At 36.2% G+C, this 59,901-nt stretch overlaps 2 protein-coding genes across 4 annotated transcripts; one reads left to right on the top strand and one right to left on the bottom strand.

The window, feature by feature from the left end:
- Window positions 1–7,772: 7,772 nt before the first annotated feature.
- On the bottom strand, window positions 7,773–12,865 carry LOC139131909 (protein mago nashi homolog). The gene is made up of 4 exons (XM_070698224.1): window positions 12,713–12,865; window positions 12,033–12,091; window positions 9,417–9,610; window positions 7,773–9,116 (listed from the first exon to the last, which is right to left on the bottom strand). Exons 1-4 carry the CDS (start codon window positions 12,798–12,800, stop codon window positions 9,017–9,019), a joined length of 441 nt encoding a protein of 146 aa, XP_070554325.1. The 5' UTR covers window positions 12,801–12,865; the 3' UTR covers window positions 7,773–9,016.
- A 190-nt stretch (window positions 12,866–13,055) lies between these two features.
- LOC139131907 (inositol polyphosphate-4-phosphatase type I A-like) lies at window positions 13,056–59,008 on the top strand. 3 transcript variants are annotated; one of them, XM_070698221.1, is made up of 24 exons: window positions 13,056–13,662; window positions 14,309–14,461; window positions 22,392–22,649; window positions 24,057–24,178; window positions 26,645–26,761; window positions 32,477–32,608; window positions 34,426–34,476; window positions 36,024–36,262; window positions 39,307–39,364; window positions 40,038–40,140; window positions 40,686–40,790; window positions 41,321–41,432; window positions 42,499–42,664; window positions 43,622–43,687; window positions 45,312–45,434; window positions 46,044–46,223; window positions 46,399–46,467; window positions 47,679–47,802; window positions 48,618–48,738; window positions 49,095–49,235; window positions 50,149–50,246; window positions 51,745–51,857; window positions 52,334–52,488; window positions 54,759–59,008. In XM_070698221.1, the coding sequence occupies exons 1-24, from the start codon at window positions 13,527–13,529 to the stop codon at window positions 54,889–54,891; spliced, it is 3,075 nt and encodes a 1,024-aa protein (XP_070554322.1). In that variant the 5' UTR covers window positions 13,056–13,526; the 3' UTR covers window positions 54,892–59,008. The 3 variants fall into 3 exon arrangements, with proteins under 3 accessions (XP_070554322.1, XP_070554323.1, XP_070554324.1); XM_070698222.1 differs by lacking the exon at window positions 34,426–34,476; XM_070698223.1 differs by lacking the exon at window positions 43,622–43,687.
- Window positions 59,009–59,901: the final 893 nt, after the last annotated feature.

Here is a 59,901-nt window from a genome sequence, read left to right as displayed (position 1 = left end):
ACTATGTAAAGAAAAAGTAGACTGAGCAATAAAATTCAAAGGAAGTGAAGCTTGTGAACTTCTTACAGGTGGTGTCAACGTTAACCTCTGACCGTATGTCAAATATAAACTGGGAGAGACCTAAGACGAAGCCAGTCTCTATTTTCGTCCGGGCGTAATGTTCATTTATTGTCCTCACTTGGCAGAATTCCAACAAAGGTTCGCAAATAGGATCAGTGCCTTTTCCTACAGTCGGTGGACTAGTCATTTATCGAGAACTATTCCGTTGTTTGTTTGAATAATTGACAGTGGCAAACCTTAGCATTTTACAGTTTTAACTTAGTTCTGAACCTAGTCAAAGAAGTTAGCAAAAAATCAATGGCAATATTCAGAAATACGTGTAATGAATCGCATAATTTAACTTTTTAGAGTCCTCATTACAAAATAAAGTGGACCAGGTATTATTAAATCTCTCTATGAGCAATATCATCGTTATGATCACGTGTGTAATTATCGAGGAAAAACACTACAAAAAGTATGCCTTAGAGTATGGAAATGATCATCCGATAATGTAAATGATTATTTCATCGGCAAGGCAAAGATACAAAAATATCTCTCTCTCTATCGCTTGGTCAGGAAATATCCTGTAGATTATGCAGGAAAAATCATCTCTTTCAACGACAAGAAAGCTAACAAATGTTTCTCCTTCGGAATGAAAGCTGCCATGTCAGTGGAAAATAGGACAGTTAGGTGTATTTTTAACCGATTGTTGGATATTCATTTGACACATACACCCTGTAATGGTCTTTGGTTTTAAGAATCTCTGAAAGTTGCCTTCACAATGATGTTCACATTTTTATCTTTTCCACAACGGTTCCAGCTAGTACATTCCACGCTAAAATACCCTTACAAATTAAAAAATAAGATAAAATTATTTTCTATCTACACTGTCTTTTAGAATATCAAACGTACAGACACTCACCAGAGTTACAGAAGAGAGGATCCACTCACTTTGTGGTGTAACTATGTAAAGAAAAAGTAGTACACTAAGCCAACAGAATTAAAAGTAGAAGACATAAAAACACGATTGGAACTAATTTGGGATAATTGGATGGTGAAGTAATGTCTGTTACATCTACAAACGTAAGCTAATTTTCTTTTCTTTTTACGTGACACACATGTTTTTATGAGTAATTTGCAACATTCGGCTATGGGCACTGAACTATCTTGAGAAATTTGAAATATATGCTGATCCAATTATCCCAAATTAGTTCCAATGTGTTTAAATAAGAATGGATAATTATTCCAGTCACGCAGTTCGGGTAAGATGACCAGACCTTACGTGAGATAGTCAACTGACACACCAACAGTGTAACCTTTCTGACCACTCGTCAATAAAGACAGATAGAGAACTATGACGAAGTTACTAACCCACTGGCAGTCTTTCTTTGTTGTCCAGGCGCTATGTTCATGCGTTGTTCTCATTTGGAAGAATTCCAACCCGCGCTTGCAACCAGGATCAACAGCTTGTTTACAGTCGACTGACTTGTCAGTTTCCGAGACTTATCGTCTAAACGTTGGAAATTTGTATACCACTGCATTACAGTGTCATCTAAGGTTCTGAATCAGCTAAAAGAATTTACAAGGGTTACATATAAACCCTTGTACCTGTTACTTTCCACCTGAAAATAGACCAGGCGTCCGTGAGTATACACATTCTGCGCACGGATCAAAGTGACTCTCAAGTTTTACATTCAGGGATTTCTGCGACGTCAAATTCCCTACCCTTTAAGATATAGTTCATAATGTTATGTAAAAAATAACAGAGCCAACAAAATATATTATATCATTATTCCTTCGTTCTTCAAATTGACATGCAAATGAAGGTGCAGATACTTTTTTCGATTTCGTGTTGCATCCTATAGTATGACATTCACAATCTTTTCAACGATCTTTACTATACCGTTTCTGACAGGTGCCTCAATGATGCCAATAGAAATGAGTAAGTTACCCAATTTTTGCAAAATGTTCCTTCATGTACATTATGTTTGTGCAGTCGCCGACATACAGGGTAGGTATACACCATAATGATAGTGGTACCAATGTCTGAAAGCTTCTTCTAAATCGCTTTTTTGTATTAGATGTTTTGTTGATAACGGTAATGAAGGGTTACAGTGCTTGGCAGAAAATTGTAACGGTACAGTTCTCAATTATCATTTATCGAATAATAGAATTTTAATCCATTTACAACAACATGTCTCTAACTCGTCTTCTCCAGAGAAATTTCGTACTTCAGGTGCCATTTAAATAATAACACATGAGAGCGAGGGCAAGATCACGATTTATTGCCTGCCCAAGGGATGGTGGTCATGATCGAAATATTGATGATGCCCGAGCCGGTAGTCTGCTTGGTAGTCTGCTAAGTAGATCGATTTTCGGATCGATCTATTGATCCCGTAGTCGATATGCCCGCCATTGCAACCTAAATACTCACAAGGTGTGCAACACAGTCAATCAAAAACACACCACCCGATTTGTAAACTGGCCGTGCGCTCGCACAAAACATTCAGAACTGCACTCCCATATACCTAGTTGGATCACAATTTAACCATCTCCTCGAAAATCACGCCGATGAATGTGTTACTCGCGTCATCTTGAAGAAATCGGCCGTGTTTTGAGACCAAGCGAGGTGAAATGCTGCCTGCAGAACGATTCTACCATATGACGTCATTTTTTCCACTGCTGATTGGTTCAACTATACTACACCAGTGACATGTTGCCATGACCTTTGTTTTGGCCGTTGATTAGCCAATCAGTATTGGAATAAATTACATCATATGGTAGAATCGTTCTGCAGGCCACATTTCACTGCACTTGGTCTCAAAACACGGCCGATTTCTTCAAGATGACGCGAGTAACACATTCATCGGCGTGATTTTTGAGGAGATGGTTAAATTTGTGATCCAACTAGGTATATGGGAGTGCAGTTCTGAATGTTTTGTGCGAGCGCACGGCCAGTTTACAAATCGGGTGGTGTGTTTTTTGAGTGACTGTGTTGCACACCTTGTGAGTATTTAGGTTGCAGTGGCGGGCATATCGACTACGGGATCAATAGATCGATCCGAAAATCGATCTACTTAGCAGACTACCCAGCTAAGGAGCGCCTGTGATTCGCAGCGATAGTAGCAAGTACAAGCGAACGACAATTTGTTGCGCGCAGAAATGATGCGCAGTAAGTAAAATGACGTCATCCATGTTACGTAATATCAAATGCAGAGGGCATCATCAAGTTCGCAGAGGGCATCATCACGTTCTTTTACATGTCACGTGAGTCGTGTTGAACCAATGGCAGTGCACACTGAATGAGTGAGGTGTAATAAATATATATATTGGGGAGTGGGAGGTTTGCACGATGTACGTCCTGTACTGTAAGTGCAGTGATCTCAACATGTGCAGGCAATGTTCTTGCCGTAAAGACGGGCAACTTTCTGGCTGTGACCTTTACTTCAAAGCGTCAGACTACAGTTGAATAGACGGATCATTGTTGAAGAATCACTTTCAATTTACTCCTTAAACTCTGCCGTGTGTTATGTCTGCATATAACTTCAAGTACTTGAACATCTAAGGAGACAAAATTTTGCTTTGTCTCTAACAGTTCAGTTACTATGGCTTGGATGGGCCTGCAAATCAAGGGGTGATGCATCTAAAATTGGGAAACCGCAAAGGCGGGGGCTTGTTTTGACACAGCAAAGAAGAGGGTTACTATAATTAAAATGTCTGCAGGTGAGGCCGCTGGATTATAGGCCAGAATTGTAGGCCAGTGATTTTCTTATACAAAGCATTTACTTGTTGCTATCGTTTGTAATTCATCAATAATACTGTTCTTAACTATAAGATACAGATGACTGAAAAAAATGGTAAATACCATAAAATTAAAGTGCACGTTATGGATGTGATTGACATGTCCATCACCTCTAATATGTGGAGGCACCTTGGGGCAGTAACTAGGGTAACCGCCTCACTATCAGAAGATGGTGAGCTCTCAAATACGACATGTGCAGAGAGATGTGACTGAGGTGAGTGTCTTCTCTCTGTACCTTCTTTACAAAAAAGAGGGAATGACATTGTCTTACAATAAAAGCAGAATTCCCCCGCCCCTGTCTTCCCCTCCGTGTCTGTCTGTATGTGCTATCCTTTCCATCACTGTTGTGCCAGGCTCTCATTCGATTTTAGGGACGATTCAGAATTTACTTCCAGGGGGGGGTGGAGGATTTTCAGGGGGGGCCACCCATTTTTCCCTAGAAAATTTAGGGGGGGCCAGACAAAAATACCACAATCTTTTAGGGGGGGGCCAAGGAAAAAAACATCAATTCAATATTTGCCCAGAATTTCTGATCTCTACAAAAGAGCACCGTAGACGCTACCTGGGGACAGATAAACTCAACATGTTTAGTTAAACTCCTTTAGCTGCCAAATTCGGTAATATTTCAGTGGTTTGTTTATGCATCTACTGCAGTATCTTGTTCTCATCCCTGAAGTGTTATGAAATGTCCAGTATTTAGCGTGTCAATACAAACCATACAGTGAACAGTCAGTCTTAGATCAAGTCCAGACTAGAATTCATTTATCAACAATAACAATGGTCATTTATGTTCACACTGGTATGTTGCTAAATACAGCATCGGGTGTTCTATGTAGTGATAGAATAACAAACAAATGCTGATACACAGAGATGAACATTGAACAAATGCTAAAAATTACAGCAAATGTCTTTTTAAGGTTGGGTTTACCTTGTAGTTTGTAAAGCAGTTGAAAGTTGCATGATAAAGAAGTGTTAATTTATGCAAATGTATGCAAATCACCTGATTTCTTGGCTTCTTTTGCCTCCCAATTTCAAAATTTCCAACGAATTTAACTCCACTCCGGCTGGGTCAAATTTTCTGAAATTTCACATTATGTTTTTTAAATGCTATATAACACAACAACTATCAATTGGTTTTGTTTGGCAATAAAGCTCTTACATTTTTAATAAGAACATTTTAATTTTGCTGATCATGATTTTAATCAATTATTAGAGTGTCAGTCTTTAAGCCCCTACAATTTTAAAATGAAGATGGATAATACCAAGTAAAATAGTTGTTTTTTTTCTACATGAATACTATCCTTTCAAGTGAAATATTACATTTCAGAAAATACTGTCTAGTTTTCGACTTAAATTATTTTTTATCATTAATACAAAAATTGAGGTTTTTTACCCCACATATACACCCACTTCATCCTTTGAGTAAACTACTGCTACTGCTACTCTTCTTTTCTGCTCCTTTTTTCTGTTTCATTCTCATCAATTTTACCCTTTCTAAATTTTTTAAATGTTCTACATAACTTTTTACAGTGCTTACATCTACTATAAACTTTTTTGAAAATAAATTTATGGCCGTCTCATCTTCAAGGTGCTTTTCAATGAATAGGTTTTAATGTTGAAAATAAAAATATTATGTATTACTGTCAAAAATATATGGTGAAAAATTTACAAAAGGGTTGATTTTCCAATAATCCTGTATGTGCATCCAGAAGATCATGTGGCACTGCACCAATGCTATGGTGTCGGATTGTTGAAATATTGTGTACACAAGAAATTTGCTGTAGTCCAAGAAGTGATCTCAGTGTGTATGAGGCTAGGAGAAATGTGGATAGGCTTACACATTGTGTATTGATGCTAATACTTTTGTGTCCCATTCATTCTGATATGTATAATCAAAGATTTCACAGTGGCGGCTGGCAGAAAAGGCAAAAAAACAAATTAACATGTATTGTTTCGTGTCATCTGAAAACATGTGCATCATGACTATTCTAAAATTAAAGTTTGTTAAAAAAAATTTGAAATATGAATGCTCTGTCAATTTTGAAAAAATACTGCTGACAAAATGTGAATTTTGACTTGACAGGGTTATCTGCATTTTAATATGAACATTGGATTGTGAATGGAATGAGCAGAATAACATGTGAATCATGTTTTGGATAAGGTGTTTTGTTCAAGAAATCTTCTAAAATATTCCTCAGCATTGTTGCTTTCAGTGGCAGCAACTTGGTTTTATGACAACCAAATTAGAAAAAAAGAGAAAATTAAAAACAAGTTGGCTTTCACCAATTTTAATTCCTAATGTTTAAAACTTTCACCATGAGTCTGCAAATATTCAGCATCATCAAATGAAAATGTATGCTGAACGTGTGCATGTACATGTACATCTCACTTTCCAGAAATATCTGGATATCTGCAAATGAGATGTACCATTAAACTTCAAGATATATATCACTTTGCCAATTATCTGCTCCTCTGATTTTCTGTTCACCATTTCTAACTGACATCTTTGCTTGTCTGTGTGTGCATCATATGTATCAGTGAGACATAACGAAAAAAGTATTCATATTTAGTAATTAACTTTTCTTCAGAAATTTACAACCAGATATGTTTATTGCTACCCTTTCCAAAAGTGTGCCACTTGCCAGTCCCTGCAAATCATTCTTTTTATAGTCACATAACCCTGAAATATTTGTTATATCATCGATTAATGTCCACTAGGCCCTACAGTTCCTGCAATTGTTAGATTAGATATGTCTATAATGTACCGTGTAAGCATGCATGTATATATTAGGGGGGGCCATGGAAAAAAAACAAGAAAGATGAGGGGGGCCATAGATTTTTTCTATAATTTACTAGGGGGGGCCATGGAAAAAAAATCACCGAGAAAACAGAAAATCCTCCCTCCCCCTGGAAGTCAATTCTGAATCGTCCCTTAAAAGCTAGTTGTTGTTTATAGCAAGTGCCAATGCCTCATAAGTAACTTTAAAATATGGTTTATATTGCCAGAGACCTGTACCTGGAGGCAAATAAATGATTGACTTATGGAAAAATTCTAGCCTAAGCATGGTGACTGCCCCCTAGAATGCCAAGCCTGCCCCTTATTTTGATGAATGGGGCACAAAGTGCCCCTTTCAATGAACATGCAGAGAAAACACTGTGTGTATATATATATATATAATATATATATATATATATATATATATATATATATATATATATATATATATATATATATATATATAATATATATATATATATATATATACACACATATATATAATATACATATATACATACACACATATATATAATACACATATATATAATACACATATATACATATATACATACACACATATACATACACACATATATACATATACACATATATACATATATACATACACACATATATAATACACATATATACATACACACATATATATAATACATATATATATATATATATATATATATATATATATATATATATATATATATATATATTAATATTGCCATTTATATACAATTCTTCAACTGTTAGTCTGAAATTTGATGCACATGTTCCTTTGTCAATTCTAGGTCAGGCTTCTGCAAGTTACAAAAATGTGAAAAATTAGTTATGATGGTAACAGAGGGGACAAGAAATTTTCTAAGAAAAAAAACGGTGGTCAGCCAAGTGTGAACAACACATATCCTAGAAATAGGTTAAAAACTCTTTATAGGAGAGTTAAAAATTGCTTACAGCACTCAACTCCCTCTGCAGTTCGGTAGAGCATAGCTTCTGGCACCTAAGTTGTATTACAGATACAAGCATTCGACAACAGGCGAGTATTCCTTGACACGCAAACCTTTTATTCTAACACCACACATGGAATCCTACATAATACTATCATACCATCTATTCTAACACCACACATGGAATCCTACATAATGCTATCAGAACAATTCATTATTTATTCCTTCATAGTTGTAGTCTGTACAAAATACTTTTTGCCGGCCCCAGCTTGGCAGTTGAGCTTTGTTTCCTTTTTATTTGACAAGCTGGTTTGCTGTTCATACTGGGACATTTCGGAATGGCTTGCTTAAGTTAAGCTTTCAAACATAATGCATCACAAAATTATGTTCTGTATTTGATGTGCATGTCAGGTGTACACAAAAAAGAATCACCATGAATTTATTTAAACAAGTTTAATAACAAGTGCACTTTTACAGGTTGTGTGAAAAATTGATGACCATACACAAAGGTCATCAAGCTCAGTTCAGCCAGTAACAGTTCACTGAGAGTACTCATATACTTGATCTCCAGGTTTGCAAACTTTCTGCCCAAAGTTACTGCACTGACTCTCAAGTTTTTCTCAAAGGTCCATGCTTACTGCAATGCCTAGATGAAGTTCAGGGTAATACAAGAATAACAATTTGGGTAATTCTGAAGCGTGACATATTGGCAGTTATTCATGAGGACAAATCTACAATAAACATGTATGGAAACCATCATCTAAGGAAAGCGGTTTAAAATATTGATAAACCTTGGAGGAAAATGAATCGTTGACAACTTTACATGTACACGTAATAATATCACCATCACAGTATTTAAAATTCTCAGTGTTTTCAAAATTGTCATGGCACAGCCATTCTCCTTAGTTCACAGTTGCCTTAACATCATGTCACAACTGAAGTTAGCAAATAAATTGTGACTTCAACACAACAGCTAAGAATTTGGGAAAACATCTGCATATCACTCTTAATACTAAAAGATAAAGACAGAGGTCAAAAACATACAGCAGTTAAAACTCTGTTCATTGGCTTCTATCTATCATTAACTAAACATCAATACACTCAAACTTCAAAATTAGAAATGAAAGTATATTCATATCGATGACCAAATTGGGTGAATATGCAGCCGCTCAGAAGGTTATTGCAAATTGGTAATAATTATTTATAGCAACTTAAGGAGCCTATTGAGGCGATTGTGTAGCAGATTGACTGTTGTGAAATTCATAACATGCAACTGGTAATACAGAAAGGTGATACTCAGAACTTGCAAAACTTTGCTATATGCATGGAGATATGGCTAATGTGTATCAAGCTGGAAGAAGGCAGCAATTGTTTTGGAAAAGCTAAAGTTTTGAAACAAAAAAAATCTAGGAAACTGTATTCTATTCTTGCTTATAATTAGATGGGCTTGATTTTGAAGTGTAACCCAATTAATGAAAAGACTAAACATTTGAGATCTTGGACGAGGTAGTAGAATGTACGTAAGCCTTCAGCATCCCTGCAGGAAAAAAAGACAAAAGTTCAATATGATTACGTGTAAAGAATATGCTGACTAATGCAAGAGAAGAATTCATCTCAAGAACTGCACAAATAAACAATGGGGAACTCATCAGTGTACTGGGATGTGAATTCTTCTTTCATTTTTGTATATGGTTTTTCAAAAGATGTAAATTACCATCTAGTTTTTATTTGTTGGATAAATATTTTTGAAGTAACACAGCTTTGAAAAAGAAATATGGAAAACCAGAGAATACTTTGCTAACAAGTGATATGACTCATTTTTTTGACTAAAACTTACTTGCACTGGTTGACATCGATCAATGAACCAATTTTACTGGTTGTGAAGGAAATGTGTTCATCACCCATGACAATTTCTAACTCTTGTCTTCCAACTCTGTCTGGCTGGGGCCAAAGGGCATCATCTTCCTGTAGAATTTCACTATCTTCGATGATTCTCTTCAATTCATCTATGACAGCTTTGTGAACAAATGCCTGCCAGGGAAATGGAAGGCAGTGGAGAAGAACCAGTATATGAGGTTAAGGTGGTTGGAAAGGCTATTTGCACCAATTCTTTTCTCAGAGTTAATGTCAAATTTCAAGTGTTAGAATCAAGATATTTAGTTCAATTTTCAGGATAACTCCCTTAGTTAATATTTTCTCCAAAGAATATAAAAATTGTATATTTGCAGCCATGATTTTGAAATATGACACCAGTAAATATTAAAATTTAATTTTTCATATTTTTTTTACATATTTGAATTTAATAATAATTGGATAGTATTAATATTACCAAATTAGTTATAAATATGTTAACACTATTTATTGTAAGATTTGTACGGCAGGATTTGTAAATAAAATTTGTTTTTATGATTTTACATGGGTTTATATATCAAAAAATTATTAAAAATTCTTTCAAATTTCAAAATGTGATTTTTCAAAAAGTACTTCAAATACAGGAAAATTGTGCCGTACAAATCTTATCTGTAACCTTGTTAATAGGCTGTAAAAATTCCATGTCCATATCTCATTTCAAAGTTGGATTAAATTGGTATACAATTATGTAGGAAAACTGTTATTCTGTCAAAAATGTTGAAAACAAGCCATATTTGCACCCATCTATTGAAGTCATAGAGCAGTTTTTTGGTTAATCTCACTTTTGACACCTCTTTGACACTCAAAGAATCTAAAAATGCATTTACAATAGCAGTCACTCACTCTGAATGCCAGCACCGCCTTGTCAAACTTTCCTGAAAAACAGCAAATAATGACTTTCCCTTTTCAAACATTTTATTAAAAGCTAGGGGACCTCTACCATAGTTAATACACTAAGGACTCCCCAACTTCTTCTTATTTGGTCAGTTTTTTAGAAGTTTTAACAGGCTATAACTCTGCAATGCCTTTGTGCCCAAATGTCTAGTTTTTTTTATTCCACAGAGAATGTTGACTACTTTTATATTTTAATAGTTTTGTTGAAATTTATAACTGACGCTCTAGCCTTTCCAACCACCTTAATTCATTGGAATTATCAGAGTTAAAAATTTGAATTTCACACCGTCCTTATCCATACTACATTTTGATGAACACTTCTGCCACTGAATTCTTCTAAGTAAGAACTGGTATAGAAATGTTGGCCAAAAGTTACTAAATGAACTTGTAGCTTTCTATTGAAAATGTCTGTTCATTCAGAGTGCTGACAGCAGATTTCTATCAGCAGATTATTTATATAACATTATTATTTAGTTTTTAAGATGACAGCATGCAACATCAAGGCATGATTTCTATATGCTGTCGAACAGATAGTCATAGAATGTCTTCTTTATGCTACGCCAATTCCAAATACACACCACCTGTCAATTTGAACTCTTTGCGCGATGTCGCACACAGTACACTTTGTCTAAAAGCCCCAATAGTTGTGAATATGTAATAAATTGATCTCAAAATATCCTCAGTTTTCCAAGTTTTCTTTGAATACGACACATTCACAACTGAACAAGTATAACACTGTCACAAGTGTTGAAGATGGCATGTACAATAATTCAAATGTTTTAACGTCATTTTAAATTTCCTGTCATTTTCAAAACTAATCATGTGACAGATAAATAAACATTACAACAACAAGATACTGGCCATCGTGTGTTGTGCATTCAAGCAAATGGCATCATGCTCGTTTTCTTTCATGAACATGACGTGTATGTGCAGGAAATACTGCATTTTTTGTACTTTTCCATGGGGTACCATTTTATGAGTGTGGCACCTGTTTATTCTTTAACCTATTAAAACGCGTAGGCATGGTCCAAATGAACAAGCAGTGATACTTCTATACATGCCCTTCAGTTGGCACATTCATATGAACCAACTTTGGTTTGAAAATAAAATAGTGAAAATAATGCATAATGTTCGCAGCTATTGGGACTTTAAAGCATTGGTCCAGGATCACTGGTTTGTGGATGAGGATCTACTCTGTCGAATCATACAAAGGTAAGTTTCAGTGTTACATTTGCTTGATCACTCTCTTCACAAATTAACTCCCACCTTTTAGCACTTTAGGTATACATGAAAGAAATCGAATGCATACTAAACATTCAGTATTGACTATTGGGAATTAGCTTTCTTAGAAAGCACTCAACCTCGAGAAAGCAGTTTTTATATGATCGATATTGCACTTGGCCAAGTTCTTCAGACTGAAAGTCTGTATCGTCTAATCTAGAAGTAACGTTTAAAAGTAAGATTATAATGATCAAGTGAACAATATTCAAACATGTAAAGTAATCTTACCATTATTATTACCAAATTCTATGTTTGAATATGTAACTTTTAGCGGACTTTTATACCATTCATTTTCAATACACAAACATTAACCAGTGATATTATAAACTTGACAGTCCAAAAAGTAACATTCACGATTATTCCTTACCTCTTTCCTAATCATTACATCATTCTTGTAATTTGAATTATTGGCGTATCTCAGTTTACCTGTAGGAAGAACAATATTCAAACACTCTAATTTTAAGCCAATCACAGTTCACACACAGTTTTCGATGTTTGACAGTTTGTCTGTTGTACTTGTGTGCATTTGCATTATGTTACAGTGCCTACACAGCTCAAAGCGTACCACTATTTCAGATGCATAATAGCACTGCGATCACGAAATTTGATCAAAAAAATTATTCGGAACGTCTGTCTGGTATGTCTTGGGACTTCAATTGCAGAACGCAGAAGCACAACTACGTCATCATGACGTTGTGTCCACGATTTGTAGAGGGTTTTCAAATGCGTGGCGCACAATTATTCTATGCTGCGCAAATTCGCACTATATAGGATTACGATTGGTTAACGATAACGTTATTATTGCTATGTTACGATTAATTTAGTGCGTTTCTACAAAGTCACAAATAGGACGCTCTACTATATACTTCACGGTTTACAACCATACATCAGTCGCTATGCTTGAACTGAAGCGGGCACTGTCCGCTGTGTCAATGTGTGTGCATGTGCAGGTTCATGTGCCATTAAACTGGGATACTGAACCTTCTTGTCTCTACTGGAACGCACTGTGGGGCATAGCCGGTGTAAAATGCGAAATTACTGACTTACCGTCCGGTCTGAACTCAAATTCAAGGAATTCGTGTCCGAATTTCCCTTTGTGACCGACATAGTATCGTAGGTAGAATTCACTCGCCATGATGCTTTTCCGCCTTACCCAGTGAACACTGCGCGAGTATACTTAGGTTGTTCAAAATAATAAATACACCGAATAGTTCATTTTTTTGCTTCCTCCTCAAGCTTTAATGTGACATTTTGAATTACCGGGTTTCTCTATAGAACTCACATCACGATCTCCTCTTGTTCAACAATATCGTATCCGGCAGGGGTTTGACGGGCTTCCGAGAAGACAAAGCCCTCTAACTTGTTACAATTACATACCAACACTTCCGGTGATCCAGCTTTACCTTTGTGTAGCACTTGTTACGGTGATTTACGTTCCGACGTTCGCTAGCGCGCTTCACACTGTGGTCCTTTACCTTTTATTACCTTTTTCCAGTTTGATGAAAACAAGTCAACCTTTCATTTTGAAGACAAAGACGAATCCGCAAAGAAGCTGACATCTCACAATCGTTGAACAGCTGAAGTTAGTGCACATTTTCCGAACACCGGGACGGGAATCCCGATACAGCCAAGAGATTGATCACGACGAGTGCTTGTGCCATTTCCGTTTTTGCAAGAAAATAGACATTTCATAGTATTCCGACGACAGAAGTAGATGAATCTGGGAAATAATATCGATATATTCAACGCTACGACCATAGAATGAATTAGGAGAGTGTGATGGTTCATATCACATACACCGAGTCAGTGACAGTGACGGAGACAAAATCCAGTTGCCGGTGAGATATACAAGCAAAGGAGAATGAGATACAATTCACGTGAACTCGCACAACTTGCGATACAACAGCCGAAATACTTCACGAAAGAGGGCTCGCTTTTCATGAAGGAGAGTTCGTCCAGTTTGAAAAACGACTTCTTTGGGAGAAAGAAAAACGATGGCAAGTAATTATTTTCATATAAACGCGAACATCTGTTTATTTATTCCGGTGTTTCATTTCTATTCAGACTGTAAGTCACTGAGAGTGCGCATAGACTTTGCAGTTTTCAAATTTTTCAGTTTTGTAATTCACCAATTGAATTTTTTTTCTTGTGTACACTATTCGTCTTGAGTTTATACACTTTCGCTTTATTGCTCGACAACACACTAAGGGAGTGCGGTAAGGCAAAAATTACAAAACTCAAAAGTTTCAAACTCAACAAACACTGGATGAAGCTGCTGCTGGGGAGGAACAAAGAAATAAATTTCACAAGGGGTAGTTTATTATCTTTGTGAGTAAAGATATCCATGTTTACAGTAACACTAACATAACAGTGATTAATTCCCAATTTTTCGTCAACGTTAGTTTTATCAAAGAAAAAGGATGATAACCATACTAATCACATTAAAAAACTAAAATAAACAAAATGGGAATAATTACAATTTGTAGTCAAACAATGTACTCATGTGTGGAACTTTTGTAGTAATGATAGCCATTTTATTTTATCAAGTGGCATAAACTACTGATCAGGGAATTCAAATAAGATTGTTAATAACCTTCTACAAAATATCTCACCATGTATCCAATGTCTGTATTCATATTATAGTTTATGTAGAAAGATGGTGTCGGATACGCAGCAACATGATGTTTTACTTCAAAGGCAAAGACATGTTGTCTGACCCATATGGTGTCATCATCTTGGAAAGAAGCAGCATCATAGAAGCCAGTGAAGAATCCCAATCATTTGCATTTATAATTGGTAAGTTCAAATTCATGGAAATGTAGGAAAGATCTTCTGTTTACCAGGATGTAGAAAATAGGTTGAAGGTGAATAGAAAATAACCGCTGTAAATGGCAAAGTTCTGGCTAGCAGCAAGGGAAAACTACCAAAATACAAAATGCTAAGGTATTAATCACCCAGCTGCAAATCAGATTTCAATCTGTACACCTAATTTTTCATGTGGTTAGAGAATTTTCTGCATCTCTGATGTACAGAAAATCTTTTGCTGTTGCAGATCAGGAACATATGATCTCTCATTATTCATGTGCTTAAACCTCTTCTTTACCAAGTTGAATATTGTTTAACCCTTAATCTGTGAGGCAGTATCACTTCCCCATCTGCCAATGAGTGAAAAGTGATCTTGCACCAGAACCTAAATGTATTCTCACCTACTTCGCAATCAAGGTATAGTATACCAGGTGGAGTGAGAAAAAGTCATATTTACAGCATGTTTCTTTTCAGGTACCTTCAAGTCTTCAAGTCTTTGTCAAAATGCACCAAATTAAACATGTGATGACTAACTGGCTTTAACCAACGTGATGTTGACAGATTAATTTGCAGGATAAGGATTTTTTTGTCGATGATATCACTTAGAATGTTTGAAATTTCAGTGAAAAACAGCTAGCGTGATTGGTAAGAGAACTTTTGACATTTCAAAAATAAACCTCTAGATTCAGACTTGAGTGAGAGGCACTGAACAAATACAAGTAAGTTGCTTGTCATCATATCAAACAACTCTTGATGGATAGTTTGATGTACAAGTCTGTCGATAATTGATCATACTTTCAGCTAAATTCAGTCAGCTAATTTAGGCCAGTAATTGTGAATTGTATTGTCCTGACAGAAAATAGATTAACTTTCCAATGAAGATCAACAAAAAAGGCATTTGTTTTGGTTGTTTCCACTTTCAAGCCAGTGAGTGACATAAGTCATACTGCAGATGTGGCCTGAATTTAAATTCAGCTCAGTGTTTTACTTTATTAACAGAACTTACATCATTTGGATAAATCATGACCCATTGGCATTGTTCTGACTTTTGAAATGTTTAGTTTGATAATAATTGATACTGTGATGAGACTCTGTGATTGCAAATACCATAGCATAATTGAAGAACAGATATGTCATTTGATCAGAAGTACAAAAAATATTAAAACCAGAATACATTAGGGAATGTGGCTACTCTCAGAAACTCATAATACAGTGTAAACTCTCAGGCACTTCGTTGATCACTACATCATTGTGTTAATCTTTCTTGAGTGACAATATAGCCGGAACTCCAATGAGGAAGTAAATAACCCACAGTGGGTTCATTCATTATCAATAAAGTATCAAAGGTTTCTTTTGATGTTTTTAGGTCACTAGACAATGACATAAAGAATCGATCAGATGCTGAACATTAATTACCCTGAACTTCAAAATTTGCTGATCTTATTGTTATCCGCAACTTTCTGTGACATGATATTGCTACCCAACCGCAGTAGTGCAAAGACAAATTTTCAGAACCAGTCAGTGAAAGTTTCACCTGCAAGAGGCAAAATTAAAATCAAACTTGATATTCTCTGATCGAGATCGATGTTTAATTTTTCATATAAAAGACAATATATATAATGGAATTTAATTGGGCACTCTAGTATCAATAAAAACAAAAATGAAACAAAGATTTAAAATTATTTTTTATTGTCACGTGTTGATTAACATGTGCACTACTGAATGAACAGTATTCCAACATTGAAAATCCATTTTTTGCAAAAATTGATTCAGATGTATAACCTACCTATAATATTAGTAAAGCTGTTTCCTACGAAACTAAACAATTCACGTACTAATTTAACAGACACACCTATTTCATGAACTTGTAGGTTGCTACCAAGGTATGGTTTTCTACAGTACACTTCTGTATGTAGTAAGTGTGAGGTATTTTCAGAAATTTAATCACCTACAATGACATTTCAGTTTTCTGATCTGTGACATTATTACTTTTTACAATGGAACATGAAGGATTGGCTCATAAAGAACAGCCATACCATTGTTCTCAGATGTGATATAGAGTGAAATGTGTACAAGGAAATAGAATAGCTGGGTCAACTAAACCCCTGGCAAGGTCAACAACTCAATGTGTTTACTACCATTTAGTTGATTCTACCCACATTCAAATTTTATGTTGTCTTCCCCCGCAATACCATAAGAATTCTTGCACCATTCAACCATGTGACCTTCTTTTTCATAGACCATAGCATGTAGTGTGCACCCTGGATTTTGGCAAAACTCACATCTTGTGAACTCAGTAAAAGTCTTCGGTTGGTACAGACAGTAGCATACACACACTGCTGACAAGAATGGAAATGGTCCCTATTATAAAGGATCTTGATAAGATAGCCTATTTGCCCATTCCTTGCATGCTCAAAACCGTTTCGAATCTGAAATAATACAGGGAACCAAACATGTTGTTTGATGTTTGACAGAAAAAAATGGAACCTCTGCCACACTTTTTGCAGTAAAGCAAAGACATTGTGTTCATATCTTCTTCCTCATTCATATCAAGATTTATGAAATATTAAAAAGATAAACGTGTTTTCAAGATAAATAGTTTTGTGAGACATATTACATAAATTGTTTAGATCTTGCTTGGCACTGATAGGTTTCCTCATGGAAGTTGTGCTTTATTGTCTCACATTGTATTGTTCTACTTGACTTCATGATGTTACAGTTGGGTTGTTCTTTCCTCTACATTAATGGGTCAAATGTCCACAGAACAAAACCCTGGTGAAGTTAGTATGGCCATGCAAAGCTTGTCTCTGAAGTTGTTTCTGAACAGCTTTTCATTGGAAAGTTACAATGCAGGGCACGTGCAACAATTCTGCAAATTCAAACGTAGCGGCATTCAGTATTTAACCCCAACCACCATTGTAAACACTACTGCTGTTTGATACCAATGTGAATGCCAATATTGTGGGCCATCTCCTGTAATCCCTTATCCATGATATATTATTGAAGGTGCTGGGTTTTTCAACCTGAAAAACATTAGAATATTTGTCAGATATTTGTAGTGTTTTTTTTTTAGAGTACTAACTGCAATCTTTAAATGCAGATAAATGGCAAGCCATAGGATACAACTAGCAGAATTCAACTTTTAATCATATTTATCAGGGTTTTACATGACGCGCATTTCTGCGTCCTTTACGCATAAAACCGGACGCAGGACCCCTCAAAAACTAAACTATGCGTCCCTTGGGACGCAGAAATATCTGCTGCTGGTGTATATCTCGCGAAGCTGCTGAACACGTAAAACACATCCCAGTAAACCTTACCGACCCCATACTTTAATGGAATGCTCCGTAGTGCATTGACCGCCACTCTTTGATGACCAATGGAAACAAATTTTATTACCGTAAAAAGTGACTTTCAAAATGTAAACTGATTCTTAATTGGTCGATTTCTTGTTGCGTCTTTTAACACATGTTTATGCATCATGGCGAGTCGTGTCAAACACCCAAAACAGGCCGATCTGTGAAAGTTTTTCGGCGGCCGTAGCAACCAGCACGATGCAGGTCTGGTCGAGGCCGAAACAGCAGCTACGCCATGCGATACTGATACATCAGGTCCCTTGGCCAAGTCAGCGAAATTACGAACATTCAACAGAAGTTGGCTAGGTAGATTTAAATGGCTTCGATATTCTGAAGAGCGAAACGTCATGGAATGCGATACATGTATGATTGAAAGCGAATGTCACATGCCCGTTCACGGAAGGTTGTTCCAATTTTCAACATTCAACTCTCACTCGTCATCAGGACTCGAAAAGTCATCTCACAAGTGTTAAAACCCTAAGCTTTAGGTCGCAATTTACTGCTGCTTGCAAATCTGCAGAGGGCCGGTGTTCTGCCATCTATACTCATTGCCATCTACACTCCATTTGACCTTTGACACATACACTGGCATATCACGCGATTGTTATGCAAATAAAATATTGCATTCAATCTATACTCTGCCCTTGACATGGCTCAGGGAAATCGGGAGGAAACATCTTTTACAAGTTGAATTTACGATCAGCGGGCTGACTTGCCCAAGCAGAACCATGACAACGACTCAACAAAGCGAGGGCTAGTATAGTCTGTGGCCAGTAGAAATGGTTGCAGGGAGTAAAGATGGCAATGGATGGAGTATAGATGGCAGGATTATAGATGGCAAGTGCACTTGCCATCTATACTCCATTGCCATCTATACTACATTGCTGTCAACAAATATACTTAATTGCTATCTGTACTCCATTGCTATTTCTATTCATTACTATGACAAAAGAGAGGTTTTTGAAAGGTACACAATGGATTCTAAACTTAATTCATTTGATCTAAGGCCAATTCATTTAAATCATATACTGTTTTTATTCAGAACAATGAAAACTTCAATAAGGGTGTTTTTTTGTAATTAATACAAAAAACTGAGAAGAGACTTCTTGGGGCCGGTACATTATTTCTTTGTTCATTATATTTCACTAGGATTTAATGAATTTTGGAAATAAGTTTGACAATAACTCGACAAATCGAGGGCAAGTATAGTGTATGGCCGGTAGAAATGGTTGTACAGAGAATAGATGGCAGGAGTATAGATGGCATGTGTACATGCCATTTATACTCCACTGCTATCTACACTCTTTTGCTGTCTATACTTTGTTGTCATCTATAATCAATTACTACCTATATATGATAGGTTCTGAACTGAATTTCTGATACGGAGCTTCATTGTAAAAGCTGCACTGACATATTTTTATACACCAGAGGGACAGTGAATAAAGACGATTACTGCTGTTAAAGTTAACGGAATCATTGACAAAATTCTGCCAGTCAGCGACTTTGGTAAATGGATGCTTGGAGTACAGTTGGCAATTGCTTCAATAATCAAGACTACAAACTACGGGCGTTTTGCTAGGAAAAAATGTTAGAAATGGATCTGAAATATATTAAAGTATTAGTACATTACGGAGACAAAACAAAAAACAAAAAAACAATGAAAACATGACTGACAACACAAAAAACTACCAAACTTCAGAATGTGAGTTCACACAAAAATATCACGATTAACCAATCGCCAGTATAGCTACGGGACCCGGGCCACTAGCCATGCACTGTACACCCTATGAAGTTCATACAGATCCGATCTGGAAACTGGTGAGCTTAGGTGTGCACAGTGCAGTGGATTCTGCAATGAAATCAAACATTTTATATCCCTTTGCAATTTCTTTAACATCGGGAAAATGATATTTTTTCTGTTAATAAAAGTGGAGTATAGATGGCAAGAGAGCATAGATGGCACCTTACACTGCCATCAACACTCACACTGGCAGTTATTTGCATAACAATGGAGTGACATGCCAGTGTATGTATCAAAGGTCAAACGGAGTGTAGATGGCAACGAGTATACATGGCAGAACACCGGCAGTTGCAGGGTAAGAGTAACGAACTCGAGGCGTACGCTGCACAATTACGTACTGTTTATCTGATCGCTAAACGTGACCTTCCATGCGATGTATTCACTGACATCATGCATCTACAGAATCTGAACGGCTTAGACATTGAATATTACAAACGTCCTCAGATAGTTATGGAGTTTGAAGAGTGTATTCACGTGTGATCAAGAAGTCCCTGATTGATAGCATCCTTGCAAGTGACTTCATCGGTATAATGTTGGATGAGGCTTGTGACATTACCGTTCATAAGAAACTGGCATTATATGTTCGATATATTCAGAATGGCGAGGCGAATGTTTCTTTCCTCGGTAACCAGCAAATTACAGATGCCACTGCTGCAGGGATCGAAAACGCCGTGGTTGAATTTTTGACTAGGAAAGAAATCTGTGACGCGGCCGTAGACAAAATATACGGACTAGGAATAGGCGGGGCGGCCGTAATGACCGGTCGTTTGAACGGGTTGGTGCAAAATTAAAAGCCAGAAATCCCAACCTTGTTCAAGTGCATTGTGTTGCACATCGATTGAATCTTGCTGCTTCCCAAGCAGGCAGAGATATTGAATATTGCAAAGAATATCATAATATAATCCATTCATTGTATAAATACTTCAATGACTCTAGTGTGAGATATGACAAACTTAGAGAAATTCAAACTGTTGAATGGGAAGGCAAAACAATTACTGAGCCTACATCTATTCGTTGGTTGTCGGTTGAATCAGCTGTCAAGATGATTTTCATCAGTTTTGAGCCAATTGCCTTGGCACTTGCAAGTGACAAAAAAGGGGAAAGGCTGATGGCCTGTTGAAATTTGTCTCCAATTCATTGTTTCTGCTATTCACTGCCTTATTGATTGATGTCCTTACTGTCATTGGAATTTTGAGCCTTACATTTCAGAAAGATTCTGTCAACCTATCCCATATCAAAAAAAGTGTTCAGTCTACTAGGGACACATTGAATACAATGACTAATGATTCACACACTGTCAGAGAAGTCTTTAATGATTTGGGTGATGTTCCTGGCAATGGTCAGAAAAACACATACAAAAACATTCAAATCACTGACAATCAGCCACTCAGACAGAGGTTCTGTAGTGTACGAGAAAATTATATCAACAAACTGCTGCATAATTTAGATAGCAGATTTCCAGATGATGAGATGAATATTATGGAATGTTTTGATGTGATTCTAAACCCACACCGATATCCTGAAAATGTGGCCAACCTACCTGACTATGGGGTCAACCAGCTTGATCAACTGTTGAATCATTATAACAATACACCAGGTATTGATGGTGATAGAGCTAGGGCACACTTTCTGTTTTACAAACACTTCACAAGATCTCATAGGGACGCACTGAATTTTGACATGTATGTATATCAAGCTGTTGCTAACTGATTTTACAGAGGAGTATCCTGATTTTGCCATTCTTGCTAAAATTGCTCTTGTCATACCAGTGTCCTCTGCCCCATGTGAAAGGGGCTTTTCAGTACAAAATGCCATCAAACAGAGGGCACGAAATAGACTCAATCCTCAAAGGCTTAATAGACTAATGTTCATTAAACTGGTTGGCCCCATCATAGATGATTTTGACTTCATGAACACTGCTAGGTTATTTGCTGAAGGAGCTGCTGGCAGAGTGTGAACTGGACTTACTAGGTGAATGCCATTTCAGAGTATGAAGTTACTTACCTTCTTGTCAATTTGCCAAATTTGAATACTGTTCAAATTCCACAACGTTGTGAACTTGTCATTAAAGTTATGAGATAGTTTCAATCATGAATAGTGTTCTTTGAATTGATCAATGAGGGCCCTCAGTATGAACTTGAATTTTCATGTAGTAATTATTTTAAGAAATGTGCAACCCATTTGCCGTGTGTTATAATAATTGAACACAGTGAAGACCATCGCATGGATAAACAATATAATATTCTTGTGAAATAAATTGGGACCCCCATATTTTGATGTAGGACTCCCATTTTCTAACACCAGGGGTCCCAGGGACTCTCAAAAGTAAAAAGTGATGTAAAACCCTGTATTTTTATATATTATTCTAAAATTTTATCTTTATACATGTAGTTTTGAACTTTTCAATTACAAAATACACAAACAAGTCATATGCAGTTGTTTTAGTGAAGTTACTGTAATACTGCAAAGATCTCAAGTATATCTTTAATACTTCAGCTTGTCTAATGTTATATCAGTATGGGCTTTTGCATAACACAAAAATTAATTTTTCCTACCTTCAAGTGACAATCTAGGTATACATTAATCTTGATATTCTGTTTTAACAGTTACATTGTTTCTCATGGGTATATTAAGAATGAGATTTGATTAAATGTTTCTGTTTCATTATGCAGAGGGATTATTACCAAGCTAAGTCTTCCTTTCTTATGATAGAAATGATAATTATCACCCTAGTAATAAATGTTAAACCAATCAATTTTTTCAGTGTTTCCGAAAGATGATAAATTTCACTACTTAGCCGCCCACACAATGGAACAGCGGGATGAGTGGATGGCAGCACTTCAGCAGGCAACCTACGAAGGTCTCCGCGAACACTTCTATCATCTGCGTCGTGCTCTGACTGCAAGAACCGGGCGAGACCCGATGAGTGACGAAAACATTGGACAGATAAGTGGGGTGCCGCCGCCAGCCATCAATGACAGTGATTATCATGCTGAGGAACCAGTGCTGGAAATGTCAGTAGGTAAGGGAAACCTTCAATCTCTACTGTCAACAACTAGGAACTTATCAAATGGGTGACTGTCTGTCGGTGTCAAACTGTGACATGATTAATGTCTTTCTATGTGATATTGTACATTTCCTTTAACACTTTATAGTTCAAATGGTCAATAATGAGTTGATTACATGAATAGAATCAATGAGATACTGAATACCTGACAGAATCAAATAATTTTGATCATCATCTATTTTGTCAAATCACAGTCACTGGTTTTGTACCAGTGTCTATGTTGCATGTTTAGGTACTGTGAAAACTGCGCAACTTCACTAACCAAGGGTGTTTACTGGGGCAGGGACCCCTTTTAGAAAGAACCCTTGGCAGATCGGGCTGTAAATTATCTAATTTAGAGCACCATGGCACTGCTACAAATGGCCTGTAGGCAGCCAATCATGCAACTATCTCCTAGTGCACTTTATGCCTCAAAACGACATCACCTTCAAGTCTTACAAGTGACCTCAGGGAACATTATCACTAGCATTTCTGTCCAGTCTTACCAATGATAAAAGGAAAGCAGCAAACTCAGTTTACATTTTACCTTCAAGGTCAGGAAAATGATGTCAATATTACAAACATAACTGGTGGTGGAAAATTTGCGTGTTTTATCAAGTGTTTTGGCTTTGCAATGTTGAACCCACCAAAAGAGTACTACACACAATTTGTGTAGTCTTCAACTTCGTTAAGTAGTTAATTTAGTTAATTAAATAGCATCATACATAGCAATCATTGTCACTGTTACACCATGATATTACCAGTGATCACTAACCAGTTTCAATTTTGAGGTGTCTAGTGAGCGTATACAGTCAAAGTGTTGAACAGAAACTGCTCAGTGCAGTCACACGTGAATTTGATTTGAAACATTTTATGGCCAAGGTCGATGCACAGTTTACTCAGCAGTGTATCACACTGTATCCAAAAATCACATAACCATGACAATTAATGAGCAACATGTAAATGTATGTTAAATCACTAAATAGATATCAGATAACCCAAAGTGAGAAGTTGCCTGCATTTGTTTACATTTCTGTTTACCATGATAATTTATAACGGTGGCTGTGATTGGTCCATATGATTGAAGCTTTGGTCGAGATGCCGCAGTCATTACTGTGAGCGTTCATGCAAGGGTTGGTTAGGAGACCGCTACACTGACCTACAAAATGTGCAGACATCACGGGACAATGAAAATTGAGATACAGATGGTAGTCTTTCACAAATAATGTCAACAGGGATTCGCATAAAGATTCATTCAATCACAGTCCCTCCACGTACCAGGAGGGACTGTAATTAAAAAACAACTGAAGGAGAGTGCTATCTTGAATGAAATTATGTACACAGACCTTGCATTTGAATTTCAATGTGATGTTCATCTTTCAGCCTGCAGTGACCTGCCGAATGACCTCGATGGCCAGCCTCCGACTACATTTGTTGCGATCAGCATCATGACACCACCCCATCAGACATCATGGATACGCTGTGCACAAACTGAAATTATTCAGGTAAAACTGAATCAGTAATGATCTTGAAATATAATGTGAACAAAACAGTATGAAGATAGATATTCATTCACATTTTAGTAGTGCCCTTTAAGATGTGTACTTTTCAAAGGGATAATACATGTAACTGTAACTTTGATGATTTTTGCACTATTTTGTTTTTAATGCTGACTACAGTTTCTTGATAAGTAAATTTTGGTCTTGACTAGGATTCAAATGCAAACGATCACATTTAATTTCACACCTACAATGTATAAACACAGTGTTGACAAACTAAATAGTTGATGTCTGAATATGGTTTGGAGAGTAGGACAAGAACTTGCTATTGACATAAAAATAAATAGTGAAAAAAAAAATCGTCAAAAGTAACAGCTACTGGTCCTTTCAAAGAAGTTGTAGTTTATCATATACAGCTCAAGTTGGTCCAAGCTTCGTCCTTATTACATACAAACAAGAGACATTTAGCACTCTGTTAATACCAGTAAGACAATTTTAGTGATAAGGCCAGAGAAAAAAAAAATCTTGTTCATCGGATTTTTTGGACCAAGTCCCAGGAGCGGCGAGCGAAAATTTTTTTTTTTTTTTTTTAGGCCGAAGGTAAACGCGGTTCTCTGGCATTTTTGCAAAGATGCAGACAAGGCATGATAATTGTTTCCCTTTTTACCAGAAATATCTCAGACAAGAAACACTGATACTGGTAACTGAATTCAATACTATATTTCCCAACAATAACATAGGCCATTACATTCACAGTTAGTGTTTGCACAACATATTCTGAGCATTTCAACATTCTCTCAGAATAAAATTAAAATGAACAGCAAATCACTGAAATTCAACAATTCAGTATTGTCCTTTAATATTGTCCTGGTGGGACCTAGCATCTGAGTTTTTTCATTTTACTTTGGCCCCATGTTTTGGCCTCTTTACCACTGTCTATATATACACATTTTACACAATGGTCTAACAACACTGTACTGTGATCGGAGTGAAGTTATATAGTCATCATTCAGATCGTACTTTAACATCGACGCAACCATGTGTTTTGTCATTGCCGTAAATTTTTATACTTTCGATGCAATTTTCATTCAATCGGATGCACCGTCCATCTGCTGTCACGATCTTGTTGAACAAATCGCCGAACGTAATATCAGGACAAACACTAAGTAGCGTCTCTGGAACTAACTGTTGGCCATCACGTCGAATGTTGGCGATCAAATTAATACTCATGATCTGACATGTACTAACCTTTACAAAACGAGCAAATTTCTGGCCAAATCGACCCACTTTGCGTCGTGATTCGCCAAATTCAGACGTCACAACAACGTGTTGGCGGTCAACTAAGTCCGAACACGAATGAAGTCTCATTCAAAATCCCGTGCCCACGAAAACCCGACACAGTGTAGGGCGCCACCAGCGGCAGTACTAAAATATTTGTAATGCGGAAGTAAGAATTTGCCGTGATCAAAAAAAAAAAATTTCCAAATATGCCAAAGTAGAAGCGGCGATTCCGATGAACAATTTATTTTTTCTTCCTGGCCTAAACATAATTTGTATTATTATTACTAGCCTTTATTTAAACTTGATAAATTGTTGAGCCTACAGCTCTTCTGATACAGTATCAAATTATAAAAAAATTATACTGTGTACATTAAAAACAATACAGGAAAATAAAACTTACAACAGAAAAATTGCAAAAATTGAAAAACACATGATAGTAAAATAACGAAAAACAAACAAAAAGCTACCAAAAAAATGAGATGCAATCCTAAATATTTGAAAAAATGGTGCTTGCACTTTTGAGTGGTTGAAGCAAAAGCTAGATTAGCTAGATACATTTAAAAAATTGGTGAAAAAATCATCAAAAGTTACAGCTGCTGGCCCTTTCAAAGAAAGGTATAGTCTGTATCTAATATAACTCAAATTGGTCTAAACCTCTCCAAACTGCTCCAGACTAAAATTTAAATCAAAATTAACCTAAAGCTGTAGGTCTGACATGATTGTGTGTTGAGCTCTTGGAATTTCAAAATTTGCGTGAGTTTTCAGATGTTTAGCAGATGACAATTTTCACCATGCCACAACCAATCAAATGCGGAGTTCTCCACTCTATTCAGGGCAGGTTTTCTTGTGAGAAGATAAACCTTGGCTCCAGTGGAACAGATGCTAGATTATAAGAAAGCATTTTACTCTGTGACTAGTATAGAGGTAGTCCTGCCTGTCAATAGCAACACTCTGTCTTTCTGTTTGTTCACTAAAATGATTTTACCAAAATAGTCCTCCATCAAGAAAAATGTATTATTCTGTGCCCATAAGTGAACTAAGCTGTATTTTAGTTTGCATTTGTTAACAAATTACAACTTTTGTAGGTGTGGATATTGCCAAAGTAATATTATTTTGTTTCTGCCAGTTGGGAAAGTAGTGTGCCTATCCTTGTTACTTATTTATTTATTGTGTTTGTCCCATTTTTTTCAGAAAAATAGTAATCCAGACTACCTGACAACGGTGTCATTTAGTAATCCCAGGGATATCACCATGGTAACAAGATTCAAAGGAACTGTTTATGATGTCAGAGATAGAGCCCATGGCAAGGTACATTTAATTAGATCCATGCTTAGGCAATTAATAACATGATAGTCCTATGAATGCACAATGAAATATAATGAGGCAGCACTGAACATTCCAGATGAAAGAATTATATAATTAATTGTGTGAGTCTAATCAAATCTGCAGTGTTGTCTTGTACTGGTATATCGTTCTCACGTTTTGCACCCAGGACATCAGTACGTACATTTCTGTGGTAACTAAAGAATACTAGGCACTATTTTTACTTCGGAAATAATGCGATTTCTTAGGGGCCCTACAGTTCATTTAAGCACCTGGACACCCTAGGATTATGTGAATTTGTGAAATTGTTCAGTTTGGGCCCAGTTCTCTTCATACTATGTTCAGACAGGGAAAAATTGAAACGCTTCTGCAACACTATTTGTGATTTGTAAACACAGGGGATTAATAGATTGAGTCCGCTTGCGTCCACATACACAAAATTAAGCCATTGTTTTGATGTTTAAGACGTCTTAATGCGCCCTCTCGAGTTCAAAAGGTGTGTATGGCCAAGCATTGTTTGTAACAAGATGGCTGAAATGGACGACGTCGTACTGGCTGTAAAGAATGTGAAAGAGGCTCCCCACCTAACTATCCAAAATGTTTTTGTGTCGAGTTTGTGTTTGATTCGTTTCAAAAATGTGTTCCTACATTCTTATCCGATTGTTTGTGTTAATAAAAATGTTTGTTTCGCCTCGCCATAAGCTTTCCTCACACAAACAAAACATTACCATCCTCACTAATCCAAACTTCCCTACAAATATCCGAGGCGAAACAAACATTTTTATTAACACAAACAATCGGATAAGAATGTAGGAACACATTTTTGAAACGAATCAAACACAAACTAATGACTCAATCAAATATTTTTGTTCCCAATTAATAAATCATAGACAATCTGAATTCTCGGTTTATGGCAATTTTGTCGACCGATAAAAGTCTTTTCATCTTCAACATTCCATTCTAATTTCACCTACGGTATATAATATCCTAACCTCCTGTGACTTTCCTTCTAAACGTTGATTTGCCTTGTGCACCAAAGAGATGCTGTATTTTATGCCAAACGATGAAAAAATATGTGAAGAAATGACCATGTATCAGTCAGTACGGCAGGCGAAACCCGGACGGCCATACCGATTGGGGACAGAGCAGAGTAGATCGAAACGCAAACGGGGTGTTATTATAGGAAAGGCGGTGACTTATTTTAAAGCTGAATAAAATGCTGTCTCTGGTTGTGTAAGTCTGTTGATCGAAATATATATTTTGTTCCCAGTTGATTAATCATGGGGGATGGCAGTCTCGATCTCCCCTTTATGGTTCGATATTTACTGACTCGTTCCCTCTCATTTTTGTCAATCGATGAAAGCATTTTCGTCTTCCATATTCAATATTACTTTGACCGATGTTACATCCTGACCTATACTGTCATTAGTTTTGACCAACGTACAAAGAACATTGCCCATGCATCCGGCTGATTAGATGTTTTGCAAAACGGTGAAGAAATGGGGCCCGGGAGACATCGATGTCTGTCTTTCCGGACTGTTTACACGTAGCTTAGGGGATATCGAAGGAGATGAATCAGTTGGTTGAATAAAACATAACTTTTCGGACTTATTTTATGTCAATTTTGTCAATGTCGGACTTTTGATTCGATTGAGAAACCAGAATCACCTACAGAGATGTCTGTATTAAACACGGACGCACAATTGGGAATAGTTTGTTGTGCTACTGTCGGTCTCAGTCGTGGTGTCTCTCCCATAAAATTTCGAAGCTATAGGTCTACACTTGTCGTTTTGATTCACAGGTAGCGGTACACCGATGACCAGATATTGTACCGTTCTTAAAACTAGTCTAAGCAATTTTACGACACTGCACTATTTGCCATCGTGTCTCCCCGTGAACGTCCTTGAACCTATGGACGTGACCATTGTTTTACTGCGCCCATTAGAGTGTAAACCCCTGTTCGTTACCAGCAGAATACTTTTTAAAGTTCTGTACATCAGTGTACACTGTGTGTATAAGCCCTAAACCTAGTTTAATTCAATTATGGAAAGGTATTAAAGAATAAAGGGTCGTTATAGTTGCTAAAATTGCGAGAAAAACGGCACTTTTTACTCAAATAGAATAGTCCTATTCACAAGCGCTATTGTTTTAAATCACGTCCAGGGTGTGCTGTTGATTTTCATTCTTTCGTGCAATTTCATTCGTTTGAAGCAATTATCCTTTCATTTGACTGCTCTGTTGGACTCTTCTGAATATGTGTTTTGGATAAAAAGAACTCTACAGTGAAAGACATAAACTTCGACGGTGATAGGTATACAATATCGGTTCGATGTGTGAAGATATACAGATTACAAGTTATTTTAGAAGTTCTCAAAACCAGTAAAAATAATTCTGCGCGCCACTTATTGATAGTTTCTTCTTGTGAACGTCCTTGAATCCGTGACCGCGACCATTGTTTTCGAAGTGTTCGACGGTCGATGATCGGTAGATTAATGAAGATATATGTTACTGAACTATTGGCATGGTTAGGTAATAGACGGTGTAGTCTGTAGAGGCGATACGGCGAAATTCCACGGCCGAAGGGAGCGTACATTGCATGGTTTCTTACAAGAACGAGCCGTCGGTTTCCATAGCTACTACGTGAAATCCGGCCTCACCGATGTCCCGGGCCGATGTCCCTGTCCTGATTCGGAGAACAACTTTAAGCTGCGTGTTGAGGTTCAGATGTCCGATTTTTTCATATTCAAAAGGCTTATTGATTTACAGAGAACGCCCGTCTTGTTTTTAGCTTTAACTTAGCACATGATGGCAATTGAAAATTCAAAGCCAAATAGCCAGCTGGAAAAAAATAGACGACTTGCTCTCACCAGCGGTCGAGGTCGCAATGAAAAAAAATCGAAGTCACTGAAATCGGTATCATTGCTCCGCCATGTTTATTGTTGGTTGTACGGCCAGTTTAAGTCACAGACTTTCTTCACGGTGAAATTCATATAATTGCCATACCGCGAAGTTCCCTGTGCATTTCAATATGTCTATTTGGAAGCAAAAGCGCCACGGACATTTGATCGATGGTGATGAACTTTCTCCAGGCCGTGACATGTCACCAGTTACGAACTTTACCGGTTTTCGATACGAAAGATGCAATATATTATCAGCGTTGTTCACGTTGTGTTTTGAGTTTGATATGGAATATAACAGGAAAACACTAACGATTAGAGTGACGATAGAGACCATGCCCGATACGGAAAAATTGACATCAACTACTTGCATTGAGCAGTGACCTGAAACTTCAGACTGATATATAAATGTCGACAATATAAAACATTGAAATGCCGGAGAGAAAGAGGGAGAGAGAGGTTTACGCTGTAGCGAACTGATTATACTCTTTCGGATATGACTTCGGTGTAGACTATACACAGACATCGAAAATGTACACCTACTTTCGAGAAATTCGACTAATCTTATAATAAAGAGTGGAACAAATCCAAAAGTGTTGGTTGAAGTAAATCTTCAGATGTTGGTTTTCTAAAGTTAGATAATACTTACAGAAATATGGTCGTCATAGTCTTCTTTTAAAAATATTATCTTCAACACCACGTTTCTTATGATCGGTGATGTCATTTTTTATTATTTTTACAAACTTTCAATGCATCAAACGCTATAAGACTATCTCATCTGCCTGTCAAGGAGTTACAATGTATTTCCAAGGGCTGGCACACGATGTCAACTTACGTGTCGTCCGTCGAGCGGCCGGTGGCAGTGTCACAGATTGTTCCGTCTGTAATCGCGGCCACTTTGATTTTGATGTGACACCAACGTGCGTTTGAGGTTTTTTTGTTACGTAATTTGTCGACCTCACAAAATTTCACAGTCCATGCTTTGAAGCAGTCTCAACATGGCAAACATGTCTCGCTTAAATTTCGTCCTCGTCGTTCCAAATTAAATTCGACCACTAAATTATTTCGGCAGTTTTAATTTCCTATTAATCGACGTTTTTCAAATCGTAATTAATTTTTTTCTGGTCGAATTGATAGGTTTTTGGTAGCAAGCTTATCTCTTCGTCGGACCAGTATACCGCGAGATGTAGTACTGTGTTCGGCAGCCATGGCGAAAGTGAATATTGTATGTTGGTTGTTGTTTGTTTTATGTTACAAATACCTGTCGCGTGAGGGCGTTTGAAACGCTTCTGAAGCGGCTCAGTCTGTCCACACAGCGATTTGCGGATAGAGTTAATCCCTACAACGGCTCTGGTTGGGCCGACTAAACCGTCTCAAATCTGAAACGCTTCAGAACCACTTCGGAGTGTCCACACATAACTTTCTGTGTCAGTATTGGCCCAGAACCGTTTCAGAGACGTTTCAATGGCCTGTGTATGAACGGCATATATGTCTCCTAAATTCAGTGTACAGACATCTTATGACTTTCCCTTCAAGATTTTATCATTGTCATGAATTTTTTTAGCCAAGCGTAGATACAGGATAGGGGAACCTGAAAGTATGGTAACACTTTTCAAGTCTCTTAATAAGACCATGGTGTCATACTTTGGCTGAATCCAGTGAAATCATTGCCTTAACTCCAGTACCATATACGGGCATGCTGTCTTCAACAAAAACACTGTAGATATATTTTTAGATTCTAAGATTAGTGTAATAGTTCTTTTACCGGTTCCATGATGCAGTGCGCGCCAGGGTATACAAAGCGTACGTTACGCATAGAACTTTTTAGCCGTAGGGTACACGCAGGGTACGTTACTCATAGAACTCTATGGCAGGGTACATCCTGACCTATATTTTCGTTGCTGATGGTTAGATTATACACAGGGCATTATTTGGTATTGCAAATTTGTGTCATTCTTCTTTAACAATCCGTTGTACTAAACAAATCAACATGTTTTCGCTGTTTTGAGCTTATATACGATGTTTGATAAAGTCACTGCAATGCATTGTGGGATAACCGGGGAAAAGGTCTATTGACAGTTGTGTTGATATGCTGATAGTGTCAAACAAATTAGAGAGTTTTGCATTGTGCCCAGAAAAATCTTTACACAGAACAAAGACAAGGGACAGTGAATCTTTAGTAAATGTATTAATTTATGAACATGATAATTATTCTCAATGGCCTTGCAATAAATTGCTTTTGAAATGAATAATGAATTATTTTCCCACAAGCCAAGTTGAAATAAATCTGGTTTGATTATTGCTGATTATCACAGCTCTGATTATCACAGCAACAAGATTTGATGAATAAAACGGAATAAGTGACATATGAACTATGCATTCACAGAATTTTTGTTCTGTATTGTCATTGACAATCTCAACACTGCATGTATAATGCAGATGTACCCATATCCTGACATGTCTGTCACATCCCCATCTACCAAGCCAGTAAAAAGTTTTATTGAACCAAAAGCTATCCTGTATTTCACCTACTTGGCATGGTATGTTATACTGGACTAAGTCAGTAAAGTCATGTTTACAATATCAATGTTTTCAGAGGCCTTCAAATGTTCTAGGCTTCATTAAAATGCAGCATATGGGACATGTTATGCCGCACTGGTTTTCTCAACTTGACTGATGGTGACATATGAACTTCGCAGGGTAAAGGTTAAACCATTACATTGCAAATTAACACATCTTTAAGTTTGAGTGTAAAAGTGCCAATCTGTAAGTTTCCCACATCTTGTCTCTCTCATACCTTTAGATAGTTCAAATTGGACAAACAGTCTGTACAATGAGAGAGATAGTTGCTGCTGCTGGCAACAGACTGACTCTTCCGTTGACAACGTATGGAGGATTTCAAGAACAAGGAACACTAACACTGTTACTTTGGGAGGTAAAGTGAAATTAGTATTACTCTATTACATTAAGTGTAAGTTGATTTGCAAATACTCATGTGTATTCAAAATGTCATAAATCAGCTTATTTATTTGAAAAAGGATTAACTATTTATGACACCGTCAATTTTGCTTTCAATTTTTTCCTATTTCTGTGATTTCGTTCAGATTTGTGAAGTGGTTGTAGTTGGTATCCAGCAGGGTGATGTTCTGAACTTATCATCAAAGACATTGAAAAGGATATAATTTTTGGAATAGGAGTGTTCAACTCCCTGAAGTTTTCAGGGACTTGTAGAAGTTATAGTCTTGCAAATGAGAAGTGTTCTCTTCATGTGATCGGCAAAAACTTTCCATGTAAAAGTCACATTACACAGCTAGCTACTCCTTGATTTTGCTGATGACGCTGTCCTTTTTGTGCAGTTTCATTTCATAGAAGAAACAGTGCTTGATAGCATCACAACCAGAAATTTTTGCACTACCACTTGATTGTACACTTGATGGTTAGAGTTGCCATCTTGACATTAATCTTCACCCTGTCATTGTCAAATGAAACATTGAGGTTACCACTTGACTGTTGATACTCACTTCAAGGAACACCGCTCAGTATCACCTCCACAGTTCCTGTTTCACTCTCAGTTGGCATTTGATGTTACAACATCACCATCGAATGATGTTATGCAGACCTCCTCTGCCAAAACCATAGATGCCCTCAGAAAGCATTTAATGTTCACTCATAATCCTTTAGAAATACACTCAAACATCAAGGTTTTTGCTTTTGCTTTTTTTACGTGCTACTTTGGCAAGCTTCTGAAATGAGCTGAAAAAGCTGTTTACTTTGTATTATGGTGCACAAAATACATTTCAGATCTTTGACATGACATACAAGATTCATCGCATGTGTGTGTGCAGAGCAAACAAAACAAGTGGCCTGGATTAGCCAGCATCATGTGTTATCTTTCAGAATGGACTAACAGAGACTCTCTGCATGACAGTCATTCGTCAGCAGAGAGGTTGAAGAAAGTGTGAATGATTTCTTTTGTGTAGATATGATATCAACAACGGTTCAGATCATGAAAGAAGATAAAAAAGTTATCTTTATACTAAGAGGACTCACCTTCTCTCTAATTTCTCTTTGCAATTATTTAGTTGTTAATGCACTACAATGATATATGAACGTATGAAATGTAGGGATACATATCTGATTACCGAGTTGTAAAAATTGATTTTAGGGTGGTACACACCTTGAAGTTGAAAGACTAAGATTTAAATTTTGTCCACCTTTCTGTAAGGAAACTACCAGTATGCATCATTCCCTTTTGAAATCAAGAATAAAAATCGGGGCACACCATGCAAAAATTTTGGTACTAGAGAAACAAATTACCCAATATTTACCAACTCTTAAAATTCAAATAGCTGCCATCCATGTACATTTCTACGGGAAATATTAAATATTTAGTTTTCACAAAAATAAGTCAATGAAAAACTGTAGGTACTCCATGAGCTTCAAAATGAGCCGCAAAAAGTGGCAGAACAAAAACATATTGTAAAAGTTTGAGAATTCAAATATCTGTCCCAGAGGCGCTACCTCAAAGTTTGCCAGTGGAGGTCTGCATGGACACTTATAGTCACTACTTCATGGTCAGGTGACCTCGTTTATCCTTTCTGATCACTTGTTTTTCCACTTGATGCGTAAGCATGTGATTGACATTCGAACACTATACCACTTAATTCTTATAAATTTCATCATGTATACATGTACATCTTGATCTATCTTTCATCATGTCTATACATCTGAATCTATTTGGTTCCAACACAGTTACCATCTCCACAGCATACTCCTTCAGATCTGCCTGATCTCACAGAACAGGTAATGTTAAATATTTTGTTCATTTGTTCCGTCATTTTGTTCATGGATTTTTGTCAATATTAGATTTTCATCACCAAACTTAAAGACTTCACCAACCAAGCATACTCATTGTTGCTTTGTACCTGCAACCATCCTATATTTGGAGTTACCTGAAATTTTATTTCTAGGGGGACAAATTCATCCTTGAAAATTTCCAACAAACTATGATCCGAATTTTGTAAAATAATGTGTGATATGGTGACAATGTTCCTTGCAAAAATACTTAAACATATAACACAGCGTTTGGTTTAGATAAGGATGAAGTCACTGTGTTGGTTGGTTAACAGCAATACTAAGAATGGATATATGATAATCTGTTGCTGTTTCTTGTCATTTTTACGATATACCAAAAATAATATTAAGTGAAAAAACTCAAAAGGCTCTTTCTATTCTGCTCACTCTGTAATAACGCAACATTCTGGAAATTAAAGAAAATAAAGCTAAGAATTTGCGGCATTGTAAATATCTGTGGCGTTTTTCTTCTTCATAGAAATTCTTGTAAAACAGTGTTTCACATTTCTGCTAGATTTATCAACTGCAGAAATTTTGAAAATTGTCTGAAAGTTTCAAGAAACTTTGAACAAATTCCTGAAAAATAAACCTCACAAAGTCGCAGTTAACCGCTAGGGTCAGGTTGTACCGGTATGTGCAAGATATCTGAAATAGGCTAACTCTTTTTCTGCTTTTAAGACAATAACTCAGACCATTTTCTAATGAAAACACCTCATACAGGTGTATCATACTTGGATATACTACCAAGAAATCTATTAATAAACAAACACAAAGTGTTAAACATAATTGCAGAACAGACAATTTATATATGCACAGACCTTGATATATCCTCAAAAGTCATATGCATATTTATGCGTGAACAAGCAGAGACACTAAAAAAACTTGTACATGTGTATTCATACAAAGTCATACATATGTGTACAGCATTTGTGTCGTTGTGACAGCATGCCACATCTACACCTCAATGAACATTATCCTGACTTGCTCACACTCACCATGCCATGCACAAAGTGTTCTTTAGCAATACACTCAAAGAACAGGAACAAAGCACCCAGTTGGAATGAATCATATCTCTTTGCTGCACAACCTTTCAACTCAAGTTTGGAAATGTAATCTCCACATCAGTAACATCCACAATAAATCCTGGTTCTGATAATTCACAGCTTCCTTCTTTCACAACAAGATGATATTTCCCAGTGATCGTAAAAAGTTTACTGGCTATGAATTTGATAACACATCTTTCCATTGTGCCGTGGAACTACTTTCAAAGAGTGATACTCTGAAATTGGATCATTAATAGTTATAAATTTCTTGAAGATTTTATTGACTTCCTGTTGCCTAGCATCCAGCCTAGGGTTCATGAATCTAGTATTACTTCCCTGTCAAAGAGCCGGCATACCGAAACAACTTCTTTTTGGCTAGCAACTTGCAAGACCTGCATAGGTCCTAGGTTTACACATACTTCAGCTATGCCGTGTCTTTGTTGGCCTTGTCAGGCGAGGAGCTCAGATGATGAGAATGTCAAAGGGGCTAGTTCTTCGTTTCCCGGATTCCAGTCTCGCAAAAGTGCCTTCAAGCGACGAGCCAACAGCATCTCTCGGGACTCCGTACTGAAGTCTGTATTTGTGAATCCAGCTACAAAATCCTACCGACCAACAGTCGAAAAGGAACCACTGTGTGTACAAGAGAACATGGCAGAGTGTGTTTTTTCATTCAGTGTACCGCAGTTAATGCTGTAAGTTGCTTTTTATTCATCTATTTATTCTTTCAAACTTCAAATGGTATGTAGTCTGCCTCTGTAAAACACCAAACTATGTACTTCTCTTCTTGTCTGTGAATTAATTCCAAGTAGAAGATCATCACCTGACTTCGTGACAATTTTTAAAATGTATCACTTGCTGATAACTCTCCTCGCTGTTCATGTACATGTATTATCCATAAGCAACATACTCCTTAGTTCTGTAGTTAGGTTTTCTTGTAAATCTTCACATTGAGCCAGCATATTTGCATTAAGGTATTATGTGCCTCGAAAGTGAAAGACTTAAACTTTTGCCCAAACTTTCCACAAGGAATCTTTCAACTATTCTCTTTCAAAATCAAGAGTAAAAATCAGGGGTCACTGTGCAAATTTTGGTACTAGAGAAACAAATAACCCAAGATTTACCAATATTTAAAATTCAAAATGGCTGCCACTCCTGTGTTAACTCTATGGAGAAAAATACAATTGTCAAATTTTGAAAAACTAAACAGATGAAAAGTTTTCTCACTCCAAGAGATTTAAAATGGACCCCACAAGTCGTATATCAAAGAAGAATTGTAAAAGTTTGAGAGTCAGAATATGTGTTCCCGAAGCGCATTCTACCTTGAATGAGCTTGTGGTATCAAAGTTGCACTGACATGTTTACTTTGAAACTTCAACACTTAAGAAGTCCAGAAACTGGTGCACACATCTCTAAGCCTTTCAAGCCGGGGTCAATGATCCTCATTTCCACTTGATGAACTTTGCTATCAGGGTTTTTAGATGGTAGAGTTTTGGTTCCTATTTAATGACAAATGATATCATTCAACAACGGAAGCAAGTGTCAGAGTAAGCTGACATTTCTGTCACTCAGATTTTCTCCATTTACCATTTTTTATTTAATTTTTTTTGTTCTCTTTTGATTTTTGCTTGATTGTTTTTCTCCCAGAGTGCATTTCATGCATGGCAGTCATGTGCACATTATGTGTATTGTCAAATTCACAATCGATACAAATTGATTACATGTCATTAACCTTTATAGCGCCAAAGTTAATTATTGTCACCTTTATAAAATATACTCCAGTCAATTTATTTTTGCCAAAATTTTGATAAAAACGGTAGCCAACAAAACACGATGTCCATTTGGTCCAACATTATCAAAACAATTACAGAAACATTCATAATAATTGGTAAAATGTTGCACTAAAATTTTGTTGGGAAAAATTACAGCACTCTAAGGGTTGAACCATAAAACAATTGACCTGTACAGTAACTGTTACTTTGATAAATCAACCGTATATTGTTTTGTCCACAGCAAAGCTTATATGCAAGTTTTCCTCTTCAACACTGGAACTCTTGTACCTCAAATAATTTAACAAAAACACTAAAATTGTTTCTAAAATACAGCAGTAATGAAGACAAATAAATATGAGATAGGAAATCTTAATGCAGGAAATGAAACTTCTGTGATATATATGTAGATAAGACTGCTTCCAATGTTTCACAGAATATTACATACACTGTAATCGCCATGCTTTGTATCAATTAATCCTCGTTCTACCAGGCTCCATAGACAAACAATAGAAATAAATACAACTTGGGAGACAGAGGATTAACATGTGAAACACCTGATTCAGTATGAAGACTAAAGTTTGAAATGTCAATATTAAAACCTGTGACCAAACCAGCAAATGTGCAAAATGTATACAATATATTTGTCATTCTACTGATGGAAAATTGCCTGCATGATGTAAACTTGTGTTTCACTTTGGAAGGAACTGGAAGCAGTTCAGCAATTCATCTTTCACAAAACACTATTGACAAGTTCATTGTCAGCGTTAACTATTGTATGTGTATTTTGCATTTCTTTCCAGCTTAACCAAAGAATAGATTTGAAATGCAGAAGTTTTACCACTTTAATCTTCCGATGCCACTTTAATCTCTGCATTTGGTACAATGCATGTCAATCACATAATCAATGAAATGTATAACCACTAAAACTCACATACACATAGTGGTTAATAGCACAGATTATTGAGAAAAACTTTCAGAAGTCTGGAAACCGCTGATGAAGTGTAAAAATGCAAGAAGAAAGACTGAAAGGTTGTATCCCACCCTGGAATAAAAGTACTTCAAAGAAGAGATCTTAGAAATAATCCTCCACATGAGGCAGAAAGGATCGAGATTAAAATAATACTGGATCAAACTAGTTTATTAAAAGATATTCACTGTCACTGGCAGACTATGTAATTATGTGACAATAAATACATAATTATGTGACATACATAAACCTTTCATATTAAGTTCGTCTGTCACTTATCTGGTCAAGTTGGTTAAAACCAGCAAAACATAACATGTTCCAAACACCGTTATTTTATAAATATGACCTCTTGACCCCAGACATACATAAAAAAACCAAGATTTTCACTGGTCTGTTTTGCTGAGACATGCATAAATATGGTGGTTTTAACTGACTTGACCTGATGGTGGTAGTGGATGTCACAATATGTGCCATTTTAATTTTATTGGAATGGTGATTTTGATGCTGATTTAAAGTGACTTGACACTAATAGGTTAACCTTTTGGGCGGGTCACTCAAACATAAGTACAATCTTTGAAAAACAACCAATAAAACTATAGTAGTAAAACTGATAAACAATTTTAGTAGATAAGTAACCATATGTTGAAAAAAATTAGATCCATGTTTCAAGAAAAAATCAATACCAATATAGGTCTTTGATATTTTCAGTGATACTTATATTATACCTATAGTTTAAAATACTTCATTGAGATCTGTAGATCACTGACATCAAAGTCCAGTTTTACCAACACAAAGCTCCCCATTAGCTCTCCAATTCAAAACAAAGTAATCATCATTTTACAATGAATTTTGAGTGACAAAGCCCTTTCCTGGATTCATGTTATTTTCTATCTTATGTGTCTGTAATTTCCTCTCTTCTTTGCTTACTGATATATAATACAGTGAAAAATTTCTGTCAAACCTGACGCTGATAATTGCATTTGTCCTTGCTTTTTATTAGTGAACTATTTATGCAAGAAGATAGAGAAAGAAACAACATTTTGTGTCAACTTGGGGAGGTAAGCATATTATTGGAAGAGCAGCAGTTTCACTATTTGTTCGTCATCCCAGGGTTTCCTTGATGAGAAAAATGCCCTTGACATTGGTCCATGTTCTATTCAGACAGAAAAAAATGTTTAGAACACTTATGTTTCTCATATTTGCTCAGACAACTACTGATGATTTATTTTGGATAATTTGTCAAGCAATTTGTCAAAAACTGCAAATAAAGTTATTGGGATAATTTGTTAGTTTCCAAAATGTGATCATCTTCCTGAATCACAGCATATCCAAGTTTTAATATTTTGTTCATTATTAATATTATGTACTGCCATATCATAGATATGCTTCCTTACAATTCTCATTCATAGTGAATATAAGTTTTTTTTACAAGTATGTTACTGCTTGCAAGGCACAACTTTTATGCATCATAATGATTGTGCTATAAAGGGCAGAGAAAAAAATATTGTTCCTCAGATTATTTTGCAAAGCTACAGACATATTGAGTGAAATATTTTTTAGTGTTTTTTTACGAACCAGTTATATCATTACTGATGACTTGGAGTCTAGATTTCAAAAAAATCCAACTTTGCTAAAAGTAGAAGCGACGATTCCAAGGAACGATTTAATTCTTCTTCCTTGCCTAAAATTGTAATATCCATCATTACAAGTTCTGCATGATTTCCTTTCCAGTTGAAGGATCCGTATGAAAACATGAGGAAAGACATACTGGATGAAAGAATCAAGAGATTGGATATTTACTTGGAAGCAGTGGAAGCTCTCAAAAGTCAATCTGGTGAATATCTTTGTATCTTTTCACATTTCTTTTAATGATGTAATGGCGAGCCATTATGGTTATTGCTATTATGGTAGTGGCCAGCTCATGAGGTGTGCAAATTTTGAAATTCATGTTGAGGTGTATGGTATAAAAATAACATGTGAAAATCACAAGAAGTGTGATTTAAAAGTAGCATTTGAAAAATTACAAGAGCTAACGACAACCTAGGAACATATTTAGTGGGTAGTGAATCAAAATCTTCATTATGTCAAAGGAAGTGAGAGAACAGGTCAGAGACAATTTTGGGGTTTTTTTACGTTGAATGATTTTCTGTCAAAGAGAACAAATAATCTGTATTTGTCTTAATGTGTTTCGGATTGATAAGAGGATGACAAATATGAATCCACACTTCTTTGCTCAATCATTTCCAAATTTTTGGATTATTATAAGTTGGCATCTAAAGAGTGTCATTCAACATTCTTCTAAAAATGTGATGATTGGTTATCATGAATTGTTTGCGTGTGTTTTAGAAGATTATAAGTGGGTTTTTTTCCAAATTCCAGGAACTCACTTCAAACGAAGTTGTGACAAGGCAGACAAAGCCACAGAATTTGCACCGCTAAATTTACATCTGCAGCGAATGAGAGTGACCACGTCTTCAAAAAAAGGTACACATTTACCACTCATATTATGCATGAGTCTTCTCTCTGACCTTCAGTACAGTTTAAAAGACAGTGTTACACCTGAAATGATTAAGATTCAGAGTTGATTTCCTCCTTGAAATAAACTAATACAAACTAAACACCTAAGAATTTAATAAGAAAGCTGAACAGAAAAACTCTCGCTAGAAAGCAAATTGTGTGTTTTTCATTTGTGTGATGAAGTGCCACTCTTTTCAGGTACACACCATTTGTTTGTGGTTGTTTTAAGTACAACAAATAACTGAACTCATTATGATACACATCCCATACCCATTTGGTCACTGTTCTTATGGTATTCCCGCTTGTTTTCAGTGGCTGCTTTAGACCTACATGTACATGTATGTACTAGAGAGTTATGATGGAAGTGTTGTACCGTAGTTTAACCAAGGGTCATCCAACAAACTTACAATGTAACGTTTTTGCTGGATAGAAAGGTATATTATCACTGTTTTATGCATATAGTAGGATTTAATTAATCTTTGATTTATTTCCACTAGATGAGTTTTATGACTTTATCACTGTTGGAGCCTTCACTGCATATGCCATGAAGTATAAATCTGGAGGTCTCAAGAAAATGCTGCACAATTCTTTCAAAGACAACAATGCCAGGTAGGGTCCTCAGAGTCTCTTCATCTCTTCACTTTGCTCAACCAATCAGCTGATCCCATCAGCCACATTCTTGCCATGTTCTAGTCATACACCAAATATAAAAGTTATCAAAGAATAACTTATCAAGGCATTTCATTCATAAACGCAGGCGTCACCATCTTGGAACCTATTCCAAATAAAGAAAGTGAAATCACAGTCTTTTTACCCAATCAGTCCCTCCATTAGACAGATACAAGTCTTTCCTCTTGTTATAGTTCAAAATGAAAGAGCATGCTGATGGGACTCAGAGTATTATTTTTCACTATTCTGAACTTTTGCTTAATCATTGTTTTCTATCTATAAATGGCGTGTGTGTATTTATCTCCTTGAGTGTGAACTGGACATCCTTTAGACTGTCGACAGTCCCTTGTGCCTTTTCTGTCTCTAATTGCTGTTGTCAATCGCACGACAGTGGGTGAATCGCAAGCGTAGCACTGAAGGACAAGCTGGGCATTCCGAAAGCATACATTGACACAAGGGACTGTTGTCTTCCGATAAGCCCTCAACAACAACAACAGGGAAAACTCTGCTGTAACCTAACGGAGAAGAAATGATTGACAGGTGAATGGGGTCACAGGTCACTGGTCATGGCATGGCCAGCTGGAAACAGCACCAACTCAACATGGCCACAGCAAAAGAGTTTTACTACGGCAAAGCCTTGGAGGAACTCGGATTCACACAGCCCCTACTCTCAGCCGATGTATCAGCCTCAAGATGAGTCAAGTCAACATGATGATCTCACTTGCATTTTTGAGCTCTATGCAAATTTCTTCCTTTGCCTCCGCCCTGTTCTCAATGTCATATCTCATGAATAATTAATAGCAACCCAAGTCTTTCAATAGACAACAGCCCCTCTGGCTCTATGGCGCCTTCGGTCTTTCGCTTGCAACTCCCCACTATCATATGTGTGAGAGACAACACCAGTGAGAGACAGAAAAGGTGCAAGGGACTGTCGACATAGTCATCCTTGTTTGACAATAATGAAGTAATCACTTATAGCTATTCTACCTTACTTTCTCTCACTCAGTGCTCAACCATCGATAACTACATTGCTATTGAAAATTGAAACTTTGGAAAGAAATCTGAATCTGTTGAAGACTAAGACAGAGTGGTATGCCAACCAGATCAAAGCCTTCATCAAACAGAACGCAAGAACCAGCGTGATTGACCCCTTCCCAACATTCTCTGAAAAGGTAAAGAGATGATAATGGTAGTTGTTTGTGATGATGATGATTATAATGTTAGTGGCAATAATTGTGATGCTTATGAAAGTTATTTGTCAGACTCCATACCCCTCCCCTACCTCCAGTGTTTGCATACTTATCAATAAACGCAACAAAAGCTCTACCTGATCTTAGATGTTGCATATATATTCTGTATGTGGTGATATATCATCTGGAATAGCAATAATTTCAACCACTTTCTTTTAGAAACAACAAATATGATTATACTTTTCACGAATATAATTTTTTTACGACAACTTTGATATGCTGTAATTGTTATTTCTCTGCATTAGAAATTTTCACAAAATGTGGCAGTGAACAATGAGAACGTAAAGGCCGCCATTTTGGTTTTGGAAGCTAAAGCTGCTCAACTCAGCCCAAAAATGTTGCAAAACTAAGTTTTCAGAAAATTGCATAATGCTATTGTAACAAACAGCACCAAATAATGCGTATAACACTCAACTGCATTGTGCATGTAGTGAAACTGTTTGTCAATGTTATGTCTGCATGTATGTTTTGATTGTCATTATCTCAACTCATATCTCCACATTATGTAAAATATCAATGTTACGATAATTGTAGTTCATATGACCCATATTGTTCACAAATAATCACAGAATCATGTGTCAAATATTCATGTGATGATCTGCAGCATCTTCACAAAAGTTAGTTGAACCTGGAAGATGCTGGAGAAAATTAAAGTCATACTTGTAGGAGATAGAGGAGTTGGACATATGATATTCAAACTATTTTTACACAACTTTCTTGTAACTACACAAATGCATGCTTTTTTGTTTTTAATGATTGTTTCCTTGTGTTATTTCTGTTTTAATGACTTTCTCCTTCACAATATAATACTAGTATTTCTGTTTAATAACCTATATATTTACGATTAATTTTCTTTATACTTCTCTAACACTGTATCAGAAAACACATTTTAACTCTCTGGATGAACAACGAGCTTATGTCTACCCTTATTGTGTTCTTGAAAAGGTAACCTGTCTGTGAAATTTGTGACACTGTGAGCACAAGAATGAAATGGATAACATCGTTGACAATGCCCCGCCATTCCCCAATGCAATGTTCCCATCGTTAAGAAATCAGTGGGTAACTCTGATTAAGAAATCAGTGGGTAACTCTGATCAATGTCATCTTCATTCAATTTCCCTGCAGTCTTCTTATATCTCTGTGTTTTCATGAAGTTTGGAGATAGCACAGGGGAGCTAGATATAGATAACACACATGCATTATGAAGGTACTCTGCTGAAAACGTGAAAATTCTTCATTGTTCTTCCAAGGGATAAAGGGACAGTCCAGGGGCAGGTAGATATTGACCTACCAAATTTGGAGTCCGTGTTCATTCTTGTGCCCACCGTGATCCTGTAACAATCACATCTGAAATTAACACAACCCAGCTGCCATCTTGAATCAGATAGCATTGTGGGAAAATGGCAGGGCGGGAAACAGAGATCAGTGAATGTGGTGGGGAAACTTTATCAGAAATACATGATCTGCCATTGTTTATTTGCTTCATAGCCATTGTACATGATACAACTCAAATCTCATCAAACAATAAATCCAGTTCACTCACTGCCGTCCTTGTCAATGCGTCAAAGCAGACTTTGTTTCACGGGAAAAGAAAATATAAACTCAATATACATCTGATACTGCTGCTCATTCTCATTTCAATATCACTGTGTGGACAAAAAATTGTGTATCCATTTTAAATGACATATAATTATTTGAGCTTGTCACTGATTAAAGATACAGTGCTTGTATTCCTGTAGTTTGTTGTTATACTTACATTACTAAGCAGCTTTTCTTTGTTGACAATTGACCCTAATTTCTAGAGATGCCCCAAGTATATTTGTACTTCCCTGACAATCTTTTAAAGCCAGTGGCATCACCTCAACAAATTTTTCATGCAGAAATATTCAGTTAAGTATGTCAAACTCTCAGTTTGGCACCTTTAATTCTAGTCAAAGATGACTTGTGGACAGGAAGTCATACACAAAAATATTTTCCAGTACTACAAACCAAAAATGGTCCTTTTGACCATGTTACTGAAATCATGTTTTGACCATCCTTGGTCCTATGAGATTTCAACTTTCGCATTATATTAAAAGGAAGCATTTTGACAAAGTTCACTGAGATGTTGAACTGAAGCTTATTATGTATCCCTCATAATTTGCAATGATGTGGTTAGACAAAATGTCAACTGCAAATTTGATCATACCACAGTAAAACAATGCTTAATTGAAATTTACAAATACAAATGTTGAGTCCAGTCAAATACAAATAAATTATGGTAAGTAATCAGTATGCATAGATATCAAAATCTAAAATTTGCTGCACAATAATTGATAACTGGGTTAATCGAATGCAAACACTGTCATCCCAGAAAATGACAGAAGATTAATTTTATCTTGGAATTCATAAAGTATGATGAAATTATGTTTATATCGCTGTTCAATGAAACAACTTTCTCACATGAAAGTCATCTGACCAAATGTTGCTCCACCTTCAAATATTGGTAAAAACTGTCATCAGTACATGTACTTTGAAAAAACAATCTTGTCACCACAGACATTGATTTTGAGGCGGTCTTTTTTGGCAGATTGTTGAGTTGATATCGCTTTGTGAAAGTCCAACAATCAAAGAAGCAGAGACTGAACTTCAGGAATCTGAGGAGAAAGTACACAACATAACATTAAAAAGTAAACCATCCATGTCTACCATGGTAAGATTGGATTTAATTTCAGATTTTAGCTGTGTCCGTCACAACAATAGTACTGATCGTGATTTTCAGGGATGTTTAAGCAATAAAGCACACCATTGATGGTACAACACAAGATTTTGACAGGTTCACGAAATACATGCATGAGTGATAGCTAGTGCATATATGAAGTGAACTGGTCAAAAACCAAGTGGTATACCATCGCTGGGTGTGATTTATTGCTATTATATAGTAACAGTATATTGAAATTCCGGCATGGAACATCAAAAAAGGATTTAGCTCTGTGCCACCAATATACTGGTATGATATAATACTGGATAAAGCACTGCAATAACAACATAGGCGTGTGCTACCTGATTTCAAACAGAATATACCCTTTTGTGCTTATGGAGTTAGTGCCCAGGACTGTAATTTGGTCACTTTACAATGTTTGTGTGATATTTATAGTTTCAGCCATACTATCAGCGGTAACGAAAAATCAACATAGAAGTTACTGTTAGCGTACATGGGCACATTTCAAATGTTGAACATAATTATCAAATCACTTCTTCTCACATAAATGAGGGAATTGTTTTGTGATATCCCTCTTTATTTCATATTCTGTTGTCATAGGAACAAATGTCTATAGAGATGAAGCAAAACCTGGTGAAGCTTGGTGAGCTACACAACAACAGTGCAGCAGATGAACGGAGCTGGCAAAATGATGTTGTTTCGACGGTTGAAGCTCTGACCGGACAAGTTACCAAGCTGTGCCAGCATGCATCAAACTGCCTTGCATTGACACAGATCATAGTAAGTCATGAATACTTACTACTGTGAAGAGGCTGCTATAGTTATTAGACCAATTACAGGACTTCTTAATTTTCTGATTACATACCAAGATAGGCTGTGCAAGTTTGTCAGTGACTTCATTGTAATATTCCATGCTGAAAAACATGTCTTTTTTATAATACATTTATTCTTACAGGAAGGGCACCAGTATAGAACAATGTTGTCATCAATACAGTACAGAAGAGATGTTGTGCTAAGTCAAGCTGTAAGTTTCTCATCTCTTGTTCATTTTCTTTTTTTGTCAGAATTTAAAGGTTATCACAATAATAATCTATTTTGGAAAATTTATTTACAAACTCAATTCATCACTATTTAAATAAATCTAATGGAGGTAAAATTACAATATTCTGACACCCAGTGTTTGTTATCTGCTGTTTTTAGCTCATATTTGGTTTTATATATAAATACCAAAAAGAGCTTATATGATGAGTCTGAGTGGCGTCTGTATGTCTGTATATTTGTGGGTATGTATGTGCGGATGTATGTCCGTCACACACAAAAGCTCCCATACCGCCAAAGCTACCGTCTCAGTATTCGGTGTAAAGGTAGATGTAGGGGTTGAGATGTGAATTTGTTCAAATGAATACATCAGTGTCAAAAATGTGCAAATGAGGCAAGAAAAAGGGAAATACTGCAAGTGTGCAGGAGTGGTGGCAGTGAACTGAATCAGCCCACACATCTGAATAAGAGGATTTTGACCTTTAACCTATTTGTATGCAAGGTACCTATTATATGTTTGGGAGTGGTAACAGTAACTGAAACAGCTAATGGTCATTTCCTGTCATTGTTTATGAAGTGTGACATATTAACAGATCTGCTGAAACCATGGATGTCTATTTTTGTACATCCTGGCCTGGTTGAAAGATTCTCTACTATGCATGTTGCTAAAGTTGACCTTCAGTACCTAATATTTCAGACATTATTTACTTTTTTCATTCTTAATTTTCTGGTTCAAATATTTCTTGTTTTCCTGGTTGTACTGTGCAGAAATTGTCATAACATTAACGTATAATTTTCCTGCACTGAACATATAGAAATAACACTTATTGTTGATCTTTGGTATGTACCAATTCTGATCAAATTTGAGCGACACCGTATAATTGTGGTATTTTTCTGATATTGTAATTTTATCCCTTTCACACTCCCACTGGTGCAGTTTTTACACCTTTTCAGAGGTTTTTTGGTTTTATCTAAGAGAGGCAGGAGCTGGAAATAAATTCATAGCAACTATATCTGTTGTTTTGAGGAGTTTCAAGTTGAGATTGTTTTCACAGGATATCCAACTATTAGAGAATGGTTCTGTATCAAAAGTGTTCATCCAAACTAGAGTCTTAATTACTGAAAATATGATCAGGAAGTGTTATACCGACAGAACAAACATGAAATACTTTTAATATTTCTTGTTTTGCATTACAGCTTACAAGCGTTATCGCTGGCATCTACACAAAGCTTGCAACCCATGGAAAAGATCTGAGTTTCCAACATCAAATTAGCCACATTGGCATACTACTTCAGTTTGAAAGCTTGCTAAGTACTTACGGTAAGGTTCAGAAAGAGTCAGTGTGTTGTGTAGCATATCCAGTGGTGTTTGTTATGCATATATATTGTGAAAGCTAATCAGCGTAGACATTTTCGTACCCTTGTTTCTTGTTTGGATTTCCGTCCTGGAAAGAGCTCATTGTATCCAAGTATACATTTTATCTCTTAGTGTGTGAAATCCATTGATGATTTAAATAATGAAAATTTGCATGAATTTCATGAGTGGCAACTCGTGTAATGTTGTCTCTCCATTTCTCAAGATTCATCAATACATAAATATACAGACTTGATCACTCAGTTAAAGACACTTTGCATTGCAGTTTTGACCACTTCATTGCACAGAGTAATACAAGATTAAATCACATAAACAAAGCACAATTACACTTTGAAGCAGCAGATCTGTAACAAATCGTTAAACATAGAGAAAAAGTGTCTCAACAAGTACTGGGCTCTCATAAAAAATGTAGCCACATTTCAATTTATTGTTATCCTGAAGTCTGCATTTCTATATTTAGCTTCGTAAAGTCTGTAGGACTGGGCAGCAATTCATGTTTTTTCACCTTGAAAGCCACCAGTACTAGCATATCCACATTATTACTATCGCAGGAAGGATTTTGCTCAGAATTCTTTGAGCATCTGTGAAATTCAGATGGTATGACATTTCAAAACAAAAACATATCGAGACAATAATATTGGTTCAAGGTGACCTGGTATACACTATCGTCTCTTTCAAACTGAGATAATGAGAGAAGTCTCACCTTTAAAAAGCCATTCCATCACCTGTTTTAACACTTCATGCTGTATTTGAATTTCCAGGAGATGAGATGGGCATGCTTGAAGACATGATAGTGGCGGTTGATGATTTAAATGATGTCACTATAAGACTGACATGCAGTGGCGATGACTCGAGACAACTACCAACCATGACAGGCCACAGGTATGAAATTCACCTTTGACATAATATAACAGGAAAAGAGAGAAAGGACATGGATTTAGAAGTAGAAAGCATAGAAATAAGTATATCAGAAGGGAGTGTATCAGTCAATTAAGAAGTTAATGGTCTAAACCTATCATGTTCATATTCTATATCAATTATCACGATTAATCAAGACTGGCAGAACAGTGCCCTCAGTGGTCAAACATGAGTAGACCAATATCTATACATTTTTCAGTGTTCATTCATTGAGTAAACTACAATTCAAATAAATAGCATTATGTAAGTAAGTGTATATTGCCAGTCATTACAGCTGTCAGTTACTTTTTTAAGATCATGGTCTTTTTTCTCTGTATCAGGTCTCACATAATTGTTGATATTCCTGTGCCAGCATCTTTGTTTTCAAAACTGCCGAGTGAAATTCAGAGAGGCCAGCAAATCAAACTTTGTCCTGTTTTGTTTACGATGGGAATCAATGAGCAAGCAACTCTTGCAGAAAGGTAAGTCACAAACACACAGTAAAAAATTGACGTAAAATTTCAAAACAGGTTTTCCTCAGCACATATCTCTTTGCTTAACAGAAGCTTTGTCACAGATTGGGAAATAACGGCCTGCCCTCCTGTCCATGAACATATTTGGCTAGGCAGGTGAAATTTGACATTTACCTACAAGATGTACAGTAGAAACAATTGTGTATTTTTTGTTTGCTGAGATCAGAGGTTAGAGATACTGGTTGTAGAGCACGCAAGACATGATTATCAAGACACTTGTACTATTTTACCTGCTCAGACAACTTTTCAAAGTTACCTGCTCGGATGCCCAGTCGTTATTTTCTGCATATTTCCTGGTCTGTGAAACATCCAGTTTTATTCATATAACGTGGTTGTTTGATGTAATCTGACACATTGTGGATAACACACAGAAATGCACAAAAAAGGTCAGACAAGAGGAATTCAAAGAAAATATCAGTCAGATAAAAGCCAAACATAGTTGTTATTGTCACCTAGTCTGTTTAACATCCAGTTTTGATGTAATCTAACACGTTGTTGAGGACAATCAGAAATGCACAAGAAAGGTCAAACAGAAGAGGAAGTCAAAGAAAATATCAAAAATATCAGTCAGATAAAAGCCACTAACGTCAGAAAATCTACACAGATATCACAGAAATCAAGGCGTGTTTGCACACATGCAGTTTCTAGGTTGTATTACATCAATATTGTACATATATCTTCCACACAAATTCAGAAAGCTACAGCTAGCTGATTGTTATTTATCTGAACTAACAAACATGAGAATTTCTTTTACTCTGTTGTTGTACTTGTATTGTCAGTAAATATGGAGAAAACTACAGTATATTGTATTGTGTCTGTGAATGGAATTTCAGTAATAGTTGAACTTGACTTAATATTCCAGGTTTGGAGATACATCATTACAGGATCAAGTCAACAGGGAGAATGTGTACGAAATGAGAAATTACTGGGATAAGTTCATGAAACTGTCCAAAAGAAAATGTAAGTTTTATACAATTTCCTTTTTTTTCAAAAATCCTTCCATGAAGGTAATCTTACACGTATCATCTGAAAGCTTTTCTGTCGCAACTTGATGCATTATTTCATGATTTTACATGATTTTTAAATGTGCTTACTGATGGACACTTAACAAATATCATAATCGACTTCAACTGCTACTGCATGTGCAAGTTTTAATAAAGATCAGTGATAAATGGACGTGTTGCTAAGATATGTCACCTCCATGCAAATTAGAACAAAGCAATATTGTCTGTAATAGCATTCTGGGGTCCACACACTGCTGGAAAGTCCTTGAATTTTATATAAAACCTCCATGGAAAGTCCTGGAAATGTCCTTGAAAACACAACCAAGTCATGGAAAGTCGTGGAAAATTGATAATCCACCCACCCACATTTTTTTTAAAATGACAAGATGGTCAGTTGTAATATCGTAAAAACATGATAAGTAAAAGTGTATATTGTAAAAATTATATCTGGAAAATAGTATTTTGGACTTTGAAAAATCTTTGAAAATTGCTGACAAAGTCCTTGAAAGTCCTTGAACCTTTAGTGATTTTGAGGTATGGACCCTTGCATTCGGATCATCAAAGGGGCAACATGTTGTCAGCCATCAGCACACACAGCACTGAATGTCTTCCACTTGGATGTTTCTGTTCTGTTTGTTTATAATAAGACCAGATTTTGAAACTAAAAGGGGAATTTGATATGAAATAAATACTGGTAGATTTACTTCCACTTCTGTTGCAAATGAATGTTTCATAATGCATGAAAAAGCTGTTTCATTTAAGGTAGTATGCGCTTCAAAAGTGAAAGACTTAGACTTTTTCGAAAACCTTCCTCAATGAAACCGTTAACCATATTCCTACCAAAGCCAGAATAAAAATCACAGGTCTCATCTAAATTTTAGTTCCAGAGAAACAAATTAACTGACTTTTACTGTATTTGAAATTCAAGATGGCCACCATCCCTGTGTTAATTTTCTCTTAATTGGTGAAATTCAGAGAATATCTGAGAAAATTGCAAGATACTTTGATGCTGACAAATTACAAAGAGATGCAGCTTATGGGCCTTGAACTTGTATATATATTATTGTGCCCTTGGGTTGAATGAGAATTTGCCCAGTCTGATACAATAAGAAAAGTTTGACGAATTTGACCTGTGAAATCTTTCTGTCAATACAATGTCTTTCCAAAATATAATACAGATAAGAAAAGAACCATGTTAATGGCTTTGTTGTTGCATCAATGAAATTATATGCTGATCTGAAACCCTATTTTGGACACTACAATATCAAAGGGGCTACTTGCTTGTTGCTGCTTGGGAGAGGAGATCCACTCGTACTTAAGTGTATACATGCATGCATGGCTTCACTTTTTAAACATCCTGAACGCACATGTGAGCATGTATACACACAAAATTCATCACAATATCACGTACACACTCCCCTAAGGATTGTGACCTTGTCACTTTATTTCCTCAGCAACTGGTGAAGTATCAAAGACAGATTCCTTGGAAGTGTTACTTACCAGGCTTCAAGAAGCAGTGGGCAGCAAGAAACCCAAGAATGTGGATATTCTGCAACTGGCATCTCAGGTAGTAACAGCGCCCTCATGTGTCTAACATCACGCAAATTACCCACCAGTCCGTCTGACCTGATTTGATAGTCTGGTTGATTTGTAGGACTTCACAGTGCTTGAAATTATGTACAGGATTATAATATCTCAGTGTATAGCTTCTGCATTGCTATTTTAAATCATCAGGAGTTTATGAATACATACCATCTTGACAGAAGAACTTCATATACAAATTATAGCCACAACAAATCAATAAACAGGAGTAAATATTTAGAAATCATACTGCCAAATATTTAGGAAAATTGTCATTTAACCAAAAATATCTTTATGTACATTATTTATACTCATATCTATTTAATATTGTATAATCCTCACTGTAATTGTACCTGGATTGTTATTCAAGATGAAACAAGATGGAAATTATGTCTCAATTCTGTACTCTATGATCAATTCACAGAATACCTTTTTAGTTTGATCACTCTGTTTTACCACCAGCTTACCCATGAAATGTATGGGATCCGTTTCACCAGCTGTAAGAGTGCCAAGGATAGGACAGCCATGTCTGTTACATTGGAACAATGCATGATTTTACAGAGACAGTATTGGCTGGATGCAAGGACATTTAGTCATCTGCTGGACACCATGAGAAGGTATACATGTAATATCCTCTGTACTTTTCTATAGAAATGCATTGACCAGTCAGTATCAAGAATTATACTACTCCAGGTCATGTGACCTATTGTTCTTGCCATCCAGTTATCCCTGAAATCACGACTGCCAGCTATTGTTCTTATGCAAATTAGTAATCAGTGCACACTTTTATTCATGTGTAAATAAGTAATCACCACACTTTAATGAAAGAAAATCATTATCACATCAATGAAAGTGTAGTGATTACTTATCTAAATATGTACAAAGTATGAACGATTACTAATTTGCATGAGAACAATAGGTCCAGTCGAGATGCCTAAAGCATTCACACACATTCAATAACATAATGAAGACAATTTTTCAACTGATATGTTATAACATCACATTTTATAATTCAATTTTAACTTTCTTTGAACCATGCTCAATATAAACAACACGATTTGTTGATGAAGATCTGTCTATTTTTAGATTCGGCGACTTCTTGGGTTTGACCAATCCTGTCTGTTTTGTTATGTTGTTTCGTAGCAACTTAAGAAACTGGTTTACTTACAGCTTCCTCTAGATGAAAATGGTAGATGTATTCGACCCATGCTTTTGTAGTGAGATCGACAAACATTTGAGGCGTGTAAACCGTCATCTGATCTGTGACCTGTTTGTTCTTTGATAAGCTGCTCATCGAATCCCTGATGGTACAAAGATGTTGCCACATTCACCTGCAATTATCAAACACAAACATATGTCACAAATAGCATGGAAATAAATACAGCCTTTTTTGGGAATAGAGGAAAGAAATTATGTGATATTGCCGCACACACTACAAAATATTTTGATCAATGAATTTAATCTTATAACTTCACATAATTCGTTTTATGATTTTATAAATATATTAATAAAAGACTAAATTACCTTGCAAGAATGTCCCGTGTTCAACCCTTGCCAAGGGGTAATCAAGTTTTCCTCCCAGAAAGTAGGCGTCTTTACGTGAAGCAAATGTGCGAGATGGCTTGGATAGAAGGCCATGACATCGATAGTATGGTCCTGTCAGCAGTATCATCACCACATTCTTTTATAAGTTGAACTACACATCGTGGATTGATGCACTCCGTAGTAGCGGCTGCTCTTTAAAGGGCAGTTTGCCCGTGTAAAATCCACTTTGGTTGTTTTCACATGGCCGTCCATGAACCTCTAGGAAGTCTCTAGGGTCATCAGATTAGACAAGTTGACAAGATTCATCTTGACCAGTCTAAAACACCAAAATGGTATTGAAAGCCTGATGCATCCACGAGGCAATCACATGCATCTATAGATTGAATGTCTTCTCCCTAGCCAATAGCCAATACGACAGAGTAAAGCAAGCCATTTTATTTAACCAATCAGACTAAAACAGTTTCCTTCTACACAGGTGCATTATACCACTCTGTAGCCCTTATTCAAATGCAGATTTGCAGTTGACCAGAGCCCTTGTCCTACTTGTCTGGGATAGGTCATTCTCCCCAACTCGCATGCCAGGTGCATAATGACCTCTGTGAACCTTTCGACGTACAATGGGTCGCTCCATTCCATTGTGGGTGTTCAAATGAAAAGTCGACGATTTATTGGCAGTAATTTTCAAATTTTAGAGAAGATTGGCTTGTTTTTCGTGGTATAAGTTGTATAAATAGAGACATCGTGAGATGACCCGTACATAGCAAAATATGTACATCTAGGCACACACATACATGATGACTTGAATGCATGAGTACATACATGAATAAATACAGACATACATTCACATATACATGTTTACACTGAAATGTACCTACGTACACAAACATACAACGATACATACATGCATGTACATGTATACATACATACATTTTGACATACATGCATATGTACGCACATAGTGTACTCTCACATAATGAACTAATTAGTGAATTTGGAATATGATACACACATACATACACACACACACACATACATACATATATACATACATATATACATACATATTACATACATACATACATGCATACCTACATTTATTAAATACATATATGTGTACACTCACACGGTGAACTTATTTATTTGTAAATTTGGAATACATTTATGATACTAATATTTAAATTTTGAACATGTTTAAATGTTTGTTTTCTTTACGTATCCAGAATGATATTGCTATGGTAACAGAGTCCCTTTCCAATCTTCCAATCGGTGACAGACATTTCTCAAAGCATTTTCTTTCATGCAGTTTTCTGAAAACTCATCCAAACCATTGATTTGATTTCAGTGAAGGCACCAGGAGAACAAACACCATGAAGAACCTGGGCATCAGGAAGTATGCCTTCAACAGCTTGCAGATCATGGCTCTGCCCAAACTCTACAGACCACCTGATGGTACTTACGGAAAAACTCAGACGTAGGCATCAGAATTCCATCAGGTTAAAAAATATCATATTAATATAAATAAATCATATTTATACAGATGAAATGAAACAAAAATGTTTTATTATTGGTCTATTGCCATAGTATTAAACTTGTACAGTATTCAGTGTCAATTAAAATAAGTTATAGTTGATATAATGGAAAGATTGGCCACAATAGGCAGTGTTTTTGAGATACACACTAATAGGTAAAAAGATGTCAAACCATTTTGTTGTAAATAAATAGAAATACAGTGCAATCATGTGTGTCAAATTAAGTATGCATAGGTTTGTGCTACAAAGTCACAAATTGGCTGCAATCTGATAGGTTATTGTGTGTAACACTTTAAGAAAACTTTGTTGTGTTGGCTTTTGTCAAGTGAAGTTTCAGCATGGTACATGCCTATTTGTTCTTATCCCTATGTAGTTTTGCCATGACATGTTGAGCTTTCAACAGAGATTCTAAAAGTTAAGTAGTAATTATTAATAGTCTTCTTGACAGTCAGATATGATTGTGCTGTTAAGGTTTGTACAACTCAAAAAAGTATAAAAAGCTGACAAAATGCTGCATTCTTTTGGAGTGAACCCTTGCACAGGGCCCGCACTTGGTTGTGTGGAGTGACCATGTGATGTACCCAAAATGATGGATTTTCATCAAAATACTTTGAAAAACAATACAAGCAAGGTAATATTGACCTTTGACCTCAACTCTGTTGTCAAGGTTTGCTGTACAACTCAATTCTAAAAGTTCATAGATTAAATACTTTGATGTGCCATAAAATTTGTAAATAGTCAGCCAGTGAAAGAATTTGATTGATGTGTGAAAACATTTTAATCATGTGTAATTGTGTGTTCGTATGATTTATTATGAAGTGACAATAGTAAATATGTCCAACTTTAAGTATGGACACTATACATCAGTTTCTATGAAAGATAATCTTTTGAAAACTTTAATCCATCTTGTTCTCATGAGAAATTAGGTGAAACCTACATGTAGGGAAGTAGAGAAACAGAGTTTAGAATGGCATTCTGGTTTGTAGTGTGAAGCTCTTGTCACATGAGGGCGCTCTGATCGCCTCCATAGTCTGGTTTCCTGCAGCCTTTCTACCGCTGCTGGCACTTCATTCACGAAAAAGGTAAAGTATGGGGTATTGTAATCACGGCTGTCATTATTGGTCAATAGTGCAAGCATAGTGATTGCAATGAATTCATTTCCAACTTAGAGCTACCTTCGAATTTAGATTTTGTTTGCCCATGGAGTAATGTTACCTCCAAGGTTTCCTAAACCAATTATCCTATGTCGACATTGCATGAAAAACGAAAAATCACTTATTTTTAGTCACTGCTGTACATGCGAAAGGAGGGATAGTCTGTCACATCTGAGAAACAAACCAAGAACGATAATCCTCATTTGACCACTAAATGCCATCACAGATGAACAGTGTCGGAAACTTAAAAGCAAAACTTCAACATTTGAGTTTTTGTCATCTAATTTCCAAGCTTACCACAATACATATGTGCTGATCATATGATCTTGTCAGGTGACTTGGCTCATTAATATATATGCAGGTAAAATTTGAGTCCCTCGCTCTTTCTTACACTGCCGTAAATTTTCTTAAACCATCGTTTAGCTCCCCCACAAGCAACACATGTAATTTTGTTCATCTTCACTTGTTTTTTAGCAGCCATGACAGTCTCAGCTATGTTGGTGTATCATTGTTATCATCTGTCTGAAGTCATGTGACAGTCCGCCATTTTGGTCAAGCTCCTGACCAAAATGGCGGCCCATACCTGACCCTTTTCATGAGTGTAGCAGTGGTAGAAAAGGGCAGGGAACCAGACTAAATGCCTCTTCTGAAATGTGATCCTGGAAATAATACTCAAAGTAAACAGATCTTTCAGTATAAATCTGAGTGATTGTAGACCAGATCAGTTTGTGGCATATAGTGAACTTCATGTATTTGAGCAATATTTCAGAGAAATATCCTTTAATGAACAGCCAATAAATAGAGTGCTGACGTGAATTACGCATGCATGAAAAGAGAAAGACTTGGATCATGGTTGACCAGGATCAACTCATCTCGTGGTTCTACAATGTTGAATCCAAGGCTGTTTTCATGTTCTGGGTGATTTTATTCAGGAGTAGCATCTATTCGGAAAAATCCTTACCATTGGTGATTTCTGTCATCAAACACCATGTGTGGCTTTTAATTGTATTGTAATAACATAAGCTGTATGGCATGATTACCTCAATTTTATAAACTGTATCAGTGTGTGTAGTGACTGCAGATACCAATTTTAAAAAATACAACTACAGATGTGAATAGAATTGTATTAGTAATAGTAAAATATGCAATTACAAAAACAAGAATGTAATCGTACATGACGTAAACAGTACATAAGTAAGTGAAATGTTTATGCAAACATTTTATATTTGAAACAGTTTTATAACATGTTGTAATGTGCAGTATTTGATATATATGTATTTATACCATGTATATAATAGATGTTTCCATGTTTACCCCCTCATAATCAGACATTTGTAAAAAAGTAAAACGCAAACATTGTGTGAATTTACAGAAAGAAAGTTCATTTCCTTCTACAGATGTGAATTTACAGTATGGCTCTAATTCTTAATCATAAAAAGTAACCAGAAAATACAGAAAGAAACACAAATTTGAAGGAATGAAAATTTACAAATGACATGTTTTGAATGAAAACATCAGAACTTTGATTGAGTGCACATGTCACAAATTAGAAAACAAAAACGTGAGTTTTATTTTGTGGGGGAAAATGCTTAAAAAATATGTACAATGTATTTCTTAAAGTTGTATCTAATTTCTTATAGTATCTTATTTTATATAATAGATGCTTTCAGCTGTCCATATCCAAGGACAGTCATGAGCATTATTAGCTATTACAGCAACAGTTTAAAATGTACTTCTGTATTTACACAAAATGACATCTTTCATGTCCAGTCAGGATATTCATGTTCATAGGTCTAGCAACAACCAGTCAGTCTTCGGAGCTCCGCAGACTTGTATCACTGTAAAACCAGTCAAGTTTGCTTAGCCAACGTTTTATCAAATGAGTACACTAGTATTCACCGGTAACAGTCCATCTGAGCAGTAGAATGTGCTATGCCTTGACCTCATACCAATGGACTTTCCTACACCTGATGGCAATGTCATATTGATACAATGGCTGCTAAAAGATTTATGTAGCTTTGATAGTGATGTTATAATTACCAAGGTGGCATATTTTAGTTTATAAAAGGAATCAATTTTATGATACAGTTTATTTTATCAGTTTGTTAATATGCACTCATCAATCCAAAACCTGCCCCTCTCTCAACTGCCAGGACACACTAGGGTAGAGAGCCTGTAACAAGAAGCTCAACAATCCCCACAGAGCTAGAAACTTTGTTCATATTTTCATTTCAAATCCTACTCCAAAGGAGACTGTGTCTTGAATAAAAAGACAACATCTCCTTTGGTCCCCCTTTTTCCTCAGTGCAACACCAGGGGGAGGGCGGCTGCTGAGTAAGAACAAGACCTTATTTACACCAAGGTACACATGAAGTGTTAGAGGTGTCCCTGGCATTTTAGAGGATGGTGTATTTAGGATTGAGTGCTATTAATAATGCATTATGCATATTCTCAAATATTGTGAATGGAATAAACCTATAAACCTATTGGTACTTATAAAATCCTCAAACCATCATTTAATTTAATATCAAGGACAATCATAATATTTTACGGTGGGAAGTCAATATTTTTCTACACTTGAAATGTGTTACGGCAGCTCACTGTATTTTATGTGCTCTCATATATTCTGAGGAGCTAACAAATGTTTTTTTATCAGCACTCTTCAGGTTGTTAAAACGTAATTTCCTTATATTTATCTGTTTGTTTAAGTTGCATTCACAAAAAGTATCTTCTCTATGTGTTAGCTCATAACATTTGTAAGATAGTTGTATATATACTATTTACAGCTGCCATGATCAATGCTTGGTACAGTGTCTACCATAGCTGACACACATACTGACATGCACCTACTCCAAACCACAATTTTGTATTTTGCAATAAACTGTGATCAACTCACAAAAGTACATGTATGCCTTTGGAAGCTTTATGTGCGTCAGTATTTATACTTAAACTGTTTACCCTCTAAGCTAAACTGACCCACCTCTGATCCTAGCAAGTTCTTGCTGAAGAAAAAAACAATTCACATGTATGTACTGGTATAAAGTTGACACAAAGAATTTGTCAGAAATTCCTAGATTAACTCCAGAATTCCAAAATATTGCAGGTCAGAGGTTATCAGTTTGTAAATCAATGTCCTCTGGTGGTTTCATGGCAATGGCCATGGCAATGGTCATGGTTCATTACAGATGTGCTCATAAATATGTGATTTGCAGTATTTCAACACCAGTTTAAGATTAAACCATTTACAAATGTTACAAAACCTTCATCAAGCATGAATTATGATTTATCTCCCATCTGTATTTTTCAAATGATTTCAGTTGAGTGCATAATCAGACACTACCTGCTGAACTTAGAATCCTGCACTCATACACTGATACTAAATATCAAATCAACAGCGCCCTCTAGTGTTCCAAAAAATTCAATTAAATTGCAGATACTGGATTATCAATATGAGAACAGTATGTTTTTGAATGAATGGTTATTATGTTAACCTAAATATATACATTTTACGATGATGGTGTACAAATTCCTAGTTGCAAACATTGTTGTGGATTGAGGGACGGTGTCTCAACAAAGTTATTTTGATCATATGTTACTGCAATAATTCATTTCTGCTCCTAAACTTTTACAAACTTACAAAATCTCCATGTGTACTCTCTCCATGGCATCATTTGCCATTAATAAATTCAACTACAACAATTGCACAGAAATAAATATTTGTATTTATATAACATATCATATTTGACAATTATGGAGAATTAGATGTATGAAACTTAAAGGGATACAGTGGTCGGAGCTACAT

Source organism: Ptychodera flava, chromosome 4 (genome assembly GCF_041260155.1).
Source record: "Ptychodera flava strain L36383 chromosome 4, AS_Pfla_20210202, whole genome shotgun sequence".
NCBI classification, from domain to species: Eukaryota; Metazoa; Hemichordata; class Enteropneusta; family Ptychoderidae; genus Ptychodera; species Ptychodera flava.
Note: the sequence above shows the minus strand (reverse complement) of the source record. Positions and strands in the feature narration are given on the sequence as shown.

Excerpts from the sequence above, each read along its gene's own strand:
- LOC139131909 (XM_070698224.1), bottom strand. The coding sequence starts at position 12,800 with ATGGCGAGTGAATTCTACCTACGATACTATGTCGGTCACAAAGGGAAA. Across the intron at positions 9,611-12,032 it reads ATGTAATGATTAGGAAAGAG|GCATTTGTTCACAAAGCTGT; the intron begins GTAAGGAATAAT and ends TTTCCCTGGCAG. Across the intron at positions 9,117-9,416 it reads ATCGATGTCAACCAGTGCAA|GGATGCTGAAGGCTTACGTA; the intron begins GTAAGTTTTAGT and ends TTTTTCCTGCAG.
- LOC139131907 (XM_070698221.1), top strand. The coding sequence starts at position 13,527 with ATGAGATACAATTCACGTGAACTCGCACAACTTGCGATACAACAGCCG. Across the intron at positions 26,762-32,476 it reads GAGATAGAGCCCATGGCAAG|ATAGTTCAAATTGGACAAAC; the intron begins GTACATTTAATT and ends TCATACCTTTAG. Across the intron at positions 41,433-42,498 it reads TTCAAAGACAACAATGCCAG|TGCTCAACCATCGATAACTA; the intron begins GTAGGGTCCTCA and ends TCTCTCACTCAG.